Source organism: Crinia signifera, chromosome 5 (assembly GCF_055691185.1).
Source record: "Crinia signifera chromosome 5, ASM5569118v1, whole genome shotgun sequence".
Taxonomy (NCBI): domain Eukaryota; kingdom Metazoa; phylum Chordata; class Amphibia; order Anura; family Myobatrachidae; genus Crinia; species Crinia signifera.
The window spans coordinates 331807917-331880005 of NC_139221.1; the positions used below are offsets into that span (position 1 = coordinate 331807917).

Sequence of the window (72089 nt, forward strand, 5' to 3'; positions counted from 1 at the left end):
GACTGGCGGGAGTGCTGGCATCTGACTGGCGGAAGTGCTGGCATCTGACTGACGGTAGTGTTGGCATCTGACTGGCGGGAGTGCTGGCATCTGACTGACGGTAGTGTTGGCATCTGATTGGCGGTAGTACTGGCATCTGACTGGCGGTAGTGCTGGCATCTGACTGGCAGGAGTGCTGGCATCTGACTAGCGGTAGTGTTGGCATCTGACTGGCGGGAGTGCTGGCATCTGACTGGCGGGAGTGCTGGCATCTGACTGGCGGTAGTACTGGCATCTGACTGGCGGGAGTGCTGGCATCTGACTGGCGGTAGTGCTGGCATCTGACTGGTGGTAGTACTGGCATCTGATTGGCGGTAGTGCTGGCATCTGACTGGCAGTAGTACTGGCAGTAGTACTGGCATCTGACTGGCGGTAGTGCTGGCATCTGACTGGCGGTAGTGCTGGCATCTGACTGGCAGTAGTACTGGCATCTGACTGGCAGTAGTACTGGCATCTGACTGGCAGTAGTGCTGGCATCTGACTGGCGGTAGTGCTGGCATCTGACTGGCGGTAGTGCTGGCATCTGACTGGCGGTAGTGCTGGCATCTGACTGGCGGTAGTGCTGGCATCTGACTGGCGGTAGTACTGGCATCTGACTGGCGGTAGTGCTGGCATCTGACTGGCGGTAGTGCTGGCATCTGACTGGCAGTAGTACTGGCATCTGACTGGCGGTAGTGCTGGCATCTTATTGGCGGTAGTACTGGCATCTGACTGGCGGTAGTGCTGGGCTGCATTAGTCTATGTACATAGGTAACAGTCGCTCCTGCAATGTAACACATCCTGTTTATAGGATTCTAGCAGCTTCCATGCTCTTTACAACAATCAGTCTGTATTAGAAGTATAGTGGTTGGCAACGGTGCCAGATTGAGCCTTCGGGGGGCCCGGGGCACTTTAGACAGAGGGGCCCCCTTGTACTTGTCATTACTGGCTGCAAACTGCATCAGAGAATATTACACTGTCAAAACACAGAGTAAACATACGTACATACATATACATACATACATACAACATGAAAAGCCCGTGTTAATCCCTCTGCACCTTACTCTGTAGGACTGTAGGTGACCTCACAGTCCCAGTGCTGCCTCTGATTCAAAACCCTCCCATGACTAGGCTGCTGCTGCTGTCCTCCGTGGGCCTTAGAAGCATGTAATGAGCTCCACCAATCAGAGCTCAGAACAAACCTCTCAGCTTCTGCCCTCTTTTGCATAGTGTCATGGGAGTTAATCAACTCCCAGTAATGCACTGCACACTTGTGCAGTCAGTGTGTCTTGGCACCCGATGCTCAGCACCATTAATCATTATCACATTGGCAGATAAGTGAAGCTGCAGCAGATACATGCCAACCACAGGGGGCCCTAGCTAGATGGGGGCCATGGGCCACTGGCCCCCTTTGCCCCCCCCTTTAATCCGACCTTAGTTGGCAGTTGACATGGGTCTGCTATAGTGATATCTCTCCAGTCACCACACTGCACCTCTCAGGGAGGCTAATCCTTCTTCCTGTCAGCCCCTCCCCTCAGCGGTGCAGTCCTGAGGTCAGCCCCTCCCCTCAGTGGTCCGGTCCTGCACTCGCTGCTGTTAAATCAGTGGTACAGAGCAGCCATTTTGTTCCTGCCTGGCAGCTTCTGTAAACATTAAGGGGGAAATTTACTAAAGGAATTTGTATTTGTATCCAGAAATACACTTATTTTTGACATTTACTATCCCGAAAATACGGCAAATCGTATGCGTATTGATGTGCTATCGATACGAATACGAATTGCCATATTTTCGGGATAGTAAATGTCAAAAATAAGTGTATTTCTGGATATTTATTTATTTATTTACAGTTTCTTATATAGCGCAGCAGATTCCGTTGCGCTTTACAATAGTAGACAGTGATAAGACAAAATGGGCAACAACAGACAGACTTGGAGGTAGGAGGGCCCTGCTGCAAGCTTACAATCTATAGGGATACAAATACACCTATTTTTTTACAAATTTCCTTTAGTAAATTTCCCCCTAAAACTCAGGGGGGAAATTTACTAAGATCAAATGGGTACAAATGCACCCATTCGTAACATTCATTCTTAATTACGTCTGGGAACCCCAACTCAGCTCATTTGCAATCAGCCAAATTCGGCCTTAAGAATGACAGACTAATATGGAATAGACTATGGACATTAGTGGTCTAATTTACAATCATTTGTACAGCTGAATTTGTGTGTGAATTCAGCCCAAATATGAATGGAAAAGGCAACACATGCATATTTGCTGAAGCCTGAACAGATCAGTCAGATCAGTCAGATCTGTCATATCAGTCAGATCCGTGCGATGCTTCTCTATGTAAAAAAAAAAAAAAATTACATGTGATTCCCCCCCTTACTTACTATGTTATTTTTACACATTTTAATGGACTATCGTTCCAGGGAGTCTGGGACAGCCGGGCTGACCAGCCACAGGAGTAATGCTTTGGAACTTATCTAAAAAGCACCCCCGGCTGTAGCATGGCACCGTTGGCTGTTGGAGCCCAGTGCTGATTATAAAAATACTCTTGTTGTACCCCATATTTTTATAACCAGGACCAATCCAAGAGCCCGGTGATGGTTCATGAAATTACAGAAACCAGACCAGCTCAAAGAGCCCAGGGGTAGTTATGCTCTTGGGGGCCGTTTTTATAATTATTTTTGTTTTCTATTGTTCACACAGAGAAGCATCCACTGAGCGTCAGTCTCGCGGGCTGAACAAATGGCGGATCGGTTGTGATCGGCCAGATTAGTACATTTCTCCCTAATACTCAGGATTATGTTAGACAACAGAAGAATGCGGTAACATAGTAAGTAGTAACTAAAGATGTTCGTCCACCAGGTTCAACCTGTTCCAACAAGACTCATTAAGGAGAACGTTCTAGGTGTGATAACCTACCCCAGATATATACACTATAAATCACAATTTGGCCTTGGCCTTATTCTGCCTGCTGATCTCTTCAGTAGACCATGTCGTGTTGGTCATAGCCCAGAAGGTTGTTATCCAACCTTTTCCTAAATGTATTTATTGTGTCTGTTATCACCACCTCCGCTGGCAGTGAGGTCCACACCTTCACTGCCCTCACCGTCTCAGCAGATGCTCTCGTGTCCTGGTTACTGGCCTTAAGGTGAAGAGGGTGCATGATAATTACTATTATTGCCCCTTGGTATATATATATATATATATATGTGTACATGTCCCCTCTTCTACAGTAGGTCTTTATTCTAGCGCAACCATTCCCAGTTTGGCTATTGTCTCTCTGGATAACACATTTGCTCCATCTCTTTAATTAGCTAGTCGCTGAAGTTTTTCCAGTTCTACAATGTCTTTTTATAGCGTGGGGCTAGAGTTTGTACAAGAGCAGAAATGCCGATCATCGGGTAAGGGGACAACTACGGATCACTACGCGAGCCCCGGAATCGGGCCCTTAGTGTGTAGTCAGCCCAATGGTTATGTCGTTGTCACAGAAGGTAACTAAAAGATAATGTAGCCGACTGTGAAGTCTATGACTGATCAATAACATGAAAGGTATTGTGATGAATTTAGGCCACATGTACGTTGTCTTACACAAGGCCAGTGAATATCTTTGACGACTATAAATAACGGACTCATGTGATTTGACAGCATCGATGGTTTACCCCATGTAATGGATTATTGTGCGTAGCGTGATTCTTCTAGAGACTAAATATTATTCTGTAATTTATACTGATACGGATTTAAATCTGAATCAAGACAGGTAAATGTGGCACATGGGCAGAACGTGTAAAAGAAGGGTCTATAAAAAAGCCTCCGGTGACATAAAGCAGAGTGAATCTGGAAGCACACAATATCCCTAGTATTATTGGGGTATCACATACATTGGAGGTAGCACACTAGTGCCCCCTATACTCCCCAGGCCAAGAGTCTGATTACAGCACCGCAGGTCTAATGCCTGAGGGTGCCCATGGGCCTCTCACCTGCACCCTGGTGGTCTAGGGTGGTGTACCAGTGGACTTACCATTCCTGAGGGCTTTTCCTGGACCAAGTCTGGTTCAACACGGCCCTCCGCATGGTCATCACTGAAGTCATCACAACTCTCACCACCTCACCTGGGCAGCGGTGGCCAGTGCCAGCTCCTTTTTTGTTGCACACCTCAAGACTTCCAATGTCTTCACCGACGGGTGAGGACCCTTCGATCGTCAGCTGGGAGTGGCAGCCTGTATAAGCCCTGTTAATGGCAGCGGCCCCTTGGGACCACCGTGGATTTCTTTCTTCAGGAGCTCTTCACTGCTCCTTCCTGGCTGACAAACCCGAGCTCCTGGGCCTGGTGCTGGCTAGTATAATCAACAAGAGAAAAGGACCTCGGGTGGGTGCGCGTTTGGTTCCTAAAGTCTTGCGTGTTTCAATACAGCTAAGAGTATTTTATCAAATGTTATTATTAAATCATAAAGAATAGATTTTGGCAGGCTAATTTGCATATTGTTAAGGCATACCATATTTATTCAGGGGTACCTATTCTTTATATTCTAATAATAACATTTAATAAAATACTTTTTTAGTCGTTAGGAACCGATCGCACACAAACCCAAGTTTGTTTTATCTTTTTGTTTGTAGATGTTATCTCAGTGATCACTCAGGGGTGCAGCACTGACCATCACATTAGGGTTGTTCCATAGCCCCATGGTGAAAAGTGACATATGGAGAGAATTTCTCAAAAAGGTCAGTTATGATCTGAAGACCTTTATGTTGTAAAATATTTTGCCTCTATTGCCTGGTGCGGATCCCCACCTCTCCTTCTATAGTATAAGTCAGCACCAGCATGGGGCTATGACGTGGCAAGCCATGATTGGCTCGTCGCTGCTCTCGCTGCAATCTGGTACTAAAAGCACAGGCTGCACGGGAGCGCGCATCTCATCGCACTGCCCTGTGGCACCGTGTTTGGGCACCTTCACCACTTGCACATATTCAAAATGTGGCACTGTGATTGGCGGTACCTGAATCCTGTCAGAATCCACAAGGTGTCTAGAGGGATGTTTGTGCAGCTCATTGGCAAATAATGACTCTGCTCTGTGGGTCCACATCAGGCGCATACTCCCAGGACCCCCATACAGCACACGTAGCCAGCAATGGTCACATATTGCTTTATTTAGTATCAGACATGAACAATGAATAGAAAATGAGTGATCACAGTAACAACAATGGTCCAATTATGTCATATAATGACAGTTAGTGACAACACTTTGTTTAGATCATATTACGATACTGGATTATATAGGTCTCCTCTCAGTCCTCTGCAGAACAAGCAGGACAGTGCCCAGATGTGGGAATATGGCTATCAGCAGTAATCACACCATCATCATCCTCACCTTCATTATCATCACCATCCTCATCATCCTCACCATCCTCATCCTCATCCTCACCATCCTCATAATCCTCATCATCCTCACCATCCTCATCATCCTCACCATCCTTATCATCCTCACCTTCATCATCATCTTCACCTCATCATCATCCTCACCCTCACCATCCTCATCAGCAGCAGCATTATATAATTAGGAAATATAATACACACATAAGCTGGGATCCTTTAAGGCCCAACCAGTATTTAACTTAATTAGTTCTTGGCCACCTAAGGAACATCACACGCCTGCTGTCCGTAGAGTGTCCGCTCTTTGGGCAAGGCCTATAGGACAGTCCCTAGGACACCAGGGAGCGGGGCGTAGCGCAGAGCTGGGAGAAATACCGGTTTGCCACCTTGTTCTGCTTCAGTTGCTTGCTGTCCTGGCGCGGGGTCCCAGGGGGCGGGGAGAAGGTGAATTTCTGGAGCAGGGCAGAGAAGAGCAGGAACAGCTCCATACGGGCCAAGCTCTCTCCAAGACAGATACGTTTCCCTACCGGAGAGAGGAGAGAGGTTATACAGGGCAGGGGGGACATGGGGGCAGATAATGCTCAGCCCAGCTCCTACAGTTATATAACGTTACCGGAGAGAGGAGAGAGGTTATACAGGGCCGGGGGGGACATGGGGGGCAGATAATGCTCAGCCCAGCTCCTACAGTTATATAACGTTACCGGAGAGAGGAGAGAGGTTATACAGGGCCGGGGGGACATGGGGGGCAGATAATGCTCAGCCCAGCTCCTACAGTTATATAACGTTACCGGAGAGAGGAGAGAGGTTATACAGGGCCTGGGGGTACATGGGGGCAGATAATACTCAGCCCAGCTCCTACAGTTATATAACGTTACCGGAGAGAGGAGAGAGGTTATACAGGGCCGGGGGGACATGGGGGCAGATAATGCTCAGCCCAGCTCCTACAGTTATATAACGTTACCGGAGAGAGGAGAGAGGTTATACAGGGCCGGGGGGGACATGGGGGGCAGATAATGCTCAGCCCAGCTCCTACAGTTATATAACGTTACCGGAGAGAGGAGAGAGGTTATACAGGGCCGGGGGGACATGGGGGGCAGATAATGCTCAGCCCGGCTCCTACAGTTATATAATATTACCGGAGAGAGGAGAGAGGTTATACAGGGCCGGGGGGACATGGGGGCAGATAATGCTCAGCCCAGCTCCTACAGTTATATAATGTTACCGGAGAGAGAAGAGAGGTTATACAGGGCCGGGGGGACATGGGGGCAGATAATGCTCAGCCCAGCTCCTACAGTTATATAATATTACCGGAGAGAGGAGAGAGGTTATACAGGGCCGGGGGGACATGGGGGGCAGATAATGCTCAGCCCGGCTCCTACAGTTATATAATATTACCGGAGAGAGGAGAGAGGTTATACAGGGCCGGGGGGACATGGGGGCAGATAATGCTCAGCCCAGCTCCTACAGTTATATAATGTTACCGGAGAGAGAAGAGAGGTTATACAGGGCCGGGGGGACATGGGGGCAGATAATGCTCAGCCCAGCTCCTACAGTTATATAACGTTACCGGAGAGAGGAGAGAGGTTATACAGGGCAGGGGGGACATGGGGGCAGATAATGCTCAGCCCAGCTCCTACAGTTATATAATGTTACCGGAGAGAGGAGAGAGGTTATACAGGGCCGGGGGGACATGGGGGCAGATAATGCTCAGCCCAGCTCCTACAGTTATATAATGTTACCGGAGAGAGGAGAGAGGTTATACAGGGCCGGGGGGACATGGGGGCAGATAATGCTCAGCCCGGCTCCTACAGTTATATAATATTACCGGAGAGAGGAGAGAGGTTATACAGGGCCGGGGGGACATGGGGGCAGATAATGCTCAGCCCAGCTCCTACAGTTATATAATGTTACCGGAGAGAGAAGAGAGGTTATACAGGGCCGGGGGGACATGGGGGCAGATAATGCTCAGCCCAGCTCCTACAGTTATATAATATTACCGGAGAGAGGAGAGAGGTTATACAGGGCCGGGGGGACATGGGGGGCAGATAATGCTCAGCCCAGCTCCTACAGTTATATAATGTTACCGGAGAGAGGAGAGAGGTTATACAGGGCCGGGGGGACATGGGGGGCAGATAATGCTCAGCCCAGCTCCTACAGTTATATAACGTTACCGGAGAGAGGAGAGAGGTTATACAGGGCCAGGGGGACATGGGGGCAGATAATGCTCAGCCCGGCTCCTACAGTTATATAATATTACCGGAGAGAGGAGAGAGGTTATACAGGGCCGGGGGGACATGGGGGCAGATAATGCTCAGCCCAGCTCCTACAGTTATATAATGTTACCGGAGAGAGGAGAGAGGTTATACAGGGCCGGGGGGACATGGGGGGCAGATAATGCTCAGCCCGGCTCCTACAGTTATATAACGTTACCGGAAAGAGGTTATACAGGGCCTGGGGGACATGGGGGGCAGATAATACTGTACCGTTATAGAATATATTACAGGACCTGGACCAGCTCCTACAGTTATATAACGTTATCGGTATGGTGTATGACATCACCGGAATAAGTGACATTAATCTCACCTGCTGAAAAAGCCATAAACGCCGGTCTTGCCCGGAACTGCCCCTTGTCATCGAGGAAGTGCCCCGGGTTGAACTCATTGGGGGTCTCCCACTGGGTGGGGTCAGACAGCACTGAGGAAATGAATGGGATCACTGTCGTTCCCTACATAGAAGGGGAGAGACTCAATGACTACATAATGCACTGACTATAAACCATTGTGGTAAAGTAGGTTAAAGTATTTATTGTATAGTAATATAGTAATATAGTAACATAGTGATAGTGTAACAGAATGACATAGTAGCGTAGTGACATAGTAGTAACATTGTAACATATTAGCATAGTGACATAGTAGCATAGTAGTAATGTTGTAACATATTACCATAGTGAAATAGTAACAGCGACATACAGTAGTAGCATAGTGACATAGCGCCATAGTTACAAAGTAACATAGGACGAAATTTACGAAAGGAAATTTGTAAAAAATAGGTGTATTTGTATTTAGAAATACACTTATTTTTGACATTTACTATGCCAAAAATACGGCAATTCGTAATCGTATTGATAGCACATCAATACGAATACGAATTGCCGTATTTTCGGGATAGTAAATGTCAAAAATAAGTGTAGTTCTAAATACAAATACACCTATTTTTTTTACAAATTTCCTTTAGTAAATTTCCCCCATAGTGACATAGTAGCATAGTGACATACTAGTATAGTGACATAGTAGCATATTGACATAGTAACATACTAACATAGCAACATAATGACATAGTAGCATAGTGACACAGTGACATGGTGACAAAGCAGCATAGTGACATAGTAGCATAGTGTCATAGTAGTATAGTGACATAGTAAAATAGTAGCATAGTGACATACAAACAAAGTAGCATAGTGACATAGTAGCATAGTGACACACTAACATAGTAGCATATTGACATGGTATCATAGTGACATAGTAGCATAGTGACATATTGTAGTGGCATACTAGCATACTGACATAGTAGCACAGTGACATAGTAGCTTAGTGACATAGTAACATAGTAGCATAGGGACATACTAACATAGTGCCATAGTAGCATGGTGACATAGTGACATACTAACAGTGACATAGTAGTATAGTATTATATTAGCATAGTAACATATTAGCATAGTGACATACTAATATAGTAGCATAGTAGCATAGTGACATACTAACATAGTAACATAGTAGACTAGTGATATAGTTGAAGAGTAACATAGTAGCATAGTGATATAGTAGCATTGTAACATAGTAGTATAGTGACATAGTAACATATTGACATAGTAATATAATAGCAGAGTCACATAGTAGCATAATGACATACTGTAGTAGCATAGTGACATAGTAGCATATTGGCATACTAACATGGTGTAATAGTGTGATAGTAGCATAGTGACATAGTAGCAGTAGAACAGTCACACAGAGCGAAAATGATTATTTCGCTATTTCTCTTTTTTTGTTCTTTTCAAGGTGACACCAAAAGTTTGTTTTTCTAAATATTGCAACATTTTGCTTGTGTCAACCTTTCCCAGTTGTCGACCCCATACCTTAGGGAGAGTGTATCCTCGGAACTGAGTGTCCTTGGTCAACGCGTGGTAATGAGCCCCTGGTGCCAGATCTAAGATCCTCTGTATTTCATGCACCACGGCGTTTGTGTACGGCATCTGTGCCCGGTCCATGATACCAGGTGGGCGCTGGGACTGGGTCACCTCATCAATCTCCTGCTGGACCTTCCCTGCAATATACAGGTAATTAGTCTATTGGCCACCAATACAAGGAAATAGAAATACTGGAACATAATCCAATAATACAGTATACCTAGAGGCGTAACTAGAGCCTTGTGGGCCCCATAGCAGCTGCATCCCCTGCACCCACGGTAGTTACGCCACTGAGTATACCTAAATGCAAATAGCAACATAGAGTGTGACGGCAGATAAGAACCACTTGGTCCATCTAGTCTGCCCCTTTTTTAAACATGTTGGGGGAAATTTACTAAAGGAAATTTGTAAAAAATAGATGTATTTGTATTTAGAAATACACTTATTTTTGACATTTACTATCCCGAAAATACGGCAATTCGTATTCGTATTGATGTGCTATCGATACGAATACGAATTGGCGTATTTTCGGGAATACAGGAATTACATACAGAAAATAGGCATGCTGTAGATGTGCATAACATGCATTTGATAGGGAAGAATTGAAAATATGATAAATACAGTACATGAGCTATTTTGACGGATCATCAAGTATATTTTGCATTTGTAAGGTTAGAAATAAATTAAAATACATTTTTTGTTGTTGAAAATAAGCTCTAATTATGTACTTAAAATTGATTTTGAACATTGCTGAATCCAATTTACCCAAAAATAGCAACTCCCACTTTTTACAGACAGCTCTTATTCGGGGCTGAAAACCTCCGACTTATAATGAACTAGGACGATATTACATTTAACTTTAACTTTGTTAAATTTCCAACTTTTGCAGAAAAAATTAAAAAATTGGGCCTAAATCATCTGCCGTTACATCCCGGGCCTAGTCTCTTACTTTGCACATCTGGGAAACTGCTGGCCACGACCAGAGCGAAGTTCAGGGTAGAGCTTGTGGTCTCCATTCCAGCTGAGAACAGTCCTGTGACCAATACTAGGAGGCTCTGATCACAGAAGTGACCCCCCGATGAGTGTTCCTCCTGGTGAAGAAACAGACCAGAACATCGTCATCGACCCCTCATCACAGACAGAAACATAAGCATTGCTAATAAACGCAAATTACCACGTGACGAGACACACTAAGTAAACACACAAGTCAAGGACAGAAGTTACCCATGCAATGTCCAAGTTCCTACATGTAGCAGAGATGCGCCCACAGGGTGTATGTGCCACCACACACCTCTCCATCGGATCTCCGCCATGAGTGTCAAAGCTATGAACTATCAATGTTGTGGATTGGCCATCCCTAACTACTTGTTTGGAATGGACACGTTCTGTGCCAAGACCAGCAACTTGAAGGCTACACCATGTCTCATGCGCTCTCTTTGGGTTGGACAATGACTTGATATAGTTCTGGGCAGGCACATTATAAACAAGACATACTATAGCTGTTTTTGGCGAAGTCCTGAATGTCTTATAGACAATACCCAGCAATGGTTTCACCTCTTTTATCTTGTCCAGGAAGTAGTCAATGAAGTCTCTGGGTGACCCAGGCGTTAGCGTCTTCTTGTGTTGCTCAATGTATTTGATGGTAAATGATTTTAGATCCAAGCCCTCTTTGAAGATCTTCTGCTTCAGAAATGGTACATCCATGAGAATCGGGAACGTGTTCACAAGCTACAAACCCAGAAGACACAAATGCATGAACATAGCGAGGGGAACATTTAGGCTGCGCTGTCAGGGGTTGTGTCGTGAAAATAAAAGTATGAGAAGGAACCACAGAGATGCATGGTGGGGCAAAGGCCAGACTAAGGGTTACATGGGTCTGAATGCTATGCAGTGACAGACTGGGGCATCAAGGGCCCACTGGGGAATAAAGTGGTAGGGACCCATGTTAAGGGGTGTGGCAGGTCTGCACAAGGGTGTGGCCAGCCACCACTTTGGTCTGCCCCACCATTACCGAGTGCATAGGTTGGGACCTCATTCCTAGAGTAGCAAGTTGGCCCTGATTTTAAGAAGGTCCTATTGTGGCTAGTGTTGTGTAGACATGTTGGGTACCATACAGGTCATACAGTATACAGAGCCGCCATCTAATCACCTGCATTTATCTACAGCCAGCCATCATTCTGGGACAAGCCCTGTGTAATCATGGTACTTAGGACTATCCTGATGACATATAGGGGCCCTGTGGATGTGCCTGATGGCATAGAAGGTCACGTTATGCTGTCTGATGGGATATGGAGGTGTCTGATGACAAGAGGGCCATGTGGAGGAGTATTATGGCATGTGAGGCATGTGGAGGTGTACGATGACATGTAAGAGGCATGTGGAGGTGTACGATGACATGTAAGAGGCATGTGGAGGTGTACGATAACATGTAAGAGGCATGTGGAGATGTCTGATGGCATGTAAGAGGCATGCAGCGGTGTATGATGACTTGTAAGAGGCATGTTGAGGTCTCTGATTTACATGGTGAGGGAAACTGGGTTTTTGGGAACCGCACAAGGTTATGCCCACCCCGTGTGAGATGGGTCAAGTGAGATCCTAGTCTCCTCGTGGGTGGGTTTCGGCCTGGGTTGCCTGATGCCAACTGTGTTAGACGTGATAGCCCCAAAATATGGAGAGGTGTCTGTGTGTGTGTGTTGGCGGTGCTCCCCTGAGTCCAATCAAATAGCAAGGAAAAGGAGAGAGAAAAGAGGACTCTTTTTGTGGGGCACTCTTGGTTTAGTTAGTTTATTACAACTTAACTTTTAATTTTAATTAGTTTAAAAAAGATTTCGAAGACGTACACACTATATACAAACAAACATCAAGGGACTGACAACATGAATTTTGCAGTGAGCTTGTAATATATAGGCTATGCAAAGAGTGAGTTCTAGATGCTAGAACTAGTATTTAGATGGATGTGCCTAGTAGAGCTATGTGCTGTGTGTGACGAAACCAGGCCATGCCCCTTTCCGTCATATGTTGTTCTCCCGCCTCTTTCTGCGCTTCAGCAAAGAGAATTGCAAAATGCCGGCGATAACCGGATATTATCACTGACTGTATTCATATCTGAGCTGTGTTCCCCAGACTGCTGTATACAGGGGACATCACAGGGCTGTATGTCGGACAATAATAGGATGTTATATTGAATAATCCAAACAGGTTATTCCATTAGGCTGAGTATGTGTGCTACTGGAGGGAAATATTCCCTCATGTTATGTAAATGACTGTAATATGTTCCCAAAGCTTTGTATGCTGTGTCCCATACTGTACACAGGAGAGGCTAGAGTGTAACAGAGACTCAGCGTTGCCCTTGGTTACAGTCCTGTTCTTAGGAAACTGCGAGGGTTGCATGAATAAGAACTGGTGACTCGGATGTTAATTATGGCAGTCTTCCCAAATGTGTTTTACTCAAATAATGCAACTGTATATGTGGAGACAAATGGTCTGGCTAGAATGGACAAAATGCTTAGATTGGAATGTGTTTATTTTGTGTAGTCTTAGGTTCAGCGATCAAAGGACATATACAGAATAGTTAGTAATACAGTGCTAGCTGCCCAATACACTTTTCCCCAGGTCTATAGTCAGTCTCCAGAGAAGAGATATGTCCACATGAAGGTGTGAAACCCGTCACCTCACCCTTGGTGGGGGAACGGATACATGTGTTTACACAAGCTTCAAAGCCAGCTGAAGGGAGCAATGTAATCAGCCCCTGGACGGGTAACAGGAGACCCTGTTACATTCTTACAATTGCACCCAGCATAGGAAGGGTTAAGAATTCCTAAGGGAGGGGGAGAGGGGTGCTTTTGGGATGTAAGTTGGTGTTTGCAGGGAGAGAGGGAGAGAAGTGACTGAGCATCAGCGCTGGAAGTTGTGGACTTGCGGGTCCTGTCCATCTGAAGCTAACCTGAGTGGTGTCGAGGTAGGGTTCTGATAACGTGACTAATACTGATGGCCTTTCTGTATATATTGTATATAGACTGTAATTGCTGATTTTACATGTATAACCCGTGTGTAAAATAAAGGTAATACTTTTGTACCTTTGCTATTGTGTATTCCTGTGCGATCTTTGGAACTCGGAGTGACCCTGGGGCTCTGCGTGAGGCATAAGTCGCGCTGCGCTGCTGCATGACCCCGGGATCTTCACAATTGGTGGCAAGCGGTGGGGATCGCACACCCAAAGGAGGGAGAGCTAGGGGCTCGTATCTTGATGCGACCAGGCTCTGGAAACACAATAGCCAGTAATTGGCCAGTATTAGCTCATGTTTGAGGGACCTGGTAACCATTGTTCCTAACAAGGATGCCGGGGAGAAGAAAAAGTATACTTTGCGAGGGCATTAAGCGAGGGAAGAATTCCGCTTAAGTGCCGGCTTGTCCAGGGGACAATCCCTGCAAGCGAGGGAACGGCGGAGTGTGCCGTGGCCCAGAAGCGGAAGCTGACGTAAGGGGGTCCAGCAAGTGACGCTGACCAAGCTCTACGAGTGCAGCCCGTGTGGAGAATGGCTCCAGGAAAAGGACAGAGATGTCCAAAGAGAGGCAAGAGGTGCCCACAGTCACCCAGAGCAGTGAGGCTCATAGATGAGGAATCGTCATGGAGTCGTCTGGCTGAGGAATGGGACTGGAGAAGCCCATCCACGCTGATGCAGCCCCTCTGGGAGGATTGGGAAGCAGCATATCGGTGGATTAATGTATGGACAGGAGCTACTACAGAGGAGAAAGCAGCTTACCTGACCGATGAATTTAAGCAGTATGTATCTGAGGCTGCTGCAGGAAACCTGCTGCATACGGTGGCGTGGAAGGCTTTTGTCACAGAAGTAAGTAGCGCCACGCATCAGCTAATTCAACGAAGCCGGATCGCTGCTGCCAGCGTGCCAGCACCGGGTAAATTGGTTCCTGGGAAGGAGCCCGCAAAGAGAACTCAAAGGGAGGAGGAGTTGATGGTGCCACCGGGGTGGATGACCGAGGGGTCCACTGCCGAGATCCCAGGGGGGGAGGCAGAGGAACTGTGGCCTGCAGAATCTGGAGCTCCATTAGCAAGAATGAGTCTGGAGGACCTAACTGACGAATGGAGGCTACGATGCAGCACACCCCCTGAAGGCCGCTCACACTGCACTCTTATCCGATGGGTGTACGAGCAACAAGAGGACCCGCTACATGCATTCAGCGTGTATAGGAATTGGGTCCTGTGTCCAGGAGAACTGAGAAGTGTCCAGGAGCAGTTGCAGTGTCTCCTGCATTGCTATGAGAACGCCGAGAGGGTCGCCCTAGCACAGGGGCAGCTGAATTCCCCAGAGTGGCTGGACCAGTGTCAGAGGGTGGAGGCAGAGGAACGTCGGCTGCTGCAGCTTGTGCATCCTCAGAGAGCCACAGAACTAGATCCCCCACTGACACAGGGAGAAATCACAGAACTGTTCCCATTCAGTGAGTTGGGAAATGAGGACCTAGCTGTGGAGTGTCCCTGTGATATCGCACCAGGGACCCCGGACTCTAAAGGAGCCCTAACATCATGGACTGTGATTGTGGCAGATGAATATCGGGAAGAGGATATTTATTCCCCCTGCATTGTGCCAAGTAGTGTGGCGGAGCTGGGCACTGTGGCCCCACATGGTGATGATGGACTGGTGCACACGGAGCCCATGATAGATGGAGCAGTGCCAGTATACAGTGCAGGGGCTGCCCCAGAGAATAGCCCCAGAGCAGAGCAGATCTCGGAGGCTGGGACTGTGATGGCTGAGTCCTCACCACAGGAGGTACAAAGCAGTGGTCAGCCACTGCTCCAAGCGGCTAGCCAAAGGATGGGGGTGCACACAAAAATGGCACCCCAGGAAGAATGGCAGTACATCTTCCCTTTTGCAGATGTGGGAGATGGAGACTTTGAAACTAGCGGCCAGGGGGTCTGCAATGATTGTGCCCCAGCAGAGGGGGCAGTACTTCTCCCCTACATGACCACCAGCAGCCCAGCGAATGAGGGCATCTTGCCCCAGGAGCCCCAGCATATTCAGCAGGGGGAGATGGAAGGAAATGTGTCTGGTGTGTGCTCTGCCACTCTACCACCCCAGGAGGATTATCAAGGACTGTTCCCACTTAGCCATCAGAGCCAGGAGGATCTGAAGTCAAAAGGCAGGTACGTGACCGGGGAGCGACCAGGGACTGGGGTGCCAGAGCAGGGAGAAGAGGCTGGGGTGCAGCGCTACTGTGAGTCCCCTGCAAGAGTGACTGACTGTAATTATGTGCCCGGGGAGCCGCTGCAGCAAACAGGCAGCCAAGCAAGCAAACATGGAGGGGATGGTCAGAGGCATAGCTCATCACCCCCCTGCACCTCAGAGGAAGACACCTCACCACCCAGCATGGCACGAGCAAGAGAATGTGAGTTTGCACCTGGGGCTGTGAGGGAGATGCCAGCAGTGCTGCCGTACAATGCCACCCCACCAGTCCCTCTCATAGCCAGGCTGGAGAAGCAGTGCACCCTGGGGAAGATGGAAGTTTGCCATGGGGAGGCCCAGCCGTGGTTGTTCAAAGGGCTGGGGGAGGTGTTCGAACCAAGGGGGGGGGATTGTGGGTAAATCAGGGGGAGACTTGCGGATACCCCCTGCTTCTCTGCAGCCATTGTGTGAAGGAGAATTCCCAGGACCGCTGCCTGCTGCTGAGGGCAGGTGGGGGCTGGGTGTGCTCAGGCCCTGGGAGGTGGGGGAGAAGGATCCCACCAGCAAGGCCCTTCAATCATCACGTAAGGGTCCAGAGGACGATCTAGAACTGGGGGAGGTGTTTGTGGGGGCTTTTAAGGGGAGAGCCGGGGAAGGATTGCAGATACCCCCTGCTCTTCTGCAGCCATGGTGTGAAGGAGAATTCCCTGGGCCACTGCCTACTGCTGAGGGCAGGTGGGGGCAGAGTGTGCTGAGGCCCTGCAAGGTGGATGAACAGACATGGATGGAAGGTTGCCCAGGGGAGGCCCAGCAGCTTCAGGGGCTGGGGGAGGTTTCAGACCCAAGTGGGGTGGATGTGAAGGCGTTTGAGGGAGGGACATTGTCGGTACCCGCCGCTCCTCTGCAGACAACATCAGCACTGTTGTTAAGAGCGGCCAGGTTCCCTGATGCTGGTCTGCGTGCGCAGATCGGGCCCCTCCCAGTTGCGCCAGAGGCGGAGGGAGGAGGAACAACCAAAAGGGAAGGCGAGGAGGAAACATTCCCACCTGACAGTGGAAAACCCTGTACCAGGAGTACTGGAGGTTGTGCGCCAAACTGTGAATGGCTGAGCCCAGGAGGGCCAGGGATAAGCAATACGCAGGGACATTGTGTAGCCGTGAATCGCAGCGGCGGTAAACAACAGGGGTGCTGTGTGACGAAACCAGGCCACGCCCCTTTCCGTCATATGTTGTTCTCCCGCCTCTTTCTGCTCTTCAGCAAAGAGAATTGCAAAATGCCGGCGATAACCGGATATTATCACTGACTGTATTCATATCTGAGCTGTGTTCCCCAGACTGCTGTATACAGGGGACATCACAGGGCTGTATGTCGGACAATAATAGGATGTTATATTGAATAATCCAAACAGGTTATTCCATTAGGCTGAGTATGTGTGCTACTGGAGGGAAATATTCCCTCATGTTATGTAAATGACTGTAATATGTTCCCAAAGCTTTGTATGCTGTGTCCCATACTGTACACAGGAGAGGCTAGAGTGTAACAGAGACTCAGCGTTGCCCTTGGTTACAGTCCTGTTCTTAGGAAACTGCGAGGGTTGCATGAATAAGAACTGGTGACTCGGATGTTAATTATGGCAGTCTTCCCAAATGTGTTTTACTCAAATAATGCAACTGTATATGTGGAGACAAATGGTCTGGCTAGAATGGACAAAATGCTTAGATTGGAATGTGTTTATTTTGTGTAGTCTTAGGTTCAGCGATCAAAGGACATATACAGAATAGTTAGTAATACAGTGCTAGCTGCCCAATACACTTTCCCCCAGGTCTATAGTCAGTCTCCAGAGAAGAGATATGTCCACATGAAGGTGTGAAACCCGTCACCTCACCCTTGGTGGGGGAACGGATACATGTGTTTACACAAGCTTCAAAGCCAGCTGAAGGGAGCAATGTAATCAGCCCCTGGACGGGTAACAGGAGACCCTGTTACATTCTTACAATTGCACCCAGCATAGGAAGGGTTAAGAATTCCTAAGGGAGGGGGAGAGGGGTGCTTTTGGGATGTAAGTTGGTGTTTGCAGGGAGAGAGGGAGAGAAGTGACTGAGCATCAGCGCTGGAAGTTGTGGACTTGCGGGTCCTGTCCATCTGAAGCTAACCTGAGTGGTGTCGAGGTAGGGTTCTGATAACGTGACTAATACTGATGGCCTTTCTGTATATATTGTATATAGACTGTAATTGCTGATTTTACATGTATAACCCGTGTGTAAAATAAAGGTAATACTTTTGTACCTTTGCTATTGTGTATTCCTGTGCGATCTTTGGAACTCGGAGTGACCCCGGGGCTCTGCGTGAGGCATAAGTCGCGCTGCGCTGCTGCATGACCCCGGGATCTTCACACTGTTTTACTAGGAAACGTTTAAGAAGGGAAGGTATATAAATTATTTCTAAAGGGTGATGTTCCCTTTCAAGACTGCTGGTTATGTGGGCGCTTTGCAGGTATTCTGTCACGAAATATGTGTCATATGCTGCGCTGATGTCAGATGTGAGCAAGTGCGCGAAAATAGACCGATCTGCACAGTGATGGTGGATCTATGTGATGGTACACTGGATGTCAGGTCCGTGCAGTTTGTAGCAGTATATATAAACAATATATTCAGAGGTAATGCTCAATGATATCCGTCAGATCTGGGTCATTGGTTGTGTCTGCAGTAGATCCGATATATTTTGTCACAAATTGTGATAGTCAATCATGTAGATATTTGCTCTGTTGTGGTCACAGCCGTGCCACCAAGTCCGTGCAATTGGTTATATTTATTGCAGTGTATTGAGCCAATATATTCAGAAACACTGCTCAGTGATACCCGTCAGGTCTATATCACTGGTTGCATCTGTTCTAGATCTTATGTATTGTGCCACTGATTGTCACAATCAATTGTGCACATATTTGCTCTGTGATGGTCACCACCAAACAGCTGTACACATCGGGACTGTTCAATGTTCAGAAACAGCTACTTTAGCAAACTGTAGGTCGTATGTAGTTTTGCACCAGTCTGTATTTTCAAGAGGGTTGCTGTCTGGTAACCGTCAAGTTTGTGTACTTGGTTATATTTATAGCAGTATATTTAGCCAATGTATTCAGAAGAAATGCCAGAATATTGTGCCACACATTGTAACAATTTATCAATCCAATATATTGTGCCACAAATTGTAACGATCACTCGTGCATATATTTGTTCTGTTATGATCACAGTCAAACAGTTGTACACATCGGGGCTGTTCGGTGTTCAGCTAATACATTGCTACAGTCTTACATTAAACCACATCTATAGTAGATCCAACATATTGTGCCTCAAATTGTAACAATCAATCGTGCAGATATTTGCTCTGTTACAGTTACAACCAAACAGCTGTGCACACCGGGACTGTTCAGTGTTCAGCTAAAGATTGCTGAAGCCTTATATTAACAAACAATGCAGTTATTTAAGATCCTTCTGTATGTCTATTAAATGATCTTTTAGCGAGTCAGATAGGGACCTACTGCTTTCACTGAGTCATGCAGAGGTGTATCGGACTTAGGATGAGAGAGTCCCCATCTGTGCTGTAGGATCAGAGAGAGATAGAGTAGTAACACTTCTGCTGTTGGAAAATCTGGTGGTCCAATCCCTTTGTGGCTATATCAACATTGCAAAGCGGAGGGGCTGCCCGGTATTCCAATGAGAGAGTGTCAGATTGTTGGCAAAGTATAGGTAGCAGAGATTGTCGACAGCGTGAGTTAAATAAAATTATAGCACACTTGAACAAGCGTAGCCTTCTGCTTTTATGAAGTCGTGTTCCAACAGAGGACTTCAATAATGAGAGAGGAGCACAGGTTCGTAGATGTGGCAATGAAATGAGAAATAGAGAGCCGTTCCTACTGTTACTGTTAGATACAGACTGCTACCATGTTGTTAAAGAACAGAGCATGGGCAGTCTGCGTAAATCAGCAATGAGGGGACGGCAGAATACCTGTCTGGAAGTTGCTGCTTTGGAAAGAGGTGAGGGGGTGTCAGTAATGGCTGTCCCGTGTCCCTCCGGTCCAGGGCTGACAAAATTTTGCGGCTAAAGTTGCCGAGCAGTCTGAGTGATACTATCCCGCCGGCGGTTAGTATGGGGGGATGACGCGCGTTTCACCTTCCTAGGCTTGATCAAGCCTAGGAAGGCGAAACGCGCGTCATCCCACCTCACAGACTGACAGACCTGGCTAAATATATTATAATATATATATATATATATATATATATATATATATATATATAAATATATATTTCCGGACAGCATTAGCACCTGGATCCTTCTCTGGATTAATTGGGTCTGGGGTCACGGTCACAGTTTGGGTAACTAGATGTTCTGAGGAAGGTCTAGATGCCTGCTCATTCAATAATCTAGTAGACTGGAACTGAGATGGCTGGATATAGCTCTCCTTCATAGGTTATGTCAGAATCTATCAAAGCTTAAAATTTCTCCAGCCACCCTCAGGAGAGGTCGAGCTGTCAGGATTGCTTCTGCAGATTGCGGGTACTAACCATGATGCTGCACTGCACTGTCCTGGTGAGGGTTCAAGTGGGTGGCAATGTATCTGTGCAGTGCATCTCTGGAAGGGTCCTGAGATGATGGCGACATTGATGGCACAGGAGTCCGGGGGCCTTCCCGCTAACTCAGAACACTGAATGTTGGATTCGGTCAGCTGACCGCCAACCCATCAATGGAAATTGTGCTTTAGCAGAGGCTGATTGAATTCACAGCCCATCCTGGGGTATAAATAGGACTAAGCTGCACCTCCTGGTTTCCTGAGCTTGGTTGCACTTCAGTCACTTTATAAGGCTAATGACTGCTCTTGTTGGTACTATCCCAAGGCTGGTTATACTGGTTCCAGCCCAGCTTCTGTTATCCAACTTCCAGCCCAGCATTTCTAGTACTGGTTCCAGCCTAGCTCCAGTTATCCTGGTTCAACACCAGCACCTGCAATATCAGTTCCAGACCAAACCTGTGAAGCATATACAGTTTCAGCCTGAACCGCTAAACTATATCTGGTTCCCGCCCAGACCAGAGTAGCATACAGTATCTGGTTCCAGACCAGAGTAGCATACAGTATCTGGTTCCAGACCAGAGTAGCATATCTGGTTCCAGACCAGAGTAGCATACAGAGTATCTGGTTCCAGACCAGAGTAGCATACAGTATCTGGTTCCAGACCAGTGTAGCATACAGTATATGTTTCCAGCAGGGCAGCCGAGAGGAATGCCGGGCCCCGGTAAAATTTTGGGGGCGTCGACTAAGTGTGTGTGTGTTGTGGGAACCTCCCACACTCAGGCCACACCCCCAAAATGTTTAGAGGAGGGTGAAAGAAAATTCTAAAAACTGTAATCTCAGAAGTAGCACACATCTACAGCATGTGCTGTGCTGACTGCAGGCTCAGCATGACCTCTCACGCTGTCAATGAGACACTCATGCTGAGCCTGCTGTCAGCACAGCACATGCTGTAGAAGTGTGTGCTACTGTTGCTACCCGGGAGGGATGGAGGGGGAAGGGAGGGGTCAGACCAGGGCCCCTGCGGGGCCCCTTCAGCAAGCGTGGGCCCGGGTAATTAGTACCCGCTCCCCCCCTCTCTCGGCTCCCCTGGTTTCCAGACCAGAGTAGCATACAGTATCTGGTTCCAGACCAGAGTAGCATATCTGGTTCCAGAGTGTCTTCCATTCTTATGCTCCTGTAAGCCACACCTCCTGTCTTTCTCACTATGGGGACATGGCCAGCCTCCAGCCCCTCCATCTACTGTGATTGGATGCTGTGCACTGTCTTCAGGGTTCAGCAGCATTGGAATGGTGCGTCCCTGTGACCAACAGAAACTGTACCACGCAGCATTCCACAGAAAATACAAAATTATTATAATAATAAAACGATATATATATATATACACACACACACCACTCCAAAAATAATTGGCAATATATATATATATATATATATATATATATATTTGACAAAACAACACTAAGGAGGGCTAAATGCAATCATAGGGGGGAAGGGTGGGGCACCTATCTGCTCCTATCACCCCTCATTTAGAAGTTATTAAAGGGGAAGATTGATCACAACAAGTAATATATAACAGATCAGTACCGTACCTCATGTAGGGGGTGGTGAATGTTCAGTGTAAACTTCCTTATAGTTTCGATGAGTTCATGTAACTTTGGATCGTTGTATTTAAAGTGCTCCCCCAGCAGCGCGTAGCTGGTGATGTTTCCTACAGCGCAGGCCAGCAGGTTTATAGGGTTGAAGGGCTTTCCTAGGAAACAATATTACCCATTAACATCGTCTCCTTCCGTTCATGTTACATTACATTATGAGGCCACCTATGAGTTGGGACGGTAAAAGAAAGACCAGCTGCTGATGTGCCCGTCAGATGCAGAAATCTAATCACAATGTTTACCCATGTGTCTGCAGCCCCCCATCTTACACCTGATGTTGGGACAGTATCACTGATATAAGGGACAGTTTAATGGCCTTAAGAGGAATGTGTGAGACATCTTGTTACTTTACTTACTGAACCACCCTCGTACAGTGCTGCCTCAGTGGTCAAAGCAGAGGGTGGTAGAAACCATTGATTAGGTGCATGGAGAGAAGTATGGAGTAGATGATATAAGTAAGAGAAAATAAAGCACATAAGGGGAGAGGGACCTGCCTGTTAGAGCTTATATTCTAAAGGGGAGGGACAGAAACACAGTGGTGACACAGATGGGGTAGACAGGAAGAGTGAAGCAGTGGGTTAGAACAAGAGATGGTTAGATTTGAAGAAGAAGTGGGTCTTGAGAGCCTGATTGAAGGAGAGGCCTACGTTGGACATTTGGAGAAGATGAGCCAGGCGGCAGCCTTGAGAATAGATTGGAGTGGAGAGAGACGCTTGTCTGGGAGACCAGTTAGTCAACGAGGGACTTATAAAGGGTATGATCCTGCAATTATATCTAAGATGGAAGCATCTGGATTGTCAGAGGTGCTGAATTTGGGGTTTGACTGAGAGGGAGGAGTCAAGAATAACTCCAAGATGGAGCACTTGGGGCTAGTAGAGACAGTAGTCCCATCAATAGATAATGAGAGTGTGATGGATGAGTTGTGAAGATTAGTGGGAAGATGATCAGCTTAGTTTTAGATGTGTTACATGTAAGATAAAACTGGGACCCCAGGAGGAGGTAGCAGAGAGACATATAAGTGAGGAGAGCGGGGGAGAGGTCAGGGAAGGAAAGGTAGATTTGAGTATCATCAGCATAGAGATGATATTGAAAGTCCTCTTATAAGTTCACCTATAGATTATGTATAGAAAGAGAAATGTAGATGACTAAGGACAGATACTTGGGGGAACCTACTGTTAGTGGAAGTGGGGGAGTAAGAGTCATAAGAGGAGACAGAGAGGAAATGGTTGGAGAGGTAGGACAGCCAGGAGAGAGCATAGACTTAGGAGGACCACAATGAGAGGGCAGTATCACTCAGAATAAGGGAGTAAAGGATTTACAGAAGAAGAGGTTGGTCAACAGTGTCAAAAGCAGCAGAGGTCAAGAAAAATAAACAGTGGCCCAGCATCAAGAAAGTGATTGTAGACTTTTTTGAGGGCAGTGGAGAGAACTAAAGCCAGACTGGGATGGATCCAGCAATGAGTGGGAGGAAAGAAAAGCATCAAGGCGGTTATAGACAATATGCTCTTTCACCGAGGAGGCAAAAGGGAGGAGAGAGATGGGTTGGTAGCTGGAAAGAGTGTTAGGATCAAGGATGGGTTCTTTAAAAATAGGGGAGATGACATGATTGAAAGTCGATGAGATGGAGAGATTGAGGGAGTTGGCTAGATGGGAACAGGCTGAAGCAGAGAGGTAGCAGAAGAGGAGGGAGGGAATGGGGTCATGAGGATAGTGGAAGAAGGGAGGGCCAGATCCATCTCCAGATACAGATGAAAAAGAGGTCAGAGGTTGGTGAGATGGATGAAGAGGGAGAGGTCCGTACCTTTGCTCTGAGGGGCTTGTGGCATGTGATGTCCTGACATATTGAGTCAGTTTTAGAACTGAAATGGTTGCAAAGTCAATGGCAGAGGGAAAGGAGGAAATAGGAGGAAGGGGTGAGCAGAGGAGGGTGTTGGAAGTGGAGACACCAGGGGTTTTGAGGACTGGGAGGAGATGAGGTTCTCTAAATAAGAATTCCATATTTACTAAAGAGTCTATTTGTGTTTTTTTGGGGTGTCTGTGCTGGTTTATGTAGACCTCTGATGGTGGGATACGTGTGATGGTTTGTGTCCATCCCCGATGGTGTGGCACATGTGATGGTTTGTGTACATCTCTGAGGGCCCACTCACAAGGGACAGTGAGGAGGTCCATTGGGAGAGACCAATCGATCATATGAGTGATTCTATGGGGTTATGGACTGGGATACTGCAGTCATCTAATATGTCAGTAAGTTCTGAAGAGAGGAAATGAGTAGCCAGGAAGTGAAGCATTCAAAGAACTGGGAGGAGCAGCCAAGGGCCCAGTAAATGACAGCTACTTGGGAGAGGCATATAGCACAGACCTCAAAAGTAGAGCAAATAAGGGACAGTTCCAGGGGTTTGAGTTGGTAGGATTAGACAGATGATAAACCACCACCATGGCAACTACCAGGCAGTATGTGAGAATGTAAATCCCTCAGAGGACAGGAGGAATAGTGTCAGAGGGGGAAATCCAGGATTCGGTAATGGTTAGCTAGAAGATTCAGGGATTTGGATGTAAAGTTGGAGGGTGGCCACCAGCTTTACTGAAAGCTATACTGGGGCAGACATTCTGTGCACTAGCGGAGGCTAATTGGTCATTCTAGGAGTCTCTGCTGAGGGGGCCTTTTCATTGGCTACATGCCACTTTATATAGAAGTCAGCCCAACCATGCCCTGCCAGTTATACCTTCTGTATGTTCCTGGCTCTGGATATTGTTCTTGACTGCATGGTGAATTCTGTTGTCCTGGTTACCGTCATCCTAACAGAGTATCTGATTTTACTGGTTAGTGTCATCCTACCAATAAAACCTGTTGTCCTGGTTGGCATCATCCTGTCAGCGAATCCTGTTGTCCTGGTCATTGTTATCCTACCAGTGATCCTATTTTCCTGGTCAAAGTCATCTACCAGTGAATCTTTTTTCCTGGTTGGCATAAGCAACCAGTGGTTCCTTGTTGTCCTGTTCTACATTAACTTCCAGAGATTGGCCTGTCATCTTGCCATCCACATCTAGACCTGTAGGAACCAATATTCTAGGTTCACCGGGTTGTTTTACAGAGGACATTACTGTCCGAGTAGAAGTCCAGGTGGTCACCTAAGTAGAGGGAGCATATCTAGCTCTCGGGTAGCAGCGGGTGACTGTTATTGTTGAAGGCCTCGCCAGATAGGACATAAGGTCCTTATAGACTTCATCTCCGGTGTATTGTAACAGGCAGGGAGGTCAGTTAGAGTTATCCAGATGGGGGTGAGAGGGAGATTAGGGAATAAGTTGGGCTTAGTGGTGGGGTAGTAGGACCCTGGTAAAGGAGAATTACATTGGAGTAACAGTAGGGGAGGGAGGTGAATAGGGGTGGATGGGAGACAGAGGAGGCTGGAGAAGGGAAGGAGGAGGACGAAGAGAAACTTCAGTCAATATTAGACACATATAATACTGTTCACCATAGCAGCCTAACCTAGCACAATATATACCAATAATTGTAACAGGCACCTGTCCCACATTTTAGGGTCTTCATGGACACTGGGCGAATCGTGCAGGAGATCTGATCTTGAAATTATAATGTTAAGGTTTATACACATGTGTAGGTGACCAGCGTATAAGCCCCTCACCTCCTGTCTCTGATATCTCCTGGATGAGACTCTCCGACTCCTCCAACACCCGTTTCTCCATGGCTTTCTTCCCCATCCCAAAATTCCTGAGTGACGCTATGGCGAATCTGCGCAGTGTGCGCCATCTCTCAGGGATCGAGCTGCTTATACCTGGAGAGAGATAGAGAGGTCACATGATCTGCGCTGTGGAACAGACAAAGTGATAGGAGGACGCTGCTTGGCTACATTACCCTACATTGGGGCTGATTCAGACCTGTTCCTACGGGTCCAAATTCAATTTCATTTTTATGTTGGGGGTCTGTGCATGCGTGTATATTCGCATGTGCAGAGTGCAGACCCTCTTTGCCAACGCCTTCAGTGAGTTTGCACGGACAGAGGAGGGAGGGGGGGTGCAGGCAGGGGGTGGTGTGCAGGCAGGGGGTGGTGTGCAGGCAGGGGTGGTGTGCAGGCAGGGGGTGGTGTGCAGGCAGGGGGTGGTGTGCAGGCAGGGGTGGTGTGCAGGCAGGGGTGGTGTGCAGACAGGGGGTGGTGTGCAGGCAGGGGTTGTGTGCAGACAGGGGGTGGTGTGCAGGAAGGGGGTGGTGTGCAGGCAGGGGGTGGTGTGCAGGCAGGGGGTGGTATGCAGGCAGGGGGTGGTATGCAGGCAGGAGCTGGTATGCAGGCAGGGGGTGGTGTGCAGGAAGGGGGTGGTGTGCAGGAAGGGGGTGGTATGCAGGCAGGGGGTGGCATGCAGGCAGGGGGTGGTATGCAGGCAGCGGGTGGTGCACAAGCAGGAGCTGGTATGCAGGCAGGGGGTGGTGTGCAGGCAGGGGGTGGTGTGCAGGCAGGAGGTGGTGTGCAGGCAGGGGGTGGTATGTAGGCAGTGGATGGTATGCAGGCAGGAGGCAGTGGGTGGTGCACAGGCAGGAGCTGGTATGCAGGCAGGGGGTGGTGTGCAGGCAGGGGGTGGTATGTAGGCAGTGGATGGTATGCAGGCAGGAGGTGGTGTGCAGGCAGGGGGTGGTGTGCAGGCAGGAGGTGGTATGCAGGCAGGAGGTGGTGGGCAGGCAGGGGGTGGTGTGCAGGAAGGGGGTGGTATGCAGGCAGGAGGTGGTGCGCAGGCAGGAGGTGGTGCGCAGGCAGGGGGTGGTGTGCAGGAAGGGGGTGGTATGTAGGCAGTGGATGGTATGCAGGCAGGAGGTGGTGTGCAGGCAGGAGGTGGTGCGCAGGCAGGAGGTGGTGTGCAGGCAGTGGTGTGCAGGCAGGAGCTGGTATGCAGGCAGGGGGTGGTGTGCAGGCAGGGGGTGGTGTGCAGGCAGGAGGTGGTGTGCAGGCAGGGGGTGGTGTGCAGGCAGGAGGTGGTATGCAGGCAGTGGGTGGTGCACAGGCAGGAGCTGGTATGCAGGCAGGGGGTGGTGTGCAGGCAGGGGGTGGTGTGCAGGCAGGAGGTGGTGTGCAGGCAGGGGGTGGTGTGCAGGCAGGAGGTGGTGCGCAGGCAGGAGGTGGTGTGCAGGCAGGGGGTGGTGTGCAGGCAGGAGGTGGTATGCAGGCAGGAGGTGGTGCGCAGGCAGGGGGTGGTGTGCAGGCAGGAGGTGGTGTGCAGGCAGGGGGTGGTGTGCAGGCAGGAGGTGGTGTGCAGGCAGGGGGTGGTGTGCAGGCAGGAGGTGGTATGCAGGCAGGGGGTGGTGTGCAGGCAGGGGGTGGTGTGCAGGCAGGCAGTGGTGTGCAGGCAGGAGGTGGTATGCAGGCAGGAGGTGGTGCGCAGGCAGGGGGTGGTGTGCAGGCAGGAGGTGGTGTGCAGGCAGGGGGTGGTGTGCAGTTAGGAGGTGGTGTGCAGGCAGGGGGTGGTGTGCAGGCAGGAGGTGGTATGCAGGCAGGCAGTGGTGTGCAGGCAGGAGGTGGTGTGCAGGCAGGAGGTGGTGTGCAGGCAGGAGGGGGTGGTGTGCAGGCAGGAGGTGGTGTGCAGGCAGGGGGTGGTGTGCAGGCAGGAGGGGGGATGCAGGCAGGAGGGGGGGATGCAGGCAGGAGGTGGTGTGCAGGCAGGAGGTGGTACGCAGGCAGGCAGTGGTGTGCAGGCAGGAGGTGGTGTGCAGGCAGGAGGTGGTACACAGGCAGGCAGTGGTACGCAGGCAGGAGGTGGTGTGCAGGCAGGGGGTGGTGTGCAGGCAGGAGGTGGTATGCAGGCAGGAGGTGGTGCGCAGGCAGGAGGTGGTGTGCAGGCAGGGGGTGGTGTGCAGGCAGGAGGTGGTATGCAGGCAGGATGTGGTATGCAGGCAGAGGGTGGTGTGCAGGCAGGGGGTGGTGTGCAGGCAGGAGGTGGTGTGCAGGCAGGAGGTGGTGTGCAGGCAGGAGGTGGTATGCAGGCAGGATGTGGTATGCAGGCAGAGGGTGGTGTGCAGGAAGGGGGTGGTGTGCAGGAAGGGGGTGGTATGCAGGCAGGGGGTGACATGCAGGCAGGATGTGGTATGCAGGCAGGATGTGGTGTGCAGGAAGGGGGTGGTGTGCAGGAAGGGGGTGGTGTGCAGGCAGGAGGTGGTATGCAGGCAGGGGGTGGTGTGCAGGAGGTGGTATGCAGGAAGGGGGTGGTGTGCAGGCAGGGGGTGGTATGCAGGCAGGGGGTGGTGTGCAGGAGGTGGTATGCAGGAAGGGGGTGGTGTGCAGGCAGGGGGTGACATGCAGGCAGGGGGTGGTGTGCAGGAGGTGGTGTGCAGGAGGTGGTATGCAGGAAGGGGGTGTTGTGCAGGCAGGCGGTGACATGCAGGCAGGGGGTGGTGTGCAGGAGGTGGTGTGCAGGCAGGAGGTGGTGTGCAGGCAGGAGGTTGTGTGCAGGCAGGAGGTTGTGTGCAGGCAGGGGGTGGTGTGCAGGCAGGGGGTGGTATGCAGGCAGGATGTGGTATGCAGGCAGGATGTGGTATGCAGGCAGGAGGTGGTGCGCAGGCAGGGGGTGGTGTGCAGGAAGGGGGTGGTGTGCAGGCAGGGGGTGGTGCGCAGGCAGGAGGTGGTATGCAGGCAGGAGGTGGTGCGCAGGCAGGAGGTGGTATGCAGGCAGGGGGTGGTGTGCAGGCAGGGGGTGGTGCGCAGGCAGGAGGTGGTATGCAGGCAGGAGGTGGTGTGCAGGCAGGGGGTGGTGCGCAGGCAGGAGGTGGTATGCAGGCAGGAGGTGGTATGGAGGCAGGAGGTGGTATGCAGGCAGGAGGTGGTGTGCAGGCAGGGGGTGGTGCGCAGGCAGGAGGTGGTATGCAGGCAGGGGGTGGTGTGCAGGCAGGGGGTGGTGCGCAGGCAGGAGGTGGTATGCAGGCAGGAGGTGGTGTGCTGGCAGGGGGTGGTGCGCAGGCAGGAGGTGGTATGCAGGCAGGAGGTGGTATGGAGGCAGGAGGTGGTATGCAGGCAGGAGGTGGTGTGCAGGCATGGGGTGGTATGTAGGCAGTGGATGGTGGGCAGGCAGGGGGTGGTGCGCAGGCAGGGGGTGGTGTGCAGGCAGGAGGTAGTGTGCAGGCTGGGAGTGGTGTGCAGGCAGGAGGTGGTATGCAGGCAGGAGGTGGTGCACAGGCAGGGGGTGGTGTGCAGGCAGGGGGTGGTGTGCAGGCAGGAGGTGGTGCGCAGGCAGGGTGTGGTGTGCAGGCAGGGTGTGGTGTGCAGGAAGGGGGTGGTATGCAGGCAGGGGGGTTGATTCAGCCCGGTCGGATTTATTCAGCCCCCCTTTATTGGGGGGTCCTCACTCCACCAGGGCTGACTAGCCATGATGCACCATGCTTTGGACCTTATGTAAAAGTGACCCCCGGCTGTGGCACGACACCGCTTGCTGAGCCGGTGCTGGTTCCGATATACGGAGGATGGCTATTCCTTTTTCCCCTTGTATTTTGGGAACCAGGACTGTGCCAAGAGTCTGGTACTAGTTATAGAATTACCCTGGGACTCCATTTCATTATTCCCCCTGTGTTTCAGCAACCAGGATCAGCTGAATGAGCCCGGGGACGGTTATACTCGGGACACCATGCTGTTTTCTTATACACAGAAAAGCATTGCACAGGTCTGATTGATCTGACTGATCTGACTGATCTGATCTGACTGATCCGAGCAATGCTTCAGCCTCCTCCTTATTTGGCTGTTGGGAAATACCAATGACTGTAATACAAATCAGGCGAATACGGCAGCTTCTCCATTCATGTTTTCAGGCTGATTACGGCTGATCCTGGTCATACCCGTTTGTATACGGGATCGGCCATAAATTGACACCTACAGCTCTTACATATACAGACGACACAGACGTGACTTACTGTATCCTTCCGAGAAGCGATCCTGTACAGGAAAGAACGGGCGTCCACTAAACTCCTCGCCATGATTCACCAGAGCGTCTTTCACCGTGTCATAGCCGCAGAGAACGACCACCGGCTGCGTCAGTTTCCATACGGTGAATATGGGACCGTACTTCTCACGGAGCTGAGACACAGGAAGTGGTTATTATTATATGTACTAGAGCCGTGCAGGAGTGTAATATACTAAGTGATCACATGCGGATATAAGTGTGCTCCGGGCCCCACATCTGGAGCACACTGACATCACTTGCTCTCCCTCTTGTGCAGCAGCTGAACCAGAATAGTGGAATGTGAGCAGGACAGTATTTAGGCACACAAAGGATTATCAGGTTTTATGAGCTACCAACCAGAGGAGAGATAGCAGGGAGAGAGCGAGAGAGAGAGAGAGAGAGAGAGAGAGAGAGGGAGCGAGAGAGAGAGAGAGAGAGAGAGAGCGAGAGAGCTGTACGTGACCCAGGGATGCCAGCTTCTCCTCAGTGTCATCAGTGGGCATCCAAACTTCCATTGCTACAGCAGGTGCATTGCACGCGGCCCCTGAGGCATACTTGCCTACTTTTGAAAACTAGTTTTAGGGAGATTATAGTTGGTAGTAGAATTTTGCACAGCTCCCCATTGAGGGGGCGTGTCATGCTCCACCCAAAGGGCGTGTCTAGTTCCATATATGGAGAGATTATGAAAAGAGATTGTGAACGTGGCACCTAGAAGCGTGGGTGTGTACTGCTACATCTGAGAGGAACCTTATAAAATGACTTATATACAAATGTAGATGAGCCCAAAGCAGTTAGTAAGAGCTACTGTACTTGGTAAGTGCTGGGGAATGGGGCTGATGAATCAATGTATGCACATGGGGGGATACTGCTTACCATCCCCGTTACCTAGACCACCTCTACACATGTAGTGTAACTAAAGATCTGAGTACCCAGGAATTATTACACTACTGTGTCAGCTGAATGGCGCTGTATACAGTACCCAGTATTATTACACTACTGTGTCAGCTAGGTGGTGCTATATACAGTACCCAGGTATTACACTACTGTGTCAGCTAGGTGGTGCTGTATACAGTACCCAGGTATTATTACACTACTGTGTCAGCTAGGTGGTGCTATAGACAGTACCCAGGTATTATTACACTACTACATCAGCTAGGTGGTGCTGTATACAGTACCCAGGTGTTAGTACTCTACTGTGTCAGTTAGGTGGCGCTGTATACAGTACCCAGGTATTATACTACTGTGTCAGTTTGGTGGTGCTATAGACAGTACCCAGGTATTATTACACTATTGTGTCAGCTAGGTGGCGCTGTATACAGAACCCAGGAATTATTACACTACTGTATCAGCTAGGTGGTGCTAGACAGTACCCTGGAATTATTACACTACTGTGTCAGCTAGGTGGCGCTGTATACAGTACCCAGGAATTATTACAGTACTGTGTTAGCTAGGTGGTACTATCGACAGTACCCAGGTATTACACTACTGTGTCAGCAAGGTGGTACTATATACAGTACCCAGGTATTACACTACTGTGTCAGCTAGGTGGTGCTGTATACAGCACCCAGGTATTATTACACTACTGTGTCAGCTAGGTGGTGCTATATACAGTACCCAGGTATTATTACACTACTGTGTCAGCTAGGTGGCGCTGTATACAGAACCCAGGAATTATTACACTACTGTATCAGCTAGGTGGTGCTAGACAGTACCCTGGAATTATTACACTACTGTGTCAGCTAGGTGGCGCTGTATACAGTACCCAGGAATTATTACAGTACTGTGTTAGCTAGGTGGTACTATAGACAGTACCCAGGTATTACACTACTGTGTCAGCAAGGTGGTACTATATACAGTACCCAGGTATTACACTACTGTGTCAGCTAGGTGGTGCTATAGACAGTTACCCAGGTATTACACTACTGTGTCAGCTAGGTGGCGCTTTAGACAGTACCCAGGTATTACACTACTGTGTCAGCTAGGTGGTGCTATAGACAGTACCCAGGTATAACACTACTGTGTCAGCTAGGTGGTGCTATAGACAGTACCCAGGTATTATTACACTACTGTGTCAGCTAGGTGGTGCTATAGACAGTACCCAGGTATTATTACACTACTGTGTCAGCTAGGTGGTGCTATATACAGTACCCAGGTATTACACTACTGTGCCAGTTAGGTGGCACTGTATACAGTACCCAGGTATTACACTACTGTGTCAGCTAGGCGGTGCTGTATACAGTACCCAGGTATTATTACACTACTGTGTCAGCTAGGTGGTGCTATATACAGTACCCAGTATTATTACACTACTGTGTCAGCTAGGTGGTGCTATAGACAGTACCCAGGTATTATTACACTACTGTGTCAGCTAGGTGGTGCTATAGACAGTACCCAGGTATTATTACACTACTGTGTCAGCTAGGTGGTGCTATAGACAGTACCCAGTATTATTACACTTCTGTGTCAGCTAGGTGGTGCTATAGACAGTACTCAGGTATTATTACACTACTGTGTCAGCTAGGTAGTGCTATAGACAGTACCCCGGTATTATTACACTACTGTGTCAGCTAGGTGGTGCTATAGACAGTAGCCAGTATTATTACACTTCTGTGTCAGCTAGGTGGTGCTATAGACAGTACTCAGGTATTATTACACTACTGTGTCAGCTAGGTGGTGCTATAGACAGTACCCAGGTATTATTACACTACTGTGTCAGCTAGGTGGCACTGTATACAGTACCCAGGTATTACACTACTGTGTCAGCTAGGTGGTGCTGTATACAGTACCCAGGTATTACACTACTGTGTCAGCTAGGTGGCGCTGTATACAGTACCCAGGTATTATTACACTACTGTGTCAGCTAGGTGGTGCTATAGACAGTACCCAGTATTATTACACTACTGTGTCAGCTAGGTGGTGCTATATACAGTACCCAGGTATTATTACACTACTGTGTCAGCTAGGTGGTGCTATAGACAGTACCCAGGTATTACACTACTGTGTCAGTTAGGTGGCACTGTATACAGTACCCAGGTATTACACTACTGTGTCAGCTAGGTGGTGCTGTATACAGTACCCAGGTATTATTACACTACTGTGTCAGCTAGGTGGTGCTATATACAGTACCCAGGTATTATTACACTACTGCATCAGCTAGGTGGTGCTGTATACAGTACCCAGGTGTTAGTACTCTACTGTGTCAGTTAGGTGGCGCTGTATACAGTACCCAGGTATTATACTACTGTGTCAGGTTGGTGGTGCTATAGACAGTACCCAGGTATTATTACACTACTGTGTCAGCTAGGTGGCGCTGTATACAGAACCCAGGAATTATTATACTACTGTGTTAGCTAGGTGGTGCTATAGACAGTACCCAGGTATTACACTACTGTGTCAGCAAGGTGGTACTATATACAGTACCCAGGTATTATTACACTACTGGGTCAGCTAGGTGGTGCTGTTTACAGTACCCAAGTATTATTACACTACTGTGTCAGCTAGGTGGCGCTATATACATTACCCAGGAATTATTACACTACTGTGTCAGCTAGGTGGTGCTATAGAAAGTACCCAGGTATTACACTACTGTGTCAGTTAGGTGGCACTGTATACAGTACCCAGGTATTACACTACTGTGTCAGCTAGGTGGTGCTATATACAGTACCCAGGTATTATTACACTACTGTGTCAGCTAGGTGGTGCTATATACAGTACCCAGGTATTATTACACTACTGTGTCAGCTAGGTGGTGCTATAGAGAGTACCCAGGTATTATTACACTACTGTGTCAGCTAGGTGGTGCTATAGACAGTACCCAGGTAGTATTACACTACTGTGTCAGCTAGGTGGTGCTATAGACAGTACCCAGTATTATTACACTTCTGTGTCAGCTAGGTGGTGCTATAGACAGTACTCAGGTATTATTACACTACTGTGTCAGCTAGGTGGTGCTATAGACAGTACCCAGGTATTATTACACTACTGTGTCAGCTAGGTGGTGCTATAGACAGTACCCAGTATTATTACACTTCTGTGTCAGCTAGGTGGTGCTATAGACAGTACTCAGGTATTATTACACTACTGTGTCAGCTAGGTGGTGCTATAGACAGTACCCAGGTATTATTACACTACTGTGCCAGCTAGGTGGTGCTATAGACAGTACCCAGGTATTATTACACTACTGTGTCAGTTAGGTGGTGCTATAGACAGTACCCAGTATTATTACACTACTGTGTCAGCTAGGTGGTGCTATATACAGTACCCAGTATTATTACACTACTGTGTCAGCTAGGTGGTGCTATATACAGTACCCAGGTATTACACTACTGTGTCAGCTAGGTGGCACTGAATACAGTACCCAGGTATTATTACACTACTGTGTCAGCTAGGTGGTGCTATAGACAGTACCCAGTATTATGACACTACTGTGTCAGCTAGGTGGTGCTATATACAGTACCCAGGTATTATTACACTACTGCGTCAGCTAGGTGGTGCTGTATACTGTACCCCGGTATTACACTACTGTGTCAGCTAGGTGGTGCTATATACAGTACCCAGGTATTATTACACTACTGTGTCAGTTAGGTGGTGCTATAGACAGTACTCAGTATTATTACACTACTGCGTCAGCTAGGTGGTGCTGTATACAGTACCCAGGTGTTAGTACACTACTGTGTCAGTTAGGTGGCGCTGTATACAGTACCCAGGTATTATACTACTGTGTCAGTTTGGTGGTGCTATAGAAGGTACCCAGGTATTATTACACTACTGTGTCAGCTAGGTGGCGCTGTATACAGTACCCAGGAATTATTACACTACTGTGTCAGCTAGGTGGCGCTGTATACAGAACCCAGGAATTATTACACTAATGTATCAGCTAGGTGGTGCTATAGACAGTACCCAGTATTATTACACTACTGTGTCAGCTAGGTGGTGCTATAGACAGTACCCAGTATTATTACACTACTGTGTCAGCTAGGTGGTGCTATATACAGTACCCAGTATTATTACACTACTGTGTCAGCTAGGTGGTGCTATATACAGTACCCAGGTATTACACTACTGTGTCAGCTAGGTGGCACTGTATACAGTACCCAGGTATTACACTACTGTGTCAGCTAGGTGGTGCTGTATACAGTGCCCAGGTATTACACTACTGTGTCAGCTAGGTGGTGCTGTATACAGTACCCAGGTATTATTACACTACTGTGTCAGCTAGGTGGTGTTATAGACAGTACCCAGTATTATTACACTACTGTGTCAGCTAGGTGGTGCTATATACAGTACCCAGGTATTACACTACTGTGTCAGCTAGGTGGCACTGAATACAGTACCCAGGTATTACACTACTGTGCCAGCTAGGTTGTGCTGTATACAGTACCCAGGTATTATTACACTACTGTGTCAGCTAGGTGGTGCTATAGACAGTACCCAGTATTATTACACTACTGTGTCAGCTAGGTGGTGCTATATACAGTACCCAGGTATTATTACACTACTGCGTCAGCTAGGTGGTGCTGTATACAGTACCCAGGTATTACACTACTGTGTCAGCTAGGTGGTGCTATATACAGTACCCAGGTATTATTACACTACTGTGTCAGTTAGGTGGTGCTATAGACAGTACTCAGTATTATTACACTACTGCGTCAGCTAGGTGGTGCTGTATACAGTACCCAGGTATTAGTACACTACTGTGTCAGTTAGGTGGCGCTGTATACAGTACCCAGGTATTATATTACTGTGTCAGTTTGGTGGTGCTATAGAAGTTACCCAGGTATTATTACACTACTGTGTCAGCTAGGTGGCGCTGTATACAGTACCCAGGAATTATTACACTACTGTATCAGCTAGGTGGTGCTATAGACAGTACCCAGTATTATTACACTACTGTGTCAGCTAGGTGGTGCTATATACAGTACCCAGTATTATTACACTACTGTGTCAGCTAGGTGGTGCTATAGAGAGTACCCAGGTATTATTACACTACTGTGTCAGCTAGGTGGTGCTATAGACAGTACCCAGTATTATTACACTACTGTGTCAGCTAGGTGGTGCTATAGAGAGTACCCAGGTATTATTACACTACTGTGTCAGCTAGGTGGTGCTATAGACAGTACCCAGGTATTATTACACTACTGTGTCAGCTAGGTGGCACTGTATACAGTACCCAGGTATTACACTACTGTGTCAGCTAGGTGGTGCTGTATACAGTACCCAGTTATTACACTACTGTGTCAGCTAGGTGGCGCTGTATACAGTACCCAGGTATTATTACACTACTGTGTCAGCTAGGTGGTGCTATAGACAGTACCCAGTATTATTACACTACTGTGTCAGCTAGGTGGTGCTATATACAGTACCCAGGTATTACACTACTGTGCCAGTTAGGTGGCACTGTATACAGTACCCAGGTATTACACTACTGTGTCAGCTAGGTGGTGCTGTATACAGTACCCAGGTATTATTACACTACTGTGTCAGCTAGGTGGTGCTATAGACAGTACCCAGGTATTATTACACTACTGCATCAGCTAGGTGGTGCTGTATACAGTACCCAGGTGTTAGTACACTACTGTGTCAGTTAGGTGGCGCTGTATACAGTACCCAGGTATTATACTACTGTGTCAGTTTGGTGGTGCTATAGACAGTACCCAGGTATTATTACACTACTGTGTCAGCTAGGTGGCGCTGTATACAGTACCCAGGAATTATTACACTACTGTGTCAGCTAGGTGGCGCTGTTTACAGAACCCAGGAATTATTACACTACTGTATCAGCTAGGTGGTGCTATAGACAGTACCCTGGAATTATTACACTACTGTGTCAGCTAGGTGGCGCTGTATACAGTACCCAGGAATTATTACACTACTGTGTTTGCTAGGTGGTGCTATAGACAGTACCCAGGTATTACACTACTGTGTCAGTTAGGTGGCACTGTATACAGTACCCAGGTATTACACTACTGTGTCAGCTAGGTGGTGCTATATACAGTACCCAGGTATTATTACACTACTGTATCAACTAGGTGGTGCTATATACAGTACCCAGGTATTACTACACTACTGGGTCAGCTAGGTGGTGCTGTAGACAGTACCCAAGTATTATTACACTACTGTGTCAGCTAGGTGGTGCTATAGACAGTACACAGGAATTATTACACTGTGTCAGCTAGGTGGCGCTGTACACAGTACCCAGGAATTATTACACTACTGTGTCAGCTAGGTGGTGCTATAGACATTACCCAGGTATTACACTACTGTGTCAGTTAGGTGGCACTGTATACATTACCCAGGTATTACACTACTGTGTCAGCTAGGTGGTGCTATATACAGTATCGAGTATTATTACACTACTGTGTCAGCTAGGTGGTGCTATATACAATACCCATGTATTACTACACTACTGTGTCAGCTAGGTGGTGCTATATACAGTACCCAGGTATTATTACACTTCTGTGTCAGCTAGGTGGTGCTATATACAGTACCCAGGTATTATTACACTACTGTGTCAGCTAGTTGGTGCTATAGACAGTACTCAGGTATTACTACACTACTGTGTCAGCTAGGTGGTGCTATAGACAGTACCCAGGTATTACACTACTGTGTCAGTTAGCTGGCACTGTATACAGTACCCAGGTATTACACTACTGTGTCAGCTAGGTGGTGCTATATACAGTACCCATGTATTATTACACTACTGTGTCAACTATGTGGTGCTATATACAGTACCCAGGTATTATCACACTTCTGTTTCAGCTAGGTGGTGCTATATACAGTATCCAGTATTATTACACTACTGTGTCAGCTAGGTGGTGCTTTATACAATACCCATGTATTACTACACTACTGTGTCAGCTAGGTGGTGCTATAGACAGTACCCAGGTATTACTACACTACTGTGTCAGCTAGGTGGTGCTATAGACAGTACCCAGGTATTACACTACTGTGTCAGTTAGCTGGCACTGTATACAGTACCCAGGTATTACACTACTGTGTCAGCTAGGTGGTGCTATATACAGTACCCATGTATTATTACACTACTGTGTCAACTAGGTGGTGCTATATACAGTACCCAGGTATTATCACACTTCTGTTTCAGCTAGGTGGTGCTATATACAGTATCCAGTATTATTACACTACTGTGTCAGCTAGGTGGTGCTATAGACAGTACCCAGGTATTATTATACTACTGTGTCATTTAGGTTATGCTTTATACAGTACCCAGGTATTATTAGAGCTAGTTGGTGCCATAGACAGTACCCAGGTATTATTACACTACTGTGTCAGCTAGGTGGTGCTATATACAGTACCCAGGTATTATTACACTACTGTGTCAGCTAGGTGGTGCTATAGACAGTACCCAGGTATTATTATACTACTGTGTCATTTAGGTTATGCTTTATACAGTACCCAGGTATTATTAGAGCTAGTTGGTGCCATAGACAGTACCCGGGTATTATTACACTACTGTGTCAGCTAGGTGGTGCTATATACAGTACCCAGGTATTATTACACTACTGTATCAGTTAGGTCTCACTGTATACAGTACCCAGGTATTATGGAACCATTCTTATCAATAGTTCTACACAGGTGACACCAATTACACAGTATTCAGTGACGACCAGGCACATAGCATATTGTCCCTCCTGGAATCGTTCAGAGTTGCTGAACTCGGGACTTAGTGCTCAGCTTCCCCTTCCCATTGGCTAGTTTCACAGGAGTCTGATGTGAGCTTATGGAGGAAGGCGATGCGGAGTGCTGCTTCCCGAGTACATTGCTGACTGAGATACACAGCGTTGCCAACCCCTGGGGCCATCTTGGTTACCTCTTGGGCCCCTGGACATTTGCCACCTGTAGTTCCACCGCTGTATACATTAGTCGTACCTGTTATGTTCTGTGTTACGCACCTCTGAGTAGTATTTGCAGATATTATGGATTCCAACATATTTGGGGGTCCCCAGGAGAGGGATCGGAGCAGGTCCTGGAGGAAGGAACTGGTGTTTCTTCTGCTTTTTCCAGAAAGAGAGGAAGAAGAGGAGAGTGAGGAGGAAGGAGACCACCAGGGACAGCGCTGGGAAGATACTCATGGTCAGTGCCAATGCGTTGTGTCGTAGTTCTGTACCTGGTATTATAGATGATAGAGGTCAGTTAGGTCATAACCATTGCTTGTCATTAGTACATCACATCCTATAATGTGCACAAGACATCCACCACACATGTGGGACCCTTCCATGACAGGAATTTATCCCAAGCAATTCAGCCAGAACATCCCGACCCCCTTTGCCGCAGCCAGAGCCCGCTGTGGGCAATGAGGCCTTGATGAGCCTGTTGGAGGAGCGAGGACTCTGAACCAGCTGAGACCCTGATGGTTTCCAGGGACTTCCAGTTTCAGATGCAGCAGCAGCTCTCCCAGGTTGGAGCCCTGCATGCCCCTCCATGTGTGCTAGCCCCATCCCCGACCTCCTCCCCATCCCCATGGGAGCCCAGAAGAATCTCCTCCCATCAGGACTGGGTGGTCAACAGTGTCTCCTACTTCATGAATAGGAGGGAGAGCGACATCTGGAAGATGAGCTGGACAGGGAGCTGTTACATCACTGCAAAGTTATCTGAGACCTGTAGACAGGAGATCAGGTAGAAGGTGGATCAGTGCCCATTGACAGGGTATGTGAGTGGTGGGTTAGCGCTCATAATGGCAGTGTAGAGGATCAGTGCCCATGGTGGCAGGAGAAAGCAGAGGTGAAATATACCTCCCCATCAGCCAGACATTGCCATACTCTGATATATACCTCCCCATCAGCCAGACATTGCCATACTCTGATATATACCTCCCCATCAGCCAGACATTGCCATACTCTGATATATACCTCCCCATCAGCCAGACATTGCCATACTCTGATATATACCTCCCCATCAGCCAGACATTGCCATACTCTGATATATACCTCCCCATCAGCCAGACATTGCCATACTCTGATATATACCTCCCCATCAGCCAGACATTGCCATACACTGTGATATATACCTCCCCATCAGCCAGACATTGCCGTGCTCTGTGATATATACCTCCTCCTCAGACAGACATTGCTGTACACTGTGATATATACCTCCCCATCAGCCAGACATTGCCATACTCTGATATATACCTCCCCATCAGCCAGACATTGCCGTACACTGTGATATATACCTCCCCATCAGCCAGACATTGCCATACTCTGATATATACCTCCCCATCAGCCAGACATTGCCATACACTGTGATATATACCTCCCCATCAGCCAGACATTGCCATACACTGTGATATATACCTCCCCATCAGCCAGACATTGCCATACACTGTGATATATACCTCCTCCTCCTCAGCCAGACATTGCCATACACTGTGATATATACCTCCCCATCAGCCAGACATTGCCATACACTGTGATATATACCTCCTGCTCAGCCAGACATTGCTGTACACTGTGATATATACCTCCTCCTCAGCCAGACATTGCTGTACACTGTGATATATACAGTGGTGCAAGGAGAATTTTTTTCTTGGTGGTACTGATAGCCTCCACCAAAATGGGTGTGGTTATGTTCATGAGGGGGCGTGGTCACACAAAGCTAGAGGAGTGACTAAATGACAATAGTAGCATGGAATCAGAAGACAGGGAATGAAAAACAGGGAATGACTGGGGGTGGGTTGGCTCTTGCTTGGGGGAGAGCCGGGCAGATTTTGCTTACAATTGTGGAGCCTGCACTTCATGCTGTCGGCGCCGCTGCTGCCTGTCAGTGTGACAGGCTAAATCAGCAGTAGCCGGTAGCTGCATACAGCACCAATCATAATGCTGGGTTGGTGGGCTGCGGTTGCATTATATTTAGACTTAAAATAAAAATAGAATTGACAGTGGCTCAGGCAGTAAGTGGTACTGCGTACCTGCACCATATTTCTTACAGGTACTCCGTACCACGCCGTACCCCCTTACTTGCAACACTGGATATATAACTCCTCCTCAGCCACACATTGCTGTACACTGTGATATATACCTCCCCATCAGCCAGACATTGCAATACACTGTTATATACTGTATACCTCCCCATCAGCCAGACATTGCCATACACTGTGATATATACCTCCCCATCAGCCAGACATTGCCATACACTGTAATATATACCTCCCCATCAGCCAGACATTGCCATACACTGTGAGATATACCTCCTTATCAGTCAGAAATTGCCATACACTGTGAGATATACCTCCCTATCAGCCAGACATTGCCATACACTGTGATATATAACTCCCCATCAGCCAGACATTTCCATACACTGTGAGATATACCTCCCCATCAGTCAGACATTGCCATACACTGTGAGATATACCTCCCCATCAGCCAGACATTGCCATACACTGTGAGATATACCTCCCCATCAGCCAGACATTGCCAAACACTGTGATACAGTATATACCTCCTCCTCCTCAGCCAGACATTGCCATACACTGTGATATATACGGTACCTCCCCATCAGCCAGACATTGCCATACACTGTGATATATACCTCCCCATCAGCCAGACATTGCCATACACTGTGATATATACCTCCCCATCAGCCAGACATTGCCATACACTGTGATATATACCTCCTCCTCCTCAGCCAGACATTGCCATACACTGTGAGATATACCTCTACCTCAGCCAGACATTGCTGTACACTGTGATATATACCTCCCCATCAGCCAGACATTGCCATACACTGTGATATATACCTCCTCCTCAGCCAGACATTGCCATACACTGTGATATATACCTCCCCATCAGCCAGACATTGCCATACACTGTGATATATACCTCCCGATCAGCCAGACATTGCCATACACTGTGATATATACCTCCTCCTCAGCCAGACATTGCCATACACTGTGATATATACCTCCTCCTCAGCCAGACATTGCTGTACACTGTGATATATACCTCCCCATCAGCCAGACATTGCCATACACTGTGATATATACCTCCTCCTCAGCCAGACATTGCCATACACTGTGATATATACCTCCCCATCAGCCAGACATTGCCATACACTGTGATATATACCTCCCCATCAGCCAGACATTGCCGTACACTGTGATATATACCTCCCCATCAGCCAGACATTGCTGTACACTGTGATATATACCTCCCCATCAGCCAGACATTGCCATACTCTGATATATACCTCCCCATCAGCCAGACATTGCCATACTCTGATATATACCTCCCCATCAGCCAGACATTGCCATACACTGTTATATACTGTATACCTCCCCATCAGCCATACATTGCCATACACTGTGATATATACCTCCCCATCAGCCAGACATTGCCATACTCTGATATATACCTCTCCATCAGCCAGACATTGCCATACACTGTGATATATACCTCCCCATCAGCCAGACATTGCCATACACTGTGATATATACCTCCCCATCAGCCAGACATTGCCATACACTGTAATATATACCTCCCCATCAGCCAGACATTGCCATACACTGTGAGATATACCTCCTTATCAGTCAGAAATTGCCATACACTGTGAGATATACCTCCCCATCAGCCAGACATTGCCATACACTGTGATATATAACTCCTCATCAGCCAGACATTTCCATACACTGTGAGATATACCTCCCCATCAGTCAGACATTGCCATACACTGTGAGATATACCTCCCCATCAGCCAGACATTGCCATACACTGTGAGATATACCTCCCCATCAGCCAGACATTGCCAAACACTGTGATACAGTATATACCTCCTCAGCCAGACATTGCCATACACTGTGATATATACGGTACCTCCCCATCAGCCAGACATTGCCATACACTGTGATATATACCTCCCCATCAGCCAGACATTGCCATACACTGTGATATATACCTCCCCATCAGCCAGACATTGCCATACACTGTGATATATACCTCCTCCTCCTCAGCCAGACATTGCCATACACTGTGATATATATACCTCCCCATCAGCCAGACATTGCCATACACTGTGATATATACCTCCTCCTCAGCCAGACATTGCTGTACACTGTGATATATACCTCCCCATCAGCCAGACATTGCCATACTCTGATATATACCTCCCCATCAGCCAGACATTGCCGTACACTGTGATATATACCTCCCCATCAGCCAGACATTGCCATACTCTGATATATACCTCCCCATCAGCCAGACATTGCCATACACTGTGATATATACCTCCTCCTCAGCCAGACATTGCTGTACACTGTGATATATACCTCCCCATCAGCCAGACATTGCCATACACTGTGATATATACCTCCTCCTCAGCCAGACATTGCCATACACTGTGATATATACTGTACCTCCCCATCAGCCAGACATTGCCATACACTGTGATATATACCTCCTCCTCAGCCAGACATTGCTGTACACTGTGATATATACCTCCTCCTCAGCCAGACATTGCTGTACACTGTGATATATACCTCCCCATCAGCCAGACATTGCCATACTCTGATATATACCTCCCCATCAGCCAGACATTGCCATACTCTGATATATACCTCCCCATCAGCCAGACATTGCCATACACTGTTATATACTGTATACCTCCCCATCAGCCAGACATTGCCATACACTGTGATATATACCTCCCCATCAGCCAGACATTGCCATACTCTGATATATACCTCCCCATCAGCCAGACATTGCCATACACTGTGATATATACCTCCCCATCAGCCAGACATTGCCATACACTGTGATATATACCTCCCCATCAGCCAGACATTGCCATACACTGTAATATATACCTCCCCATCAGCCAGACATTGCCATACACTGTGAGATATACCTCCTTATCAGTCAGAAATTGCCATACACTGTGAGATATACCTCCCCATCAGCCAGACATTGCCATACACTGTGATATATAACTCCCCATCAGCCAGACATTTCCATACACTGTGAGATATACCTCCCCATCAGTCAGACATTGCCATACACTGTGAGATATACCTCCCCATCAGCCAGACATTGCCATACACTGTGAGATATACCTCCCCATCAGCCAGACATTGCCAAACACTGTGATACAGTATATACCTCCTCCTCCTCAGCCAGACATTGCCATACACTGTGATATATACGGTACCTCCCCATCAGCCAGACATTGCCATACACTGTGATATATACCTCCCCATCAGCCAGACATTGCCATACACTGTGATATATACCTCCCCATCAGCCAGACATTGCCATACACTGTGATATATACCTCCTCCTCCTCAGCCAGACATTGCCATACACTGTGATATATATACCTCCCCATCAGCCAGACATTGCCATACACTGTGATATATACCTCCCCATCAGCCAGACATTGCCATACACTGTAATATATACCTCCCCATCAGCCAGACATTGCCATACACTGTGATATATACCTCCTCCTCCTTAGCCAGACATTGCCATACACTGTGATATATACCTCCCCATCAGCCAGACATTGCCATACACTGTGATATATACCTCCCCATCAGCCAGACATTGCCATACACTGTGATATATACCTCCTCCTCCTCAGCCAGACATTGCCATACACTGTGATATATACCTCCCCATCAGCCAGACATTGCCATACACTGTGATATATACCTCCTCCTCCTCAGCCAGACATTGCCATACACTGTGATATATATACCTCCCCATCAGCCAGACATTGCCATACACTGTGATATATACCTCCCCATCAGCCAGACATTGCCATACACTGTGATAAATACCTCCCCATCAACCAGACATTGCCATACACTGTAATATATACCTCCCCATCAGCCAGACATTGCCATACACTGTGATATATACCTCCTCCTCCTCAGCCAGACATTGCCATACACTGTGATATATATATATATATATATATATATATATATATATATATATATATATATATATATATAGCGTGGGAATAAGCGGCACTCAGAGGCTGTGAGAACGGTGAAACCAAGTGGAATATTTATTCCATGTGCAGAGACCAATACGTTTCTGAGCTCGCAGGCTCCGTCGTCAGTTGAGTGTAACCCCTTGAAGAAGTCACATCGACAAAACGCGTTGGTCTACCTACCTCCTATCACCTCATAAGCTAAGCAAAATTGTTTTTATTAGCATTTTTTATTCCTGATTCCTTTACGTATATGTAATTCTTTTATATATATATATATATATATATATATATATCCCCCTTCTTTTTTATATATATATAATAATTTTTTTATATATACATTTTTTATATATACATTTTTTTATATATACATTTTTTTATATACATCTCGTACCTTTTTCATGTCTTTTATCATCATGCCATCTGTTTATTGTCATCCTATTAAATAATTTATTTATTATCTAAATTATCTCATCTGCAATAATTAGTCGCCGCTGTCTTTTTACATTGCTATCTATTAACCCCCCAAGTAACATACCTATACTTTTACTAAAAGACAGGCTGACACCTTTGTAACAGAAGGGAATATTATTGTTTGGTAACATTAATTCAGCACAAGTGGCGCCTCTCATCCACAACTAACAGATATATATATATATATATATATATTTATATAACTCCTCCTCAGCCAGAAATTGCCATACACTGTGATATATACGGTACCTCCCCATCAGCCAGCCATACACTGTGATATATATAACTCCTCATCAGACATTGCCATGCACTGTGAGATATAACATACCCTCCAACATTTGAGGAGTAAAAATCGGTACAACTGCAGATAAGGGGCGTGGCCATGAGTAAAGGGGGCGTGGCCACGACCCCTAAACTTAAAAAAAACAACAACCCACTGCATCATGCACTTACTTAGGCTCCGGGTCACCAGGGGCCCCACTCAGTAGTCCACTCCAGATAGATCCCCCCTCATGCGCGCCCCGGCTCCTGCTGCTACACCTGACTGCGCCTTTGCCTCACTGCCCTTTCGCGCCCTGAGTCTGTGCATGCGCAGACAGTGAGGCAGGGCAGTACTTAGTCTCACATTCGTCCCCTGAGCGCCAGAATGTGTGCAGGGTGCGGCGCTGGCGCGGCAGTGACGTCATGACGTCATGCAATGCCCGCCGGCACCGCAAGGGACCCTTGGGAACGGGACCAGGGAGGGGAGAGCCGGGCAGCTTAAAAAAATCGGTACATCGGTACAAAATTATTTTGCCAGTACAGTACTGTTAAAAAACGGTACTGTACCGGCAAAATCGGTAGAGTTGGAGGGTATGATATAACTCCCCCTCAGCCAGGCATTGCCATACACTGTGATATAAACCTCCTCCTCAGCCAGACATTGCCATACACTGTGATATATATATAACTCCTCATCAGACATTGCCATACTATGGGGCAGATGTATTAAGCCTGGCGAAGAGATAAACTTGAGATAAAGTGGAGATAAATTGGAAGGAGATAACGCACCAGCCAATCAGCTGTGTTTGAAATATGACAGTTGGAAGTTGATTGGCTGGTGCGTTACCTCTTTACAATTTATCTCCACTTTATCTCAAGTTTATCTCTTCGCAAAGCTTAATACATCTGCCCCACTGTGAGATATACCTCCCCATCACCAGACATTGCCGTAAACTGTGATGCACGGTGTACTGAGGCTGGATGTATGAGTTATATCACACGGCATGGTGTACTGAGGCTGGATGTATGAGTTATATCACACTGCACGGTGTACTGAGGCTGGATGTATGAGGTATATCACGCTGCATAGTGTACTGAGGCTGGATGTATGAGGTATATCACACTGCACGGTGTACTGAGGCTGGATGTATGAGGTATATCACACTGTATGGTGTACTGAGGCTGGATGTATGAGGTATATCACACTGCACGGTGTACTGAGGCTGGATGTATGAGGTATATCACGCTGCACTGTGTACTGAGGCTGGATGTATGAGTTATATCACACTGCATGGTGTACTGAGGCTGGATGTATGAGGTATATCACGCTGCATAGTGTACTGAGGCTGGATGTATGAGGTATATCACGCTGCACGGAGTACTGAGGCTGGGTGTATGAGGTATATCACGCTGCACGGTGTACTGAGGCTGGATGTATGAGGTATATCACGCTGCACGGTGTACTGAGGCTGGATGTATGAGGTATATCACGCTGCACGGTGTACTGAGGCTGGGTGTATGAGGTATATCACGATGCATGGTGAACTGAGGCTGGATGTATGAGTTATATCCCACTGCATGGTGTACTGAGGCTGGATGTATGAGGTATAGCACGCTGCATAGTGTACTGAGGCTGGATGTATGAGGTATATCACGCTGCATGGTGTACTGATGCTGGATGTATGAGGTATATCACGCTGCACGGTGTACTGAGGCTGGATGTATGAGGTATATCAGGCTGCAGGGTGTACTGAGGCTGGATGTATGAGGTATATCACACTGCAGGGTGTACTGAGGTTAGAGGTATGAGGTATATTACGCTGCATGGTGTACTGAGGCTGGATGTATGAGGTATATCACGCTGCACGGTGTACTGAGGCTGGGTGTATGAGGTATATCACGCTGCACGGTGTACTGATGCTGGATGTATGAGGTATATCATGCTGCGTGGTGTACTGAGGCTGGATGTATGAGGTATATCAGGCTGCATGGAGTACTGAGGCTGGATGTATGAGGTATATCACGCTGCATGGTGTACTGAGGCTGGATGTATGAGGTATATCACGCTGCATGGTGTACTGAGGCTGGATGTATGAGGTATATCACGCTGCATGGTGTACTGAGGCTGGATGTATGAGGTATATCACGCTGCACGGTGTACTGAGGCTGGATGTATGAGGTATATCACGCTGCACGGTGTACTGAGGCTGGGTGTATGAGGTATATCACGCTGCACGGTGTACTGAGGCTGGATGTATGATGCGCTGCACGGTGTACTGAGGTTGGATGTATGAGGTATATCACACTGCACGGTGTACTGAGGCTGGATGTATGAGGTATTTCACGCTGCATGGTGTACTGAGGCTGGATGTATGAGGTATATCACGCTGCACGGTGTACTGAGGCTGGATGTATGAGGTATATCACGCTGCACGGTGTACTGAGGCTGGATGTATGAGGTATATCACGCTGCACGGTGTACTGAGGCTGGATGTATGAGGTATATCAGGCTGCATGGTGTACTGAGGCTGGATGTATGAGGTATATCACGCTGCACGGTGTACTGAGGCTGGGTGTATGAGGTATATCACGCTGCACGGTGTACTGAGGCTGGATGTATGAGGTATATCACGCTGCAGGGTGTACTGAGGATGGATGTATGAGGTATATCACGCTGCATGGTGTACTGAGGCTTGATGTATGAGGTATATCACACTGCATGGTGTACTGAGGCTGGATGTATGAGGTATATCACGCTGCATGGTGTACAGAGGCTGGGTGTATGAGGTATATCACGCTGCATGGTGTACTGAGGCTGGGTGTATATCACGCTGCATGGTGTACTGAGGCTGGGTGTATGAGGTATATCATGCTGCACTGTGTACTGAGGCTGGATGTATGAGGTATATCACGCTGCATGGTTTACTGAGGCCGGATGTACAGTATGAGGTATATCACGCTGCATGGTGTACTGAGGCTGGATGTATGAGGTATATCACGCTGTATGGTGTACTGAGGCTGGATGTATGAGGTATATCACGCTGCACGGTGTACTGAGGCTGGATGTATGAGGTATATCACGCTGCACGATATACTGAGGCTGGATGTAGGAGGTATATCACGCTGCATGGTGTACTGAGGCTGGATGTATGAGGTATATCACGCTGCACAGTGTACTTAGGCTGGAGGGTTGAGGTATATCGCACTGCATGGTGTACTGAGGCTGGATGTATGAGGTATATCACGCTGCATGGTGTGCTGATGCTGGATGTATGGGTATATCACACTGCATGGTGTACTGAGGTTGGATGTATGAGGTACAGTATATCACACTGCATGGTGTACTGAGTTTGGATGTATGAGGTATATCACGCTGCATGGTGTACTGAGGCTGGGTGTATGAGGTATATCACACTGCATGGTGTACTGAGGCTGGATGTATCAGGCACTGTATTCTGTACTATGGGTGGAGGTATGAGGCACTGTATTCTAGAAACATAGAATTTGACGGCAGATAAGAACCACTGGGCCCATCTAGTCTGCCCCTTTTTTAAACATGTTACCTCAAACCATATTTGATCCTTATTTTTTTTGTAAGGATATCACTATGCCTATCCCAAGCATGTTTACATTGTACAGGGGCAAACGCAGGATTTTCAGAAGGGGGTTTCCAGAGAGGGAGCAAATCACGGAGATGGACACTTAGGTGACCCAGTATATGCCGGGTCAATTCAAGTATTATAGATATACCAAATGTATATAAATAATAATAATATATTTAACAGCAGTGTAGACCCCTAGGCATATATTGGGGCCCCTATCGATCCTCCAGCGGTAGGGGTAGGGGGTGCTATGAGCGGAAGCTTTGATATCCCGCGGGTGGTAGGGGGTATTGTATCAACCGCTCAGCATCAGGGGCAAACGCAGGATTTTCAGAAGGGGGTTTCCAGAGAGGGAGCAAATCACGGAGATGGACACTTAGGTGACCCAGTATATGCCGGGTCAATTCAAGTATTATAGATATACCAAATGTATATAAATAATAATAATATATTTAACAGCAGTGTAGACCCCTAGGCATATATTGGGGCCCCTATCGATCCTCCAGCGGTAGGGGTAGGGGGTGCTATGAGCGGAAGCTTTGATATCCCGCGGGTGGTAGGGGGTATTGTATCAACCGCTCAGCATGTAGGGCCTGGATCAGTAATTTCCACTAATTACCCCTTTACTGGGTGGGAGAAGGGGGCATTGGGCTGAATGAAGGGTTCCTGATACATAACTTCCAGGGTGGTAGAGGATGTTTAATACGCAGAGGAGGGGTGTATAGTGGAGTGGGCTTATTATTCATAATTTTCTGGTGGGAGGACAGCTTGCTTGACTGCAGATATCTCCAGTTTCTGAAACTAGATTTCTAAACTTTTAATGGAATTAAAAACTAGAGAATCCCACCTACCAAATGGTACACAGTAGAGGCAAGCTACTAGTGTCCATTAAAGGGGGAGAGTCCCAGCTTTTGTAATATACCCTCAGAAAACTCTAAGTTAGACAGAACCTGAAATATCTGACTGGGAAGAGCAAATAACAGGCTTGGATGGGGACCACTCGTTTGAAGTCAGATATCTCCAGTTCCCTAGGGCCGATTTTTAAAATTCTTATACCCATGGAAAGAGGGGACCCTCAGGTTTCAAACTAGGGCCCTTAGATTCCTGGGGGGGTTTCTGGGTACTCAGAAACCCCCCCTACGTGCGCTACTGTGAAAGGATGCTGTTGGGATGCAGAAGAGCCACACACCCTTCCAGGGCTACCCTAAAACTTGTGAGTGTCCCAATGCTTCCAGGTGGGCAGGCAAATATGCAGTTGAGCGATCAGAATTCCACCACCACCTCATACACATGTGATCATAAGTAGGTGCACAGCATGTGTGTTATGGTTAATGGCAATATGACTTATTAAAGCTTGGAAGGAGAGAAAGTAAACCAATCAGCTTTTGTCCTTTTTCACGCACAACCTGTAACATGAGCGCTAGGGTCTAATTGGTTAATTATTTTCTCCATGTTATCTCTTTCCAAGCTTAACTGTGTAACTGCTGCTCTGTGATGTCATCTAACAAAGAATTTGATTTCAATTGTTGGTAAGTTTGTAATGCTAGAAATGCTGTTTAGCTTATAAAACAGTTTTCAGCTACATGCTGTACAATCATTAAGTTGTTCTCTATGTGCAACCAATTCATCATTTAAAACAAGCTAGACAAATTAAGCTGAAGAAAAGAGTCTGCGACCGTGTCTTCAGTGACACTCCTGTTATGTAAAAACAACAAATTAAGCAAGAGGTCATTGTTTGTAACAATATATAGATATAATGGGACAGGTACACAATAATTATGGCTGTCTAAGTTCACAAGCCAACAAAACATCAGGTCCTGGAGTGTCCTGGGATATTGCTCAGTGTCAGGCAGGCTCATACAGGGTCCACAATTACTGTGTATTGAGTGACAAGGGCACAGTGAAACATTGAAAATAAAATACTTACATTTTATATAGCACAGATAGCTTATGTCGTATATTACAATATGAATATATCGATTAATCGCCTTGGATAAGTAGGCAGAGGCTCCCACTCCATAAGCATGTTAGAATCAGTAGCCCATAGCAGTGGCGTAACTATAGCTCCAGCCCCCGCGGTGGCGGGGAGGCGCAGAGAAAGTGTGGGCGCCGGGGGTCTGCGGGGCTATAGTTACCCGCTGCTGTCTGCCGGTACCTGGCCTGCCGTCGCGGTCCTGTCTCTCCTGGCACCGGCTCCTGCTGCTATAATGAAAACTGACACTTAGAAAATGACTGCCCCATACTGTTGACAGTTTTCTATCTGCAGTATGGTGGCAGCCATTTTCTAAGAGTCACTTTTCATTATAGTAGCAGGAGCCGGTGCCGGGAGAGACGGGACCGTGACCGCAGATGTGGCCGGGCAGGTACGGGCATGGGGGGTGCCGAGGATAGGGGGAGGGGGGGGGGCGCCGAAAAATTTGCGGCGGGGGGGGGGGGCGCAAATTAGGTAGTTACGCCACTGGCCCAAAGGCTACTGTAGGATTACTTTATCCTGTCGGGGCTGTTAAATATGAAGAGACCACAGCAGATATTTGAAATATCTGTGGCAGAAACACCAAGGTACAGTTGGGGCATACATAATATTTTCAAGCATTTTAGGGAATATCCTGCAAATATTATGTGATAAATAGGTTCAAAAGAGATCCCATCTACATGATTCTAAATATAGCAGCTTAGATCAATTCAGCATGGATTCTATTAACATGGACCATCACATGGATTAGTGTTGAAGGACAATAATCAGCAAAAAAACAATCAAACAACATGTCTTGGACATACCACTAAGCCCATGATCCATTAGACACATGTGTTAGTAATGGTCATGATATTTTAACATAACATCAAAATGATGAGTGTGAATGTATATGCCACTACATCAGCCTGGGACTGGTCTGCAGAAATGAGGACTGTTGGAAGTAGAGCATTGTGAAAATGAATGTTAGCAAGGAGGTTAGTCCATATGTTCATTCCAACCAGAGTAGGGTTAATTACATATAACAAGATGCATGTGATAGAACACAAATAACAGTCAATACCATAAAGTATCAATCTATCTTGGGTACAGCAAAGTGATGCTCCAATAACACATTGACAGACTTGTGCACATGCGTATACTTTTATACCCCTTTTCCACTTACAAAAATATCCCAGGTTTTTGCACATGAACGCGCATCAACCCGGGATTTAGTGCAGTGTGAAAGGGTCTTTGAGGAATATTCCGTGTTCAGCATTCCAGGATCTCTACCCAGGTCCTGACCTGTGTAGGACCCGGAAACGACACGGGATGCCGTCAGTGTGAATGGTCCCGATCGGGTGCACGGGACTTTACGCTACCGCTAGCCGGGAAGCCGCTTCCAGCAGCCACTATGGGGAGAGCACGGGAGGCTTCCCAGTCCAGGAGAGCAGGTTCAGAGCTGCCTCTAACTGTCCCCTCTCCTTCCCAGAGCCACGGGGGAAAGAGCGAGCAGCAGGTCCCCTCCGACCCGGCCACCTCCGGCAGCAGCCACTTCACAGAGGTGGAGGAGACCAGCACATCCTCATACCCCGAGGAAGCCACCCCGAGGGGAAGCGCATCCAGGGCACAGGCAGAGTGCCGCCCCCCCCCCCCCCCCCGGAGCTGCCGCCGCCAGTCAGACCCCCCAGATATTCCCCTGGATGAGGAAGCTGCAAATCGGTCACGGTACCGATGCTTTTTACTTTCAATTTCACAGGGGGGCGAGTAGAAGGATCTTATGGATTCTACGGGGATAAGACCTAATATAAATGGAGAATATTGCATTCAGTGTGAATGGGGCTGTCCCGGGTCGGAATGCATTGTGAAAGGGTACATTCCCAGGTAGTGTCCCGGGAAGCATCCTGGAACACATTCCTGGGTATGACCCGGGACTGCAAGTGGAAAAGGGATATTAGAAAGACATGAAAACAACTCTTGTACCTTTAGGCAATCTGACCTAAGTTTGGTGAATAATATTTACATGTGATGTTATTAAGACAGATGTCATGCACAATACACATTTAAGGAACAGAGTTTAATTAATAACCATTTAAATAAATATCAATATATTCTGACCTTACCTTGAAGACTGGCTGGATATGAGCCTTTGGGGAGTGAAACTAGTTGGAAAGTTGGCTACATGGTTTATCCTACCAAAATGCAGGGAAATATTAAATCGAAATAAGAAAAATATAATACATGTACCCCCAGGGGCAAACGCAGGATTTTCAGAAGGGGGTTTCCAGAGGGGCGGAGCAAAGCACGGAGATGGACACTTAGGTGACCCAGTATATGCTTTGATGTCCCACGGGTGGTAGGGGGTATTATATCAACCGCTCAGCATGTAGGGCCTGGATCCGTAATTTCCACTAATTATCCTTTACTGCACAGATGGTGGGAGATGAGGTGGGAGAAGGGGGCATTGGGCTGAATGAAGGGGTACTGATACATAACTTCTGGGGTGGTAGAAGATGTTTAATACGCAGAGGAAGGGTGTATAGTGGAGTGGGCTTATTAATCATAATTTTCTGGTGGGAGGACAGCTTGCTTGACTGCAGATATCTCCAGTTCTCAGAAATAGATTTCTTAGATTTTAATGTAATTAAAAACTAGAGAATCCCACCTACCAAATGGTATTGGGGACTAGGGGATCAGAGTTCAGGAGGCAGAGCAATCCGCCAATGAGTATATAAAACTACATACCAGGTGTGTGGAGCTGGAGCAGTAACCAGCTGCTGGAAGGCTGATATCTCCGGTTCTGAGAACAGTAGAGACAAGCTACTAGTGTCCATCAAAGGGGCAGAGTCCCAGCTTTTGGAATATACCCTCGGATAAACTCTAAGTCAGACAGAACCCGAAATATCTGACTGGGAAGAGCAATTAAAAGGCTTGGATGGGGACCACTTCTTTGAAGTCAGATATCTCCGGTTCCCAAGGTCCAATTTTAAAAATTCTTGTACTCCTGGAAAGAGGGGACCCTCAGCTTTTAGCCTAGGGCCCTTAGACTCCTGGGGGGGTTTCTGGGTACTCGGAAACCCCCCCTGCGTGCGCTACTGTTGTACTACTGTATTTGCGTCTACCACCTCTGATGGGAGGCTATTCCCCTTATCTACTACTCTTTCTGTGAAGTAATTCTTCCTCAGATTTCCCCTGAATCTTCCTCCCTCTAGTGTCAGTGCATGTCCTTGTGTTCTGCTGCTCCTCTTCCTGTAAAGAATGTCTCCCACCTGTACCTTGTTATAACCCCTGATATATTTGAAAGTTTCTATCATGTCCCCCCTTTCCCTTCTCTGCTCTAAAGTATACATATTAAGATCTCTTAGTCTTTCCTGGTAAGTTATGTGATGTAGGCCATGCACCATTTTAGTTTCCCTTCTTTGTACAGTCTCTAATGTATTTAGTTTATATCCTTCTGGAGATATGGCCTCCAGAACTGAACACAATACTCTAGGTGAGGTCGTACCAATGACCTATACAGTGGCATTATTACTTCTTTCTTTCTACTGCTGATACCTCTCCCTATGCAACCAAGCATCTGACTTGCCTTCTTCATTGCTTTGCTACATTGCTTACCTGCCTTTAAGTCCCCTGAAATAGTGACACCTAGATCCCTCTCTTCCTCTGTAGTTTCCATTATAGTGCCATTTATACCATATTTAGTCTTTGGATTTCTGAGACCCAAGTGCATGATTTTGCATTTTTGGCATTAAACTGTAGTTGCCATGCTCTTGACCATTCCTCTAATCTACCTAGATCCTCAATCATTTGTTTTACCCCTCCTGGTGTGTCTACCCTGTTGCATATCTTTGTGTCATCTGCAAAAAGACACATTTTACCCTCAATTCCATTTGCAATATCAACAATAAAGATATTAAAAAGCACCGGTACAAGTACAGATCCCTGGGGTACTCCACTTGTAACCTTTCCCTCCTTTGACTGTACTTCGTTTACTACAACTCTCTGTTTTCTGTCCTGCAACCACGCTCTTATCCATTCAACTATCTTAGAATCCAATCCCAAGCTTTCAAGTTTATTTAACAGTCTGCGATGTGGGACAGTGTCAAAAGCTTTACTAAAGTCTAGATAAGCTACATCTACATACCCACCTTGATCTATTACTTTAGTCACCCAGTCAAAAAAGTCAATAAGATTTGTTTGACATAATCTTCCCCCAGTAAACCCATGCTGTTTTGGATCCTGTAAATTGCTGGTTTTGAGATATTCTACAACTCTTTGTTTTAAGAGTGTTTCCATCAATTTCCCTACTACTGATGTAAGGCTCACTGGTCGATAGTTGCTTACCTATTCCTTGCTTCCACTTTTGTGCAGTGGGACTACATTCACTGTTTTCCAGTCCTCTGGGATTACTCCAGTAGCTAGTGACTGGTTGAATAATTCTGTTATTGGTTTTACCAGCGCCCCTTTAAGCTCTCTTAGTATCCTTGGATGTATCCCATCTGGCCCCATTGATTTATCCACTTTCAGTTTTGAGAGTTCTGTGAGGACTTTCTCCTTTGTAAATGTACTTGTCTCTCCCTCAGTTTTCTGACTATACTTGCAACTTAACTGTGGCCCCTTCCTGTCTCTTTCAGCAGTGAATACTGAGCAGAAATAATTATTAATATTATCTGCTATTACATTGTCCCCCTCAAGAAAACTTCCACTCTCTGTCTTCAGTCTAATTATTCCACTTTTTGTTTTTCTCCTTTCACTTATATACCTAAATTATATATAGCTAAATTCTGTACTATGGCTGGAGGTACTGTATGAGGATGCCTCTGTACCTTGCAGATTGTAGCAGTAAGCAGCCTCTACACCAGTGTTTTTCAACCACGTGCCGTGGTACACTACTGTGTTCCCCCAGATCTAGAGATGCCCACACTAGTTACAGCCACCACCATTTCAACTGTTATTTACTGGTCTCTTCTTTTCATGTAAAGGGCCAATGTATTTTATTTTTGTTACCTGTGGGGACCAGTGTGATTGTGTTTTTTTCCTGTGGGGGCCAATAGGATCTCATGGTGTGCCTTGGCAATTTTAAAATTTTATTTAGTGTGCCGCAAGGTAAAAAGGTAGAATATCACTGCTCTGCACCATAACACCAACACCTTGTTCTGTTCTGTGTGTTCTGCAGGTTGCTCTTTATCATTCTTATCAATTTTGAATCAATGAAAATCATTCTATTGTTTTTCTTCAGGGGTTAAACAAACATTTACTGACATGCAAATGTTAAATATACATTTTTAACGTTTAGTGAGAATTAGTCCCTGAAGAAAAACAATAGAGTAATTTTCATTGATTCAAAATCGATGGTGGGAGCTGTGATCCGATGCTGTGTCCTAGGACACTGCTCAGATCACTCCTGTATGTAATATACGTGGTGATCCCGGCATCGCAGCCAATGCGCCTACTGATATCTCACCCTGCAGATACATGATTGCCACATTATTGCTGTAATTGCTGGAAATGGAAATTCCCCTGTTCCGGACCGCGGAATCCTCTATCTCTGTATAATGAGATGTCACTCACCTGGAGATCTGCCCGTCTGGTCCTGTCACCCGGGTTCTGTATCTGTCTGCTGTATAAAGGAACAGAGCACACATTGGGCTTTATAAAGGTTCTCTGCCCCTAGTAACTGGACTTTGTGCTTTGGATGGGACCCAATTCCTATAAACATCAATCTTTTTTTATTTTTTATAGTCTCCGGGAGGCTGAGATTAGGAAGGATGGAGATGCCTCTGCCAGTGCACAGTGGTAGTGCCATCACTATGATGGGTATGCGGTGCACACGGGACCGGCTCCGGCAGGCTGTGTTTGGGAAGGACGGAGATGCCTCTGCCAGTGCCCAGTGGTAGTGCCATCACTATAATGGGTATGCAGTGCACACAGGGCCGGGTCCACCAATAGGCAGCTGCTAGGGTACAGGATCTGGGGGGGCCAGTAGGTTAAAGGTTTGCCTAGGGTGCAGAGAAGCCGCATACCACCCTGAGTGACCCCATTATTACAGTCTGGGCACACACTGCACTACTGTATGTCATGGACAGAGGCTACGGGAGTGGTCATCTCCTCACTCGGGGTGAGATGTATCAAAAGGAAAATGCGGTAAAACCCCGGTTTTACCGCATTTTCCAATGTATCAAAAATGATACCCTATAGAAGCCTATGGGCTTCTTTTCGCCGCCGCCGACGCAAACCTGCCGCCTCGCCGACCCCCCTCTGGCTTTCCTTCCTGAAGGGTTCTCCTGGACCCTGGAAGGTAAACCCCTCCTCCCCCTAGTGAAGCAGCCGGACATCCTTCCGGCTGCAGGGGGGAGGAGGAGGCGCCGGGGACAGCATGCTTAGCTGTCCCCGGCGTTAGGGGAGAGCGTGGCGGCAGGGAGATGAATGAGACCCCCTGCACACCACAGTACAGGTATCGCGGGGGGGCTCCGTCACCGCATCACGATGCCAGCCGCATATGTTAGTACATATGCGGCAGCATCGCGGCGGGGGGGGGGGGGCGGCGAAGGGCGGCGATGTATTTTAATACATCCCGCCCTCTGTCCCGTCTGTCAGTTCATACAAATAAAGATAAAATAAAAGTGTAACGTGCCTGTTTGAATGAACTTTATTGGTACCAGACAATATGGGGGCCACACAAAGGTGTTATTATTAGTTTGCCCCTTTGTAGTAGACGCTTGTCTTAATGAAGACACCGCAGTCCTCCAAAATGCGCTGAAAGATTGTTGATCATTTTGGGGTACGATGTCATTTCCATAGTCATGTTCCATTTGCCTAGTAACCGGGTCCATGTTGTGCCGTGCTGTATTATTACGTATACATGGTATGGATACCGCCCCCTTATATATTATATATTAATAGAATGTGAGCAACTTCCCCCGTCACGTGTGCAGGCCGCCATCACATATGATGATATGAGATGGTCACCGCGCTATTACGTGTAGCATACATGTAACAGCTGGCACTGTGTCCATGTCCGTCATATTGAGTAACGTTACGGAAGTGCGACTGCCTGACCATTGGTCAGTGACCTGGATGCCATTCCAGCAGTATTACACTATTATTCCGGAAGTGCCCGGCTCCACCTGCGGGGCCACCAGTGTTACGTGAAAGAGGTGCAGGGCTACAATGACGCAATCCACGTAATTGGTGGAAACTGGGGGGGGGGGGGGTGTATATTAGATTGTGTATACCTCCCAACGTTATAATTATTATTATTAATATTATTATTATTACTATACAGTTATATATATATAGCGCACAGTGGCGTAGCTAGACATTTTTCTCTCACCGCCACTCATTACATATGCATGCGGCGGGGACCCGCTTATTTCATATGCACTGCACTGGGTCCCCGCTCATTAGATATGTACAGGGCAGGACCAGCTCAGCGCTCACTGCTGCTTGCGCCGTCTGTCAGTTCAGCTAGCTGCGCCCACCACAGACCCACTGCCCCAAGCCCCCGCAGGGTCTGCCACATATGTAGCTATGCCACTGATAGCGCACACATATTCCGCAGCGCTGTACACAGTATAGTTGAACACTCACACCAGTCCCTGCCCCAGTGGAGCTTACAATCTATGTTCCCCACAATATGTACACGCACACAGGCATTCTAAGGTTATATTTGTTGGGAGCCAATGAACCTAGCAGTTTATATTTGGATTGTGGGAGGAACCTCATGACCTCAGTGCTGTGAGGCAGTAACAGTAACCATTACACCATCCGTGCTTCCCAACATGACCCATTCCAGGAGGGACAGGACGCTCTGTAGAAGGGTTTCCCCCTTACTGTATGATTGGTGTCACCTGTGTTGAACTATGTTATTTGTAATACAGGGATTTCAGTACAGGTGATGGCAATAATAGATGAGGAGGGAAGTCCAGGTGAGAGGATATTGTCCCTCGTGGAGAGGTCATGTTGGGATATATGGATAGTGTCTATTAGTAACTGTAATCACTGGAGTAGAGTATATTAGAATGAAACTAATAATGATGTCTGGTACTGTATATAGCGTCACCTGATTGATATACAGATGGAGCTGGCCTCTTCCTTGCAGGGTCTGGGGATTCTATCGCCAGACCCCGCCAGCGGGCAGCTCTCGCCAGGGGCGCGCAGCTCTCGCCAGGGGCGCGCACGCACGAGACGCTCGCACGCGCCCCGTGGCTGGGTAGGCGGGCAGGGACCCGCAGCGGCGCCGTCCTGACGCGCATGAACTGGGACGCGCATGCGTGTGAGACGCATGCACGTCCCAGTCAGAGGAGATGATTGGCTGACAATTATTTTATAACATTTTCTTGTTGTGTCCACATACTTGGTCTGGCTGGGCTGCAGATTATTACACCTCAGGTAACCAGCATTCTACATACTTGGTCTGGCTGGGCTGCAGATGATTCTACCCTCTGTCCTAGATTGATATGATATTGTCATAGGTAACCAGCATTCTACATACTTGGTCTGGCTGGGCTGCAGATGATTCTACCCTCTGTCCTAGATTGATATGATATTGTCATAGGTAACCAGCATTCTACATACTTGGTCTGGCTGGGCTGCAGATGATTCTACCCTCTGTCCTAGATTGATTTGATATTGTCATAGGTAACCAGCATTCTACATACTTGGTCTGGCTGGGCTGCAGATGATTCTACCCTCTGTCCTAGATTGATTTGATATTGTCATAGGTAACCAGCATTCTACATACTTGGTCTGGCTGGGCTGCAGATGATTCTACCCTCTGTCCTAGATTGATTTGATATTGTCATAGGTAACCAGCATTCTACATACTTGGTCTGGCTGGGCTGCAGATGATTCTACCCTCTGTCCTAGATTGATATGATATTGTCATAGGTCAGGGTTGCCGACCCTCCCGGAATTTGCGGGAGTCTCCCGAAAATCGGGTCCTTCCTCCCGGCCCCCGGAAGGGTGGGCAACCCTCCCGGAATCAGGGGGACCCCCACTGAGCCCCCCGATCGCGGCATTTATTTGCAGCAATCCGCGGGTCTCAGGGGAGGGGGCGGAGCTAAAACGGCACAATCGTGACGTTTTAGCACCGCCCCCTCCATGGATAACTGTCATTTCGGCTATTTCTTGTAATGGGGGCGGGGCTTAATGACGTCACAGTTAAGCCCCGCCCCCAAAACGAGTAACGCTAGATTCCTCTCCGGGCTTCTCCCGGAGAGGATTTCTTCAAAGTCGGCAACCCTGTCATAGGTAACCAGCATTCTACATACTTGGTCTGGCTGGGCTGCAGATGATTCTACCCTCTGTCCTAGATTGATTTGATATTGTCATAGGTAACCAGCATTCTACATACTTGGTCTGGCTGGGCTGCAGATGATTCTACCCTCTGTCCTAGATTGATATGATATTGTCATAGGTAACCAGCATTCTACATACTTGGTCTGGCTGGGCTGCAGATGATTCTACCCTCTGTCCTAGATTGATTTGATATTGTCATAGGTAACCAGCATTCTACATACTTGGTCTGGCTGGGCTGCAGATGATTCTACCCTCTGTCCTAGATTGATTTGATATTGTCATAGGTAACCAGCATTCTACATACTTGGTCTGGCTGGGCTGCAGATGATTCTACCCTCTGTCCTAGATTGATTTGATATTGTCATAGGTAACCAGCATTCTACATACTTGGTCTGGCTGGGCTGCAGATGATTCCACCCTCTGTCCTAGATTGATTTGATATTGTCATAGGTAACCAGCATTCTACATACTTGGTCTGGCTGGGCTGCAGATGATTCCACCCTCTGTCCTAGATTGATTTGATATTGTCATAGGTAACCAGCATTCTACATACTTGGTCTGGCTGGGCTGCAGATGATTCCACCCTCTGTCCTAGATTGATTTGATATTGTCATAGGTAACCAGCATTCTACATACTTGGTCTGGCTGGGCTGCAGATGATTCTACCCTCTGTCCTAGATTGATTTGATATTGTCATAGGTAACCAGCATTCTACATACTTGGTCTGGCTGGGCTGCAGATGATTCCACCCTCTGTCCTAGATTGATTTGATATTGTCATAGGTAACCAGCATTCTACATACTTGGTCTGGCTGGGCTGCAGATGATTCCACCCTCTGTCCTAGATTGATTTGATATTGTCATAGGTAACCAGCATTCTAAATACTTGGTCTGGCTGGGCTGCAGATGATTCCACCCTCTGTCCTAGATTGATTTGATATTGTCATAGGTAACCAGCATTCTACATACTTGGTCTGGCTGGGCTGCAGATGATTCCACCCTCTGTCCTAGATTGATTTGATATTGTCATAGGTAACCAGCATTCTACATACTTGGTCTGGCTGGGCTGCAGATGATTCCACCCTCTGTCCTAGATTGATATGATATTGTCATAGGTAACCAGCATTCTACATACTTGGTCTGGCTGGGCTGCAGATGATTCCACCCTCTGTCCTAGATTGATTTGATATTGTCATAGGTAACCAGCATTCTACATACTTGGTCTGGCTGGGCTGCAGATGATTCCACCCTCTGTCCTAGATTGATTTGATATTGTCATAGGTAACCAGCATTCTACATACGTGGTCTGGCTGGGCTGCAGATGATTCCACCCTCTGTCCTAGATTGATTTGATATTGTCATAGGTAACCAGCATTCTACATACTTGGTCTGGCTGGGCTGCAGATGATTCCACCCTCTGTCCTAGATTGATTTGATATTGTCATAGGTAACCAGCATTCTACATACTTGGTCTGGCTGGGCTGCAGATGATTCCACCCTCTGTCCTAGATTGATTTGATATTGTCATAGGTAACCAGCATTCTACATACTTGGTCTGGCTGGGCTGCAGATGATTCCACCCTCTGTCCTAGATTGATATGATATTGTCATAGGTAACCAGCATTCTACATACTTGGTCTGGCTGGGCTGCAGATTATTCCACCCTCTGTCCTAGATTGATTTGATATTGTCATAGGTAACCAGCATTCTACATACTTGGTCTGGCTGGGCTGCAGATGATTCCACCCTCTGTCCTAGATTGATTTGATATTGTCATAGGTAACCAGCATTCTACATACTTGGTCTGGCTGGGCTGCAGATGATTCCACCCTCTGTCCTAGATTGATTTGATATTGTCATAGGTAACCAGCATTCTACATACTTGGTCTGGCTGGGCTGCAGATTATTCCACCCTCTGTCCTAGATTGATTTGATATTGTCATAGGTAACCAGCATTCTACATACTTGGTCTGGCTGGGCTGCAGATGATTCCACCCTCTGTCCTAGATTGATTTGATATTGTCATAGGTAACCAGCATTCTACATACTTGGTCTGGCTGGGCTGCAGATGATTCCACCCTCTGTCCTAGATTGATTTGATATTGTCATAGGTAACCAGCATTCTACATACTTGGTCTGGCTGGGCTGCAGATTATTCCACCCTCTGTCCTAGATTGATTTGATATTGTCATAGGTAACCAGCATTCTACATACTTGGTCTGGCTGGGCTGCAGATGATTCCACCCTCTGTCCTAGATTGATTTGATATTGTCATAGGTAACCAGCATTCTACATACTTGGTCTGGCTGGGCTGCAGATGATTCCACCCTCTGTCCTAGATTGATTTGATATTGTCATAGGTAACCAGCATTCTACATACTTGGTCTGGCTGGGCTGCAGATGATTCCACCCTCTGTCCTAGATTGATTTGATATTGTCATAGGTAACCAGCATTCTACATACTTGGTCTGGCTAAGCTGCAGATGATTCCACCCTTTGTCCTAGATTGATTTGATATTGTCATAGGTAACCAGCATTCTACATGCTTGGTCTGGCTGGGCTGCAGATGATTCTACCCTCTGTCCTAGATTGATTTGATATTGTCATAGGTAACCAGCATTCTACATGCTTGGTCTGGCTGGGCTGCAGATGATTACACCTCAGGTGCTGGAAGTATGTAAATGCTTTGGTAATTGATCATTCTGCACACTGCTTTAGATATCAGAAATGTGTTTTGACAAACTTAATTTTGCAAGTTAAAAAGCAATTCTCAGTTGCCTATGTGAAGGGAGGAATATCTTATAACTGTTAGGGGTGCATTTATCATTCTATAGCGATCCCGGCGTGATGACAACGCCGGGCATCGCATTGCGGTATCATCTGATACCACAGGAATTTATCATTCTGGGGGCGCAGGGACAGGGCTCCGAAAGGAGCCCTTCCCTGCAAAGCCCTAACCCGGAAGCCGGGGAGTCAGCGCATGCGCGGTTATGCGCTGACCCCCGCTGACCTCTCTGACCGCACTGCCCTGCTCGGCAGTGCGATGTGTAGCCATAGGCTACAATGGGCTATCGCCACATTACAATGGCGATAGCCCAGGGGTGCGATGCCGGGCTGCCCGATGTTGATACATCGGGCAGCTTCGCATCCCCCATAGAAACCTATGGGGGATGCAGCCGGCGGCGCTACGGTCCCCCTTTAATACATTTCAGTGATACATAATATTTGCGATTTAGCCGCAAATCTTACTTGATAAATGGGCCCCTTAATGACACATGCTATCTTGGAATACATGGATGTTTATGTAAGCCCCTTTTATTACCATTCATTGTAGTAGGGGGGTTGGGATTGGGTGGGGCGAGTCCAATTAATGAGTGCAGATGCATTTAAAGATCAGTACATAGGCTGTGTGCATGGTTTGGCTGTGTGCATAATAGTTTTGAAGTGCATCATTTTTAAATTGCGGCATAATTGAAACATAACTGTGGCGTTATACCGGCGTTCCACTGAAGTGAAACAGAAAGACAGAAGCAACAACTGAGAAAACCAAAGTCTGCTTTGAGTGAGTTCAATTCATTCTCACAACATACTACCTGTGGCTGCTTAATCTGGCAATTCAACCATAACATCAGCATTTTACATCTGCAAACAACTTTTACTGTCACCGTTAATGCTGTATTTGCACTGTCAGTTTTGAAAATGCCCAGCTGTACCTCTAATGACCTCACCTCTCCTGCTCTTCCATTGATAGGTGTCCCCCAAAATTTTATTCTTGGCACTCTATATCTATACGTCCTCTCTGGGGGCGGGATGTATTAATATACATCGCCGCCCTTCGCCTGGCAGCCGCCGCGATGCTGCCGCATATGTACTAACATATGCGGCTAGCATCGGGTTGCGGTGACGGAGACCCCCACGATACCTTTGATGTGGTCTGCGGGGGTCTTTGTCACATCCCGGCGGCTGCCAGTGTCCCCCTGCGTCTCCTCCTCCCCCCTGCAGCCGGATGTCCTGCCGGCTGTGACACCTGCTGGGGGAGGAGGAGATCAGAAGGACGGGAGGAGGGGGGGGGGGGGGGGCGTGCGGACGGCGGTGATAGAAGCCCAAGCGAAAACTTGGACGGACGGGTGATGGTAAATAGGAAAATGCGGTAAAACCTCCCTTTAGTACATGCCGCCCTTTGTGAGCTTATTTGCTCACTCAACTTCCACTATCACATCTATGCTGATAACACTGTAATCTACCTCTCCTCTCCTGATCTCTCTCCTTCTATCCTCACTCACCTCTATGCTGATAACACTGTAATCTACCGCTCCTCTCCTGATCTCTCTCCCTCTATCCTCACTCACCTCTATGCTGATAACACTGTAATCTACCTCTCCTCTACTGATCTCTCTCCCTCTATCCTCACTCACCTCTATGCTGATAACACTGTAATCTACCGCTCCTCTCCTGATCTCTCTCCCTCTATCCTCACTCACCTCTATGCTGATAACACTGTAATCTACCGCTCCTCTCCTGATCTCTCTCCCTCTATCCTCACTCACTTCTATGCTGATAACACTGTAATCTACCTCTCCTCTCCTGATCTCTCTCCTTCTATCCTCACTCACCTCTATGCTGATAACGCTGAAATCTACCGCTCCTCTCCTGACCTCTCTCCCTCTATCCTCACTCACCTCTATGCTGATAACGCTGAAATCTACCGCTCCTCTCCTGATCTCTCTCCTTCTATCCTCACTCACCTCTATGCTGATAACACTGTAATCTACCGCTCCTCTCCTGATCTCTCTCCCTCTGTCCTCACTCACCTCTATGCTGATAACACTGTAATCTACCTCTCCTCTCCTGATCTCTCTCCCTCTATCCTCACTCACATCTATGCTGATAACACTGTAATCTACCGCTCCTCTCCTGATCTCTCTCCCTCTATCCTCACTCACCTCTATGCTGATAACACTGTAATCTACCTCTCCTGATCTCTCTCCCTCTATCCTCACTCACCTCTATGCTGATAACACTGTAATCTACCGCTCCTCTCCTGATCTCTCTCCCTCTATCCTCACTCACATCTATGCTGATAACACTGTAATCTACCTCTCCTCTCCTGATCTCTCTCCCTCTATCCTCACTCACCTCTATGCTGATAACACTGTAATCTACCTCTCCTCTCCTGATCTCTCTCCCTCTATCCTCACTCACATCTATGATGATAACACTGTAATCTACCGCTCCTCTCCTGATCTCTCTCCCTCTATCCTCACTCACCTCTATGCTGATAACACTGTAATCTACCTCTCCTCTCCTGATCTCTCTCCCTCTATCCTCACTCACCTCTATGCTGATAACACTGTAATCTACCTCTCCTCTCCTGATCTCTCTCCCTCTGTCCTCACTCACCTCTATGCTGATAACATTGTAATCTACCTCTCCTCTCCTGATCTCTCTCCCTCTATCCTCACTCACCTCTATGCTGATAACACTGTAATCTACCGCTCCTCTCCTGATCTCTCTCCCTCTATCCTCACTCACCTCTCTGCTGATAATACTGTAATCTACCTCTCCTCTCCTGATCTCTCTCCCTCTATCCTCACTCACCTCTATGCTGATAACACTGTAATCTACCTCTCCTCTCCTGATCTCTCTCCCTCTATCCTCACTCACCTCTATGCTGATAACATTGTAATCTACCTCTCCTCTCCTGATCTCTCTCCCTCTATCCTCACTCACCTCTATGCTGATAACACTGTAATCTACCGCTCCTCTCCTGATCTCTCTCCCTCTATCCTCACTCACCTCTATGCTGATAATACTGTAATCTACCTCTCCTCTCCTGATCTCTCTCCCTCTATCCTCACTCACCTCTATGCTGATAACACTGTAATCTACCGCTCCTCTCCTGATCTTGTGATAACCACGAGTGTAGAATGAGGTGCGTTGTCTTACCGGTGTTGCCGCTTGGCTGGTACTGCTGCTTCTTGCCGTAGTGTATTAAAGGCAGGAAACTCAGAGTGATTCAAGGAGATCAACGATTTATTTGCGCAGGATTGAACAACCTGCGACTTCAACAAGCAATGATAAAGGCACAGTAACAATTAAACGATTCTCTACTTGACTGGCTATCTACGACCGTCGCTACACACTCTCTCTCTTTTCTAGCATATAACTCTGTATCGCTACTCTAAGCTTCACATTTACTGGCCTGTAACTTTTTGACATTCTCTTCGCTTAAATTCAACCAAAGTGCATATTCGCTAATATACTGCTACGGTACACTAGCCTGGTTAGGTATAGACTTCAATAACACACGGATATCTCTATTGCATAGAAATTGGCAAACAGTTAAATATTCAACATTAGGGCATATGGCCCAACCAACAGTTAATTATTGCACGAATCACAGTACACACATAAAAGTTATTATTGCGCAATAATGAAAGTTCCTAAAGTGCACTTTGGGGTACCGGAGTGATATCACTAACAGTCCTTGGCTCAATATGTCCTTCCACTGGTATGTCCCAAACAGAGTCCTTAACAGGCGTCCCTTGCCTGAAGGGGTATTTGTAATCCAAGGGGTTATGCAGTCTTTAAATAACGGTAGGCACAGGTGCTTTCCCAAAGGCTTCTTTACTGGGTTAGGGAGGGGGTAACCAAGGGGTCTCGCTCAGTTCAACCTTCCTTGTGAGCTTTGGGTAGTAGCCCAGCTTCCCACTAGGCCAGGGGCTTAGCTTTTCTATTGGACACAGTCCTTAAGCTGCTGCAGTTCTGGATAGGGAGGGTCAACAATAGGCAGTCCTGAGAGCGTGGGGATCAATTGTCTAACCAGGGAGGGTAGGATGGGAGGCTAGGTACTCTGGTGCTGTAAGGGTTAATATAGGACTCACCGCCACTGGGCAGTTCACTGCTGCTGATCTCTCCACTCCACGTGGGTCTCTCCCTCTCCGTGTGGTTGCTGGGTGCTGCGCTCCGCTGCTGTAGTTGACTGCTGCTGGTCCTCTCTCGCAGCCACCTCCTGGGATGGCAGCGCCGCTTGTCTGCTGCGGGTCTCCAGTCTCCCGGCGCCTTGCTCCCTGTCTCTCTCTCTTCTTTCCTCACTTCCCTCCTACGCTCCGTTCGCCTGCCTCCCCGTCACCTCCTGTCCTTTCGCGCGCTCTCCCTCGCGCCCTTCCTCCTCTGGATGCCGCCCCTTCCTCCCACAGCCTCATGGGGGATGTAGTCCTGCTGTTCCCCGTCTCCCTCCGACTGCGCATGTGCGGGGCTACGATAGGGGACACGGCAGAAGCTGTGTGTTGGTCCTGCGCTGCATGAACGGCTCTCCCCCCCCGCTGCACACAGGTATCACATTCTTCCCTTCTGAAATGTTTGCATGTCCCCATGCAACTATGCACATCTTCCCGTACATTAATACAAAACATAAACAGTAGATTTAAATACGGTATTTCTGACAGAGAATACAACACGTAGCCTCAACTGTAACTTTTACACTCTAAGTCAATCATTATAATTATTCTCTAAATCGGAGGGGCTTAACCCCTCGGGTGCTTCGGATGGGTCTGCTGGACATCTGCTCTGTTCCGCCTGTACGGAGTGACGGTCCGAATTCCTCGGCCTCCCTTCTGTCTTCTGCGACAACACCGAGTGATGCCATTGGAGTTGTTTCGCCCCCCCAAGAGCAAGGGGAGGGTCCTCCCATGAAGAGTAGGAGGTCTGTTGGGTCTTGCAGAGGGTGGATGGGGACTTGTGTCGACTCTTCTTCTGTATAGCTGAGCCCCCCTTCTTCCGACCTCGTTCTGTGATGGCATAATTTGAGTTGGTTCCGATGTACCATCTTGAGCGCATGGCGGTCACTTCCCTCTCTCTCTATCCCATACACCACTGAGTCGGTGTCTGGAAGATGTACAACCACATAGGGTGTGGATTCCCAGATGGGGTCCAATTTGGTGCTTCGTCGATTGTCTTTCTTCCAAACCCGATCTCCCACGCGGAATGGTTCAGCCTTCGCGTCCTGATCATAGCTTGTCTTCTGTCGATGGCGGGCTGTCTCCATCCTTTCTTCCACTACTTTCTTCGCCAGATCAATCCGATGTTTGTGGTCATTTACCCAGTCAGTCTGTATAACTTCAACCTCCTCGGGGAGAGTATTGAGCTCGAGGTCAGCGGGCAGTTTCCCCATTCTTCCGAACAGGAGGTAATACGGGGTGTATCCAGTCGAAGCGTGTTCCATGTTATTATACATATACGTTAGCTCTGGTAGTAGGGTAGGCCAGTTCAGCTGTTCGGCCGAAGAGAGTGTCCGCATCATCCCTATCAGGGTCTGGTTCGCCCTCTCACATAACCCGTTGCCCTGCGGGTGGTAAGGGGTGGTCCTTAACTTCTTGCAGCCGGCAACTTTGCAGAGTTCGCTGAACAACACGGATTCGAATGCTGGGCCCTGGTCAGTCAAGATCATTTCTGGATATCCGTAGGGTCGGATAAAGTTCTTCAACAGCTGTTCAGCAGTTGTCTGAGCTGTCATATCCCTCACCGGTACAGTCACCATGAACTTGGAATAGTGGTCGACTATCATCAGGGCATACTGGTACCCTGCGTGACTCGGTCCAAGCTTGACGTGGTCTAGCGTCAGGATCTCCAATGGCCGCTGACTGTGGATAGATTGGAGCGGTGCTTTCTGTCCAGGCCGAGGGTTTCTCTTCAAGGCGCAAGCCTCGCACCGTTCGATCCACTCTTCGACGTCTGCCTGTAGGTGGACCCAGAAGAATTTCTTCCTGATGGCAGTCTCCGTCTTTTTGATCCCAAAATGGCCAGAGTGTTCGTGGTATGCTTTCAGCACCACCGTCCGTTGGGAATGGGGAACCAGTATCTGACTTAGGGTGTTGTGAGTACATGGGTCGATGCTAGACCGGACGAGTATCCCTTGGACGATACGGATCCTGTCTCGGTGCCTTAGCAATCGAACCAGTTCTGGGTCAAGCCTTTGTCGCTCCTCTTTACTCGGGATCTTGCCAGAGGCCAGAAGACGTCTCAGCTGCTGCAGAACTGGACTCTCTTCTTGGATCTTGGCCCAATTCAGTTCTGGTTGTCTAATAACGTTGCTAGTTACGGCAGGAGGGATCGCTTCGGTCTGCTGGGTAGCCACCAGGCTTTGTTTAGCAGGCGGGGGTCCGAACACCGGGAGTTCGACTTCTTCCCACTCGTCTTCCATTGCCGGTTCGGGGCTCCTGGGGAGTCTAGAGAGGGCATCTGCGTTAGCGTTTGTCTTTCCGCTCCTGAATTTGATCCGGTACTGAAAGTTTTCCAGTCTGGAGACCCACCTTTGTTCTAGCGCTCCGAGCCGAGCGTTCTGGAGGTGGGCCAAGGGATTGTTGTCTGTATAGATGATACAGGGTGTCGCAGCCAAATAATCTTTAAACTTTTCGGTCACTGCCCAGATCAGGGCTAGTAACTCCAGCTTGAAGGCACTATAGTTCTTATCGTTTCTTTCCGTTTGTCGCAGCCCCCTACTCGCATATGCGATCACGCGCTCCTTCCCTTCTTGATCCTGGGCTAACACAGCTCCCAGCCCCTGGGTACTGGCATCGGTGTACACTTTGAATGGAAGGTCGTAGTTCGGATAGGCCAGTAGAGGTGCTTCTGTGAGTAGACCTTTCAGTCGTGTGAACGCTTCCTCTTGCCGGTCAGTCCAAGTGACAAGGGCGTTCTTCCTGGTTTCTCGGCCCGGTGTACTCCTCAATAATTCATGTAGCGGGGCCGCAATTTTGGCGAAGCCCTCAATGAATCTTCTGTAGTACCCTACGAATCCTAAGAATCGTCGCACATCACTGATGGTTCTTGGGGTGGGCCAGTCTTGTACCGCTTGCACTTTCGCAGGGTCAACCTCTACTCCCTTAGGGCTGACAACATGGCCAAGGTATTGTACACTTGTTTTGAGTAAATGGCACTTAGACGGCTTTAACTTGAACCCATAATCAGCCAGTCGGTGGAATACCTCTCCCAGGTGCTCCAGATGTTCCTCGTAGCTTCTGGAGAAGACGATGATATCATCTAAGTATAGGAGAAGGATGTCGAAATTCCGTGAGCCCAGGCAGTACTCCATCACCCTCTGAAATGTTGCCGGGGCGTTGGTCAGCCCAAACGGCATCTGGTTGAACTCGAACAGCCCCATCGGAGTCGTGAATGCCGTCTTCTCTTGATCCTCTGGGGCTACCGCTATCTGCCAGTAGCCGCTGGTGACATCTAATGTGGAGAAGTATGCTGCTGATTGGAGGGCGGCTAACGACTCCTCAATCCGAGGGAGGGGGTACGCATCTCTTTGTGTCACCGCATTCAGTTTTCTATAATCGACACAGAAGCGGAGGCTGCCGTCCTTCTTTTTGACCAGTACTAGGGGTGCGGCCCACGGGCTGCAGCTATCTTTGATCACCTCTGCTGCCTTCATCTCCTCAATCATCTTCTTGACAGGTTGGTATAATGCCGGAGGGATCGGCCGATGGCGCTCTCTTATCGGAGGGGCAGCTCCGGTTGGGATGTGGTGCTGGATATTTTTCACGTGTCCATAGTCGTTAGCATCTTTGCTAAAAGCCCTCTCATACTTCAGTACAAGTTGCAATACTCCCGCCTTTTCTGCCTCTGGTGTATCCTGGTCCCCTATTTGTAGTTTACCCCACCAAGGGGGTTCACGTTGACTTCCTGGGGCGTCTCCAGTAATTGTATTCTGTCGAATCGGAGTAGGTTCCGTCCCAACTATATCTTGGAAGTTCACTTCATAAATTTGGGCGATCTTTGTGAATCTGGCTATCTTGATAGGGTGATTGTGCGGATTCAGCAGCCTTACCGGGACTCGTCCTTGCGCCACGGTTACTAATGCGCGGGCTACCACAAACTGTTCTGACCAGTTTTCTCTGTTCCTTTCAATAATGGCATCATAATTTCTCCCTCTCGGCCCAATCTTTGCTTTGCACCAGAGCAGACTTTCAGAGTTCGGCGGTAACAGGACGGTTCTTCGTTCGGCACTTCGGACGGCCCCGATCTCGCCCTTCTTATCGGCGAACCTCTGTTGACTTTTCAGAACACGGATGGTATGTTGCAGTGCTCGCCTCTCGATCTGATTTCTGCTGCACAGTTCCTGTTTCAGCGTTGAGATTAATTCTTCAGGGCAGTTTCTGAGAATATTCATTCCTATTATGACAGGCGGTAGTCCCTTATCTTCAACGGTCGTGATCAAGCATCCTTGATTGGGCAGATGGGTTTGTCCGATTTTGATCCCAGCCTCCCAATATCCACAACAGTCGATACTCTGCCCGTTGCTGGCTAGCAGGTTCAGCCATGCCGGCGGTGGTGCCAGAATCTCTTCTTCTCTCCAATGCTTGGCGAACTCCACCCATTGGACAGTGGTAACCTGGGATCCAGTATCTAGCAGGGCGGGTAAGGTGACTCCATTAATCTCAATCTCAATCATGGGGCATTGGCCTATATATTTCGGCAGCCATTCCTGGGGTGAAGGACCTATTGCTGGGGGTTCTCCCGACGGTTGGTCCTGGACCTCGGGAGTTCTTCGTTTAAATGTTCGGGTTGTCTACAATTTCGCTCAATGTGCCCGCTTCTCTGGCATCGCCTACATACCGGCCTCCCTTCTTCGTCGAATCGATCTGATGGGAGGCGACCGGAATTCC

The 72089-nt window shown here is 47.8% G+C and overlaps 1 protein-coding gene across 1 annotated transcript; it reads right to left on the bottom strand.

The window, feature by feature from the left end:
• Positions 1–5288: 5288 nt before the first annotated feature.
• On the bottom strand, positions 5289–39014 carry LOC146005647 (cytochrome P450 2C23-like). The gene is made up of 9 exons (XM_083145038.1): positions 38803–39014; positions 29865–30027; positions 25609–25758; positions 21905–22065; positions 11127–11300; positions 10522–10663; positions 9522–9709; positions 7973–8114; positions 5289–5912 (listed from the first exon to the last, which is right to left on the bottom strand). Exons 1-9 carry the CDS (start codon positions 38980–38982, stop codon positions 5719–5721), a joined length of 1494 nt encoding a protein of 497 aa, XP_083001164.1. The 5' UTR covers positions 38983–39014; the 3' UTR covers positions 5289–5718.
• Positions 39015–72089: the final 33075 nt, after the last annotated feature.

What these genes read in the sequence shown, in the direction of transcription:
- LOC146005647 (XM_083145038.1), bottom strand. Translation starts at nt 38,982, where the DNA reads ATGAGTATCTTCCCAGCGCTGTCCCTGGTGGTCTCCTTCCTCCTCACT. An exon ending in TCTGCAAATACTACTCAGAG is followed by an intron (nt 30,028 to 38,802) that starts GTGCGTAACACA and finishes CCTGTGTCTCAG; the next exon opens with CTCCGTGAGAAGTACGGTCC. An exon ending in TTCACCACCCCCTACATGAG is followed by an intron (nt 11,301 to 21,904) that starts GTACGGTACTGA and finishes CTGGGTTTGTAG; the next exon opens with CTTGTGAACACGTTCCCGAT.